At 30.2% G+C, this 72089-nt stretch overlaps 5 protein-coding genes across 5 annotated transcripts; 4 read left to right on the top strand and 1 right to left on the bottom strand.

Annotated features, from left to right (window-relative positions):
* Positions 1 to 11789: 11789 nt before the first annotated feature.
* Positions 11790 to 14051, bottom strand: LOC132936818 (uncharacterized). The gene is made up of 7 exons (XM_061003597.1): positions 13928 to 14051; positions 13717 to 13860; positions 13569 to 13655; positions 13433 to 13470; positions 13094 to 13234; positions 12711 to 12978; positions 11790 to 12406 (listed from the first exon to the last, which is right to left on the bottom strand). The coding sequence occupies exons 1-7, from the start codon at positions 14049 to 14051 to the stop codon at positions 11790 to 11792; spliced, it is 1419 nt and encodes a 472-aa protein (XP_060859580.1).
* Positions 14052 to 44615: 30564 nt separating this feature from the next.
* Positions 44616 to 45458, top strand: LOC132936826 (PR domain zinc finger protein 5-like). Its single transcript, XM_061003608.1, has one exon. It carries the CDS (start codon positions 44616 to 44618, stop codon positions 45456 to 45458), a length of 843 nt encoding a protein of 280 aa, XP_060859591.1.
* Positions 45459 to 51728: 6270 nt separating this feature from the next.
* On the top strand, positions 51729 to 52571 carry LOC132936835 (PR domain zinc finger protein 5-like). The gene has a single exon (XM_061003619.1). It carries the CDS (start codon positions 51729 to 51731, stop codon positions 52569 to 52571), a length of 843 nt encoding a protein of 280 aa, XP_060859602.1.
* Positions 52572 to 58843: 6272 nt separating this feature from the next.
* Positions 58844 to 59686, top strand: LOC132936841 (PR domain zinc finger protein 5-like). The gene has a single exon (XM_061003631.1). It carries the CDS (start codon positions 58844 to 58846, stop codon positions 59684 to 59686), a length of 843 nt encoding a protein of 280 aa, XP_060859614.1.
* A 6271-nt stretch (positions 59687 to 65957) lies between these two features.
* On the top strand, positions 65958 to 66800 carry LOC132936850 (PR domain zinc finger protein 5-like). Its single transcript, XM_061003640.1, has one exon. The coding sequence runs from the start codon at positions 65958 to 65960 to the stop codon at positions 66798 to 66800; it is 843 nt and encodes a 280-aa protein (XP_060859623.1).
* Positions 66801 to 72089: the final 5289 nt, after the last annotated feature.

Genomic DNA, 72089 nt, shown 5'->3' on the forward strand with positions numbered 1-72089 from the left:
ACGACTAAAAATCGTTAAAACATATATTTTCAACAAAAGTCTCATTGATCTAAACTATAGAGTATAATGAATATTGACTATTATAGACATGCAATATAAACTTTTTACGAATATTATAGGTATATTTTTATAATATGTTCCAATAAATATTTAAACCACATACTATATTATAAAATCATATTTATTCATTATTTTCATATTGTCTGTGTTTAAACCTTCAAACACTAAACGCGACGGAAACTTTTGCATTATTAATACATCATAAAATAACTCATAACACCAGCAGATATGGCAATTATAGGTATAATATTATAAGCTGTACATTTGTGGAAGGATGGTAAATAATAATATGTATCGTGTAGAACGTGTGAACGTCAATATAATTGAATTATTAAATACAGTGGCGGTGAACTAATTTTTTTTTATTGTGGGAATGAACAATTTATTACACCCACCTCTTCCATTGGATATTGGATCTTAGAACTAAGTCGTAGGGGGCAACCTCCACCCCACCAATTTTTAATTTAAAAAATATTTTATCCCTGCGGTAAATCCTATACTTAACTGCCGCACGGCCGTTATTTGGACTTATTGTTTTCAAAAACATTACAGGACGATAGTAGAGGTACTCTGGAATGCACTCATATCACTTTCGATTAATACGACGGCCTAAGTTGCCGCGGGTTGATTAATAATAAAAAAAAAAATAATTAGTCTGCCGAGTAATTAAACTTGCAAAATAACGGTTGCTATGGTGGCCAAAAGTTTTGTTTTCATAATATTTTATTAGAAAATATATTTTCAAAAATCGATCTAGATCATAAGATTTCATAAGATTTCACCTTTTAAAAATGCATTTTAAACTACTAGTTTCTAACATAGTTCGTCAATACATTGTACATCGCAGAAACTTTGAATAAATGCGTCGGACATGTATTGCACGCCGATTTCTGTTGGTATGCAACATATCTCCACTCACATCGCGGAGGATTCACCAATACCGTGCGAGAAATTTTCGACGTATTATTTCAAAAACCACCGAAATCAGTAGAAGTGCAGGATTTTGTGAGCAATTGGATATGAAAAACAGATCCTCTTGTTAACATAAGCCACATAACCAATTTTAACATATTTATATATATAATTTTTTCCTATAGGTGATTGGCACTAATGATCGGCACTCGAAATTATTAACTTTAAAGTTCAGTCGTAACGATTTTGACAACGTGAAACGAAATAATTGGTATCTAAAGTTTTATATAAAGTTTTTATATAATTCTTAATATGAATCTGGGATAGTCAAGTCAATTTGTAGGGCTATTTTATGTAAATATTTTAAAAGTTAAATCATTAATTTACATTAAGTAGGTACCTAAAATGTACATGAATAATTTTGTTGTTATGACGTAAGTCTTAAAGTTTAGTTTGGAAATAGGCTGGTGTGTGTATTAAGGACAAACCCAGCGTTACCCACTGCATAAACGCGTTAAATTATATTTTAACGATTATAAGTTTTATAGGTAAACCAGAAAATGCCTTTGCATTATGCACACTAATATCGTTAGTTCTAGTGAATAATAATTAGCAATTGAATAAATGTCTTTGGTTCGTATAATAACAAAATAAACTGCATCATAAATATAAAATAATAAAATATAATAATAATCATTCCATCACTTATAAAAAAACATATTTTTATTAATTCATAAAATATTTGATAAACTAACGAAAAAATTACAACGGAACTCAAATCATTTAACGGTAATAAGATATAACTTTAAAAATTGAAAAGCATACTATTAATATATTTTAGTACAAAGCGTACAAAACATATTATGGTTATTTTACTAATATATTATGTACAATAATATATATACAGAAGCTGACGATACACAGAGTTCCATTACAATTAATATAAGAGAAATTGGAACAACGCATAAATAATTTTGAGAGTACGTAATCTATACTATATTATAAGGACTGAGGATCAAAATACAAACAAAATACATTCAATTACTCAATTTGAAAATGTCAGTAGGTACCTTTATATTAATAATTTATTTCATCTACGAATCAATGATAATTAGTTCCCAGAAATAAAATACATAAATTATAATTATGATTATATATTATAATTTCATCACACTGTTTCTAAAATATGTATTTAATTTAATTTTCCTATTATTTATACACTTATTATAAACTTAATTCATTTTATTCTCCTTCGATAGCTCTCAATTATACAGATACAACAAAATGTGAAGTGTAAGTGTAGTTGTCTTTACGTATTTGTATATTATATTAAGAGAATATCAGCACAATATTTGTTTTCTTTCAGACCAACGAGCAACATAGATAAAATGCTTTTACCTAAAATCGTTTTTTATGTTTTTGAGTAATCTTTGAGTAAAATTACCTGTACAAAAATTATAGAGAATAATATTTTTGAAGATATGACATAATATCAGTTTAATATTTTATTATTATTTGACTATTCAACTATCAAATAAAAATAAAAATTTGTAATTTATTTTTACGTAAATTTAAATATTTTGGAGCAGAAAATTTAAAAACTGTTTCTTTATTGCTTTTGTAGTCCGAATTACAATTAACAATGCAGCACTTTCCCATTGTAGTTAATATTATCTTAATATATTATAAAACAAAGTCCATTTTTCTCTCTGTATGCTTAGATCTTTAAAACTACGCAAATTTACCCAAATTTACGCAAACTACGAAATTTTTGTTTATTAATGGTTGTATGGACATAGACAAAAAGAAAATATCCAAATTAAAAAAAAATAATAATAAATCTTAATCAAAGTTGGGCATGCTCTAGACAAAATGTGTACATAGGCAAAATCAAAATTTGCCGCCCTTTCGTTTTGATCTCTCTATTTACCCTTTGTCCCCTAACCATATCCTCAAACATAATATATTCACGTCTACTTCGAGTTCAAGGTACAGTATACCTTATACGTTATAGTTATAATTTATAATTCACAATTTATATTATAATGGATACTGTCTGTATAATAGTAATAGAATTGACATCGCACATCACGAGAACACTGCAGAGTGTGATGTCAACCAACAACCACCAACAACCCACCACCGATTTAAATCATCTTACAAATTACAAAAAATACATTTCATCACGATTTAAACTAGACGATTATTTTTTTAATAATTTAAAAATGTGTTCATTGCTATTGTCAATATTTAGATTTAATTTGAGAAAACATCAATTAATCTCAAATTACTATAGGTACTATTATACATTTTAATACATTTATAACGAATACTATTGATTTAAAGATACATAATATTGTGTTTTATTTTTTTTTTTTTTGACATTGCTGACTAGCAGATAAATAGGTGCAAACACTATTTTCGTCGCAGCTAATTGAAGTCCTTGGGTAAATAACTAGAAGATTATAGAAGCATTTTTTTTAAGACTTCAAACTGTATGGTTATTATAGCTGGTTTTTACTTTGGACAATATTCCACACCATTATTTTTAACTTGAAATTTACTATGTCATGTGAGAGGTTCAAAAATAAAACATAAAATGAACTTCGTTTTTTTGACACTCATCGGCAACCCCATTCGGTTTGTGTGTGGGCCACGGTTGGTACGCGTTTTTTTATGTGAGGCAGATAGATCGTTGCAAAGAACCCTGGTGGTCACCCACCTGAGAAGCCTGCTCGACCGCTGCACACATTACTATTATAGTTATATAGTTATATAATATAAGTGACTGCGTAATCACCGCGCTTCACCAGGTCACCATAAAATGAACCAAACTAATACCAACAACGTTAAATTGTATATTATATGTTTATATAATTATCAATTTAAATTCTTGCCAAATTTATTTTAATATGTAACATTTGACACATCAACTAATTGTATACGATATTACAATCCTTAATATAGCAATAGTACTGAGTAGAAAATATATAATGGTACATATAGAATATAGATTAGTGTAAATTGAATCATTTGTTGGTCGTTGCCACATCGATAACCTGTTATTGTAACCTGATCGTCACATTTAAAAAGTGATTTTGAAAGGATTTAATATAGATACCTACTTGTATAATTTAGAAAATGAAGGTTTCAGAAAAATAGTAAAAATATATTGAACTAGGTACGTTAAGTTATTTGGTATTAGCAAGACTTAAACAGTTAACCTAACTATTAATTAATCATAGAAATAATAAACTAGGTATATAGGATCATAGTCAAATGCAATTTTAATGTTTAGAAAACCATGTAAACATTCAAATTAACAATTATGTATATTCTTATAACGTATCTACTATACAGAGTGTGACAGTATATATGAAAGAAAAAAAGCGGGTAAGTGTATGTCGTTCTGCTGTATAGTAGGTTACAAGTGGGAAAATGTATAACGGATTGTATTTAACTTGAATTCAATGATGTAATATCATTGTATAAGAAAAACGATTCTGAGCGCCGAGCGGAAACGGTTTATCAGTCTGGATTTTTAAATTTATATTATTTATTATAGCATTTAAGTAGAATTAATATTATATTGTTAAATTTTTATGGCTAAGAACTAAAAGTTTGAAACAAGGTTGAAATATATATAAATATAAGTTATACCTATTTAACTATTGCAAATAATAGGTAAAAACTTGGCAACAAAAAACAGCGGTTTTGAATTATTTTTTATTTTTATGTTTTTATTGTAATTAAAAAATAATTAGGCAACCCTAAAATCTTAATCAAATACTTAAAGTACCTACATTTTTATAGACCTGATATTATAATGTCTAAAGTATTTGACATTTTTTAGAGTCTGCATAGATAATATATAATTACCTTACTTCAAATACCTATTTATAAGTAATATTAACGCAGGTAAAACAGAAACTAACTACAACTATAACATTAGCATAACTACGACCTGCAGCCACATCTTAATTGATTGATGAAATATCACTTCACGCGTAAAACTTAGCGCGCTAAGTATTGTGTTGGACTGTTGACAGCTATTTCAAGTCGAGAAAAAATAATTAAATAAATTAAAATAATAATTACTTTACTTTAAACACTATATGAATTCCAAACTTAAAAAAAATTAAAGGATTTATTGGATACAATTATTAAAACCATTCACTGTCGAAATATTACAATATAAATAAACTAATTCTATTCGATTAAACATTTACACATAGTGAATAATAACAATCGTTGTCAATAATAACAATATACTATTCACCAGCTTCCTATTATAATAATTATAATATTTGTAGCCAGCAGCATTGGTGTTAATATATTACACATACTAATATGTTTATTTTTTATATACTAGCCAACACAGTAAAATATCAATTTTATGTACGACATAGAGTTTATGCGTTATAATAATATATTAATAATCTATACTACTATATCAGTGTTTCCCAACCTTTTTACCACCACGGACCACTTCAACAATATGTAAAACTGTGACTAAGGATTTTAAATTTTTTTCATCTGCCTTTGAAACAATAACCTAGGAGCCTTCTATTAAATTTTCAAGCTTTTTTACTCAACAGATAAAATTTTATTGATATTTATAGAAAAAAAAAACTAAAAAAATTGAAAACTGACAATGTCCGTAAACAGCTCAAAAACAGTCAAAATATTTTCAAAATTGTATGGTCTATAGAAAATGCTAATATAAATATTCAGTCAAAATTTCATGTCCCGGCGGTCATTTGTTTTAGAGTTACACCAATAACCAAAATCGATTTTTTCGAAAATTTGGCGTAAAAATTCCCGTTTTTCCTTAATTTTTCTTTTGTTTTTCACGTCGCTTTTGACCCCCCAAAGTACCAACTAGATTCACTTTCCTATCAGAAAAGTTACTGTTGAAGAAAATCCAAGCATTTTTACTGTCCTAAAAGGTGATGACACAAAAATTAAAAAATTAAAAAAATTAAAAAATTAAATTATACCTTAATCAAAAAAAAAAATGTCTACAAGAAACTTAAATTAAATTTTTATGAGTGTCTGAAATTTATATTTTTACAACATTTGATATTCACTCGATTTCTCATGACGTAAGAATTTTCTTATTTTATTGTAATTAAAAAACAAATGACTGTAGATACTTGAAAATTTCATTAGCATTTTTTATTAGCATTTTCTACACACCATAACATTTTGAAAATATTTTGACTCTTTTTGAGCTGTTTACGGACATTGTCGGTTATTAATTTTTTTAGTTTTTTTCCTATAAATATCAATAAAATTTTATTTGTTGGGTAAAAAAGCGTGAAAATTTAATATAAGGCTCCTGATACATTGTTCTAATAGCAGTTGAAAAATATTGAAAATACTTTTTTGTAAGCATTTAAAGTTCAAATGTTGACAACATTTATCAAATTTATAATTTATTAATTATTTTGTAGTTAAAAATTTATAAAATGTTTAACTTTTATGGTTAAGGGTTGAAAATTTAAAACAAGGCTCCACGTAAATAGGTTATATATAAATTACTTTATTCACAATAATATCATCAAATATACTTGGTAATATCATAGGCTGACTGGCCGTTTTCGCTCAGAATCGTTTTTCTTATACAATGATATTATATCATTGAATTCAAATTTAACACCATCCATAACAGTGACCCACCTGTAACCTACTGTATAGCAGAGCGACATCCACTTATCCACCTTTTTTTTTTAGCTCATTAATAAAAATACACAAAATTTTTATTTTAATTATTTTACTTTAAATTTTATTACTATACTATTATTATTATTTATTATTACTATTACTAAACTATAACTATACTAAATAATTTACTTAGTGCGATTTTTGTGACTGCATTTTTTTGACCAGTTTTTCGTCATGATAATAGTATAATTTATTACTTTGATACCTACACACTTATAAAAGTGGAAAATACTAATTGGTCGTCATGATCTAATGTTACTAACCGGCAGTAACAACGATAAGATAAACGTATATTACGGTAAAACGGTATAACTGTATACGGCGTATAATATTATACGGTTCCTCAATAAGTCGTGATGTTTTTCGCTATTTAAAAAAAAAAATAATTTGTAATAGAAATCGAACAAAAAATCTATGGTACCACGGACCACCTATGAATGCCCCACGGACCACTGGTGAATCTATATCTATATCTATCTATATTATTATGTAAAGAGGAGTTGTTAGTTACCGTTGTTGAGGGTAATCTCTGGAACTACTGAACCGATTTCGAAAATTCTTTCACCAATAGAAAGCCACATTCTTTGCGAGTACGTTCATCGTTCCGAGCGAGTTTATTTTTCTAAATTAAGATGAAAAATTCAATTAACTTAAGTAAACAAGTTATTTTTTTTTCATTCTACAATATTTTTACGTCACAGTACCCTAGTAATATGTTTTCCCCAGTACACAAAATATTACACCAATAACATTTTGAATTCAATAAGTTAGTAAGATAAAAACAATAATAATTAACTAGTTAAGTGAATGTCTACATTTGCTTGTTTAAATTATAATGGATAGTATAGTTTATAATGCCAAGGTATACGATAGCGTCTATACCATGATAATACCTAAATAAAAATAATATATAAAGTAATAATAGTTAATAATTATATTGACTGCCAGTATAAGACAAAGTTAGTGCTTGTTTCTGGGAGTTGTTGTAAAAATAATAAATGATTTTAATAAAAATAAAAATAAGCAAATAACTTTAGATTAATTTTATTGACAAACATAATATCTTAGTCAGTGATCAGTCAGTCAGCTATAAAAAAGTTACCCAGTAGCTACTAGCCAATGTAATTATAATTAGTATTTGGTTGTACGATGAATATAAATTTCTAAATGTACCTATTTATTTTTATTATTATTACATTGTTTTTATTTTATCCACTAACGAACTGAGTACCTAACTATTGAATTATAATTTACAACTGACTTTTTTAGGTAGATTATAATATAGGTACAAGATATGTAACAAATGTTTACAGTTGTTCTGTCTTATAATTCCAAAAACAAATATTAAGTAGAGGTACTTATTATTTATATTTTATTACCAATTTACTCAAAGACCAATGTTATATTATTTTACTATTGTTAATTATATTCATAAATATAATAGATTATAAATGTATATGTTTGATCTACTGAACTATTTAAAACAATAACAATTTAAAAAAAATAAGTATAAATAAAATATAATAATTAATAATTAATAAAAATGGCTAAAAATTCCGACATAAAAATGATACATTTTGAAAAAAACATTTGATTACTGATTATTTTGTTATTTATAAATACATATTTTTTAGGCTTTGTTCATATTTATTTATTTTTTGTTAAAACTGTACCATTTTGGATATTTAACAGTTAATAATTGCTTTTGAATTTGATACAAGTAGTTCAGTTGATCAAAAATATACATCTATAATTTATTATATTTATGAAAATAATTGAAAATATTAGATACCTTTAATAAGTAAAAAAATAATTTCATATTTAATAGTAAACTTTAAAAAAAAATTGGGGGAGGGGGGGAATGTCCGCATCAAAAATATATCGGTGGAAAATGTCCACGATTCAGATAATGATAGGTATAAGTAGAGGTCTGATTGTCCGAATGAAACGTTTCGAGAAACTAAAAATATTGAGTCCCTACCTAATAGTAACATAGTACCTACTGCGGCAATGCTATTTTAAAACGTAAGGAATCGTATACAAATGACAAACAAAATATAAGCTATTTACCAATTACGATTTACATTTTGAAAGATTTTAAGAAATGATTTCAAAGATTGTTGAATTCATGAAATTACCTTCGTGTAGGTACATTTACAAATTACAATATCATATTACGAAGAGTTGATTGATTCGTCATAATCATAAACTGTACTATACCTACAAGTATAGACGTCTAATAATTTGTAACGTCGCAGAATTTTAGGCATCATTATTATTAAGATACGCACCGCGAGCATACCCGTCTGCAGTTATTATCAGAGATTCTAGCTGTCAGCACACCATATTATTATAAATAAGTTATTACGCGTATACAAATGAAACCACAACAGAATTATGTCCCCCGACCACCCCCCCCCCCCCCCCACAACAACACTCAGTGTCCGTCGATGACGAGTCGCGGTTGTCCGCCACCCGCCTGCCATCGGCGCTTTTGTCACGTCCGCCGCAGGGCAAGCTGTACTACGCCAAAACTATTGTAATAAAATGTTAAAACGACAACACTGTCACACTGACCTGCCCCACTTCGAGAGACAACGAAAAGCTCCGTCGAGACCAACGGCCGGACTCCATCGCCGCCGTCTATTCAATTTCTTTTTTCAACGGCCTACCGACCAGACACCGCTACTCCACACTTTCTACCGACGCTGTCGACTGTCCTCCGAAGGAACCTCGTGATCCGGCACAACATACCATACCACGCTGAGTTGATGTTCCGTTTGTCCACACGGCCCGCACCAACAAAATGATGGGCTAAGGACAACCACTACGGGCCCAAGGCGGGCGAAGCCAATGCAGCAGTCAACGTTAATAGCCAACCACATCGCAGTCGTTCACTCGTTCGTCGTAATATTATGTTCATTTTTTCTTCCCTGTCTCCCACTGAACAAGCACGAATATTGTTGAGGCGTCGCAAAACGCAGGTCCCTATATTTTGTTTATTCCCCTCCAGATGTGATCCCGGCTGTCGCAAGCCCGCTCACACATGATTTATCCCGGTAACCCTATGAGGGCACATCATGAACAATATGGTGCGCCACCTCCCGTGGGCCGGGAAAAAATGGGCACAATTCCATTTTAAAAACAGACCACGTGGGTGTGCGTCACTATCCTTTAAAAAAGATAAAAAAAAAACATTAAGGTAATGTTTATCTGTATGTCACTGAACTCCTTCTAAACCACTGGACATTTTTTGTTTGTTTTTGAGTGAGTCCCCGAATGGTTTAGATTCACAATTATACCAAGTTGGTTCATCCTGGAGAAAATATGTTTAAGATATATTTTTCAAAATATTTTGACTTGTTTTGAGCTGTTTACGGATATACTCAGTTTCCAACTTTTTTAGGTTTTTTTTCTATGAATGTCAATAAAACTTTGAATGTTGGGTGAAAAAGCTTGAAAATTTAATACAAAGCTCCTACTATATTGTTACAATGACGTTTGAAATATATTAATAATCCTTAGTCACAGTTTTTTTTTATAAGCATTTAAAGTTCAAATATTGACAAAATACGGAAAAAAACACGAAAATTAGGAAATTATTTTAAGTTAGAAATTCATAAATATTTTCTTTTTAAATCTAAGATTTGAAAATATAATACACAATTCTTTATGAGTATGTCTATCTTTGTCAAAAAAAAAAAATGTCTACAAGAAATTCAAATTAAGTTTTTATGAGTGTTTGAAGTTCATATTTTTACGACATTGGATATTTACCCGATATCTCATGTAGCGATTTTCTTATTTTTTGTTATAAATCAAAAACGAACCACCGTAGATGCATGAAAATTTGACTGAATGTTTATATTTTCATTTTCTATGTACAATAAAATGTTGACTCTTTTTGAATTACTGTTTACGGGCATTATCAGTTTTCAATTTTTTAGCTTTTTTTTCTATAAATATCAACAAAATTTTATTTGTTGGGTAAAAAAGTGTGAAAATGTAATGCAAGACTCCTGATATATTGTTATAATAGCAGTTAATAAATATTAAAAGTACATAGGCACAGTTTTTTAATATGCATTTATAGTTTGAATTTTGACAACATTTATTAAATTTAAAACTTAAAAAAGCGGGTAAGTAGATGTCACTTTGCTGTACAGTAGGTTACAAGTGAGTCAATGTACCTATAATGTATAATGGTATAATGGATTGTATTAAAATTGAATTCAATGATATAATATTATTGTACAAGATAAACGATTCTAAGCGAAGATGGTTTATCAGTCTGGATTTTTTAAATTTTTATTATTTATTATAGCCTTTAAGTTGAATTAATATTATAATATTATAATTTTTTATTTGTTGCTACGGTGATAAATAAAGCGTTGGAAATTAAAATTCCATTTTTAGCAGTTTTTTGTAATTTGTCGGTGGTTTTTCCCGTGGCATTAACCCTTTTACTGCTGAAGGCTAAAATTGAATGTAACTGTCCTGTGCTGACCAAATTTGATAAATTAATTTAATTATTTTATCACCTGATATTGATAGATCCATACACTCTTAAGTTAAAAAAATTAGAAAAAAAATTTTTTGATCAAAACTTACCAAGTTATAGCAAGTTTTATTATTCATTACCGGTGGTTCTCAAAATGTGCAAGAGCTATGCGATGATACGGTGATTGAGTAATATTATGTATAAATAAACAAAATTCGATAAAATTTAATGATTGAAAAAACTACAATAACAAAAACAAATTTATTTTTAACTTTAAAACATAACTTTTATTAAACAAATACTTTTTTTTTTGTTTTGACATGTGTGACTGATATATTATTAGGTATATATTAAAAAGTTTGTTGTGTGTGATATATTTTGAAACATGGTACAACACATAAACCTACATTGCATTCATTGCATTGATATAATGTATCTGTTCTTTTTTTCCCCTCAGTCTTATAGCTGCAAACAAAGCATTTTCTCCTTTGTTTTTTACTTGATGTTTGTGGTATTAAATCTGGAAATTGTCTTTCACTTAAACGGCTGTCTGTACTAATTATTTTTTTACCTTTACTTGGAGTTGTTTTCACACTGGATTTGTATTTTTGTAATATTTCATTAACCATAGCTGAAAGTCAGCTAATGAAATATGCTTACCTGTAACTGTTTTATAGGCTGAATATGAATTTAGCATACTCATATCAATAATATGAAAAAATAGTTTTTTGTACCATTTCAATGTACGCCTAACACATTCGGTAGAACTTAATAACATATCTGTCTTGTCTATTGCACCCATATTTTTGTTGTAACGAACTACACATTGTGGCTTAAGATATTTTTTTCCTGTTTTCCTATCTATCTTTTTTGTGTCTACCATTTCATTTGTATTCATAGATGTTAACATGTATACGTCACGACGGTCCTTCCAATGAATCGCTAAAAGTTTGTCAGTGCACCGAGCTTCTTGTTCACCTAATTTTAGTTTTCCTTCAATAGTTGGCATCAGTTTTCGATTTTTTCTAACAGTACCACATGTGTTTGTTTTTCTTTTATGTAAATACATAGATAATTGTGGTGAGGTATAAAAATTATCTGTGAATAATGAATAACCTTTGTTTAAATATGACTTCATTAGATCTTTTACTATAACACCAGATTTACCAAGTATGTCTACTAATGGATCTTTGTATTGAGTAGCTCCTGTATACACAAAAAAGTTCAGAATAAAATCAGTCTCACAGTCACATATTATATAAAGCTTGATACCAAATCTATGTCTTTTACTTTTGATATATTGTTTAAATGACGCCCTTTCCACAAAAGTAAGCACTCATCAATGGCCAGATTTGAAAAAGGAATCATAGCATCTTTGAAATTCTTTCTTACTTCAGTCAAAACCATTTTAATTTTGTAGAGCCTATATCTCCTTTGATTTGTTGACTATTGTCACAGAAGTGAATACAACGCAAGAGAAGTAAATATCAGTCTCTACTCATACATTTACCAAAAATATCCTGACGTAATAATTCATTAGTTGACCAATATTCATGCATTTCTAACTTTTTGTTCCTAGTCATTAAAATAGTTACTCCTAAAAATATGTATAATTCTTCCATACTTGTATCTTTCCAATAAACCATTCTTGAATGTTCTGAAATAATCGGTTGCTCTTGAGCGTACCTGTTAGTCTCAAAAACAATTTTTCCAATCAAATCATTTGTAATAAATGCTTCAAAATAATCTATAACAGGTGAGGCTTCATTTAAATCAAACTCTGAAAAAAAAACACATATTTAATTCATTTTTGGATATATAGAAAATAACAAACAGTAACATAGGTACATTGATTGAGTTAAATTTATGAATTTTTGGTTGAAACTTATTTACATTTTTTTTCCATTTTAATGTCTTGATTGCTTTAGGAACTTTAGATGATCTTGAGGGTCTATGGATGTTAGATGAAAATGCATCTGAAGATACTCTTGACTGTAGTGTAATACTTGAAGAAGGAGACTGAAAAGACTCATTCTATGAAAATAAAAAATATTTTTAATAAAATTAGAATTAGCTAATTGTGTTCATTTCAGAGCCTATTTTTTGTCATATACATTTATATATATTACTCTTTTTAGTACAGCACACAAAACTATGTGGAACTAGCCTTCACTAACTACACATCTTGTCACACTTTACTCACTAATAACATTAAAAAATTTTATAAAATACTTCATTTCTTATATTAAGAATGTGATTAGACAAATTGTCTAATGTTGTATTACAATATAATGAATTTTGTATTGTAAACAAAAATATTTCTTGGTAACTTAGTACTTAGTATGCATAAAATAAAATATACACTTACAATAGTCTTGGAAATCAGTTTCAACATTTTCCAGAGCTTCATCAATATCAACATCTTTGAATAAATATTGGTCATTATGTAATAGACCTAAATAAATAATAAATTACGCAAAATTCTTTAATTTACTTGTAATGAAATCAAAACTTACCAGAGGCTTGTAAATCGTGTTGGCTTATCTCAGTAGGTGTGTTATATTGCACTTGATTAGAATTATATACACCATTAGCATTTGACTGTGAATTTGTATTAGAATTTATCAAAATAAAACTATTATCAACTGGTCTCGATTGATCTAATCAATTTAAAAAATATTATATATTATTTTATTATAAGACAACTAACACATTAAATACACTTACAAAAACTAGGATCAGAATCATCATTAGCTAGATCAAAATCGTATAATTCATCTTCAGATTCAGAATTAGCAAAGTATTCATCTAGTTCTCGTGCTATTTCTTCATTCGATAGCTTTTTGGACATTGCGGTAATTTGAATTTGTGAAATAAATCACAATAAAAATTAAGCAAAGCACAAAATATACGTATTCCAACGCAATAATTGAATAATGTATGTCAATACAATTTATAAATGATAACGAAAAATATTGAAAACCGTATAAAATTAAATAGGTTTATGTACATAAACATAACATAAGTGATAAATTATAATATGTTCTATTTTGGTATAATTTTATCTGTTATAATATTATAATATTTTTCGTTTCATGGGTAACACGAAAAAAGGTATAAAAGAAATAGGTAAATGAAACACTATATTATGTTGTTATTCTGTGTGGCTATTGGCTAGAACTATTGGTAAAACAGCTACAGGTATAGTCATAGACAATTTTGAGAACCCCTTGGAATGCTATAAATTATTTTATTTAATAACTCCTTGGATATTGTTGATAATTCAATTCTAAAAACGGTTATAAACTGCTCGCAGACCGCATATAAGAATGGACTATTTATTGTTATTTATTTATAACCCACCAATTTTAAAATTGTACAGGACGCACATATGCGTCTGTAGCACAGCAGAGGTGTTTTCGTTGGACGCATATATGCTGTAGAAAATCGAAAAATTACCTTTTTGAAAAACTATCTTGATCCAATTTGCTAAAAGGTAAAGTACTATATTATGTTAAAATTGAAGCACTCCTTCTGGTAGAAATTTTGTATACAAGATATAAAAAAAAAAAAATAATAATAATAATAAACACCATTGTAAAGCCACTAGCTTCCTCGCTCCGCTCAGAATCTAAAATTATTTTGTAGTTAACAATTTGTTAAATGATCAACTTTTATAGCTAAAGATTGAAAATTTAAAACGAGGTTCCATGAAAATACGTTATATGCCTATAAATTACTTTATTCACAATAATATCAACAAATATACTTAGTAATAGGCTGACTGACCGTTTTCCCTCAGAATCGTTTTTCTTATACAATAATGATATTATATCATTGAATTAAAATTTAACACCATTCATTACAGTGGCCCACTAGTAACCTATTGTACATCAGAGCAACACCCATTTGCCCACTTTTTTAATACTTATAACCGTTTAGATTATAGCCGAGAATTACACATGGAATAATGTATTCCGAATTTTAGGTATGTACAGCGGATATGTTGTATATAAAACTTAGTATAGTAAGTACTATATCAAATTTCATATAATACTTTTCTGCATGTTCTATTCTATCATAAAAATAATATCATAGATTTTAGGAAGATATCAAAGTTATTATAGTCTTATGTTCAAAATGAATTCTACCAAAAATAATTAGAGTACTACAACCAATGATATATAAAACGTTAATCATATTCTATTATATCATAAAAAATAATATCATACATTTTAGCAAGTTATTTAAGTTATTATAGTCTTATGTTCAAAAATATGTAGCAAAAATTAAGATATAATTGTAAAATCGACCTTTTTCTCATGTTCAAAATGATTTTACTATAAAATATAATTTAAGTACTTAAACAAATTACACTTAAAACTGTTCAGCATATTTCTTTCTATCATAAAAAAATAATATCATAGATCTTAGGAAGTTAATAAAGTTTTTATAGTCTTATATTCAAAAATATGTTGTGAAAATCACGATATAATCGTAAAATGTACTGTTTTCTAATGTTTAAAATGATATTCTAATATATCAATAATAATATAATATACATTATAATATTAATAAACGGTAAGATGAATTTCGAATATGAATATACTTGGGTGTGGCACATCAAACGCAATTAAATTATTTTTATAAATAAATTAACATTGCTTTAAACTTATATCATACAAATTCATTACAAATTGACATTACGTAATAATAATCAATATATAGTGACCTAGATTCACATGAGTATTACGCAATAATAATTTCATCTCGATAATCGTCCAATTACAAACAATTTTTATTTATGTAGGTAGATACCCTATGTATATTTTATATTCTTCATTTCTTCAGTTTAAAAGGATAAACAATTATTAAATTAAATTGTTTTTTTATACTATGTTGAATTTTAAGTACCTATTGGCTATTATATGCATTACTTAAAAGTTATAAGTAGATCACTTATGTTGATGCTTATCTGCTTTTTAAAAATATATTTGATAAGATATTTTCACTAAGAAATACTGTTGAAATAAAATCAGTGGACATAGTATAATAATTAGTAATTACATTATTATATTTCACGTATGTGCTTTGTTAAGTCTAAATCTTGCACCCGAAAAAGAACTAGGTATGGACTGAAAAATAATTTTTGTTACATTTATATTAATATTATCTTAACAATATTATAATATCAACATCTGTTAGCTGACGCTGTGTATATGCAATTTCGCTACACCGACATGTGGGTGGGATCTCTGTTATGTATCTGTGCTAGTCGGTAAACGAATTTAGTATACGAATGTATTTTAGTTATGAGTTTATGACAACAGTAACGTGCCAACTACTTGTAGATGTCACTCCATAGTAAACGGGTGTAGGTATAAACCATTTAACTATAGATAATAATGAAGAAACATGTAGGTAATAATAAAGAATACAATCGACGTAGATAATAAATATATATAAATACCTATTATAAACCTATACCTATATACCTATATATCTATCTATACGAATTACAAAAGAAGTTAGTTAACGTGTTATACCGTTATAAAGTTATATATATATATTTAAATTAAAAAACTTCAGACATAAAAAAAACAATACAGTTTGCTATTTTATTAGTTACCTAACATTAATGTTAGACGGGAAAAATATGAAATTGAGGTATAATTATCTATTATAGAGGTATAACTACAAAACGAAACAAAACAATTTAATCATGCTAATGTTGTTTTGACTATATGACTTTTGATTAAAACTTAGTTAGACGTTAATCGTATAAAAACATTAGATCGAGGAACTCTTCTTCTGAGTTCACAAAGTCTAATACCTATCTTTAGAACGCTGATATAGTAGCATATAATAATATGTAGATGATAATAATATGAATCACTAAATAGACTTCTATATTAAAGTTAAATAGATAGATTTAGCTAGTATACTTGTATTGAATATTTTTAGTAAATTAGTATTTATAAAGTATTTTATTTATTTTTTATTTAGTATTATACCTAAGTACAGCATAATTAGGGAACCAAATTAAAGAACCAAACTCAAGCTACGATCTAATAACAAGAGATCAATTTTACCGATTGTAAAGTATTATTATTTTTAAACTCTTTTTAACTAATATTAAAAACTCCAAAATCTTGAAAGAATTACTTACTGATAAATTATTATGCCGAGAAATAGATTATAGATTATCCTAAACAATAATTATGACATTGACTCTATAATATTTAAATTGGATTTTCCTATTCTGTATAGATACTCTGTAATTTATATAGCTAAAGAAAATTGGTTTTCTGTGTCATATATATATATATATATATATATATATATATATATATATAATATAATAATAATTTGAATAGGTAATTCAATATTTAAACTTTGATGTTCCATAGACATTAAGCCTTTGTGTACATTTGTATATTAGAATAGTATGTCTATATAATTGTAGTATTGATTTAATTTAAAAAATACCTTAGTAATATTAAATAGAAATAATTTTTGAAATATTTTAAGTTATACGAATCAGGAATATAAAAAAAATATATGTAACTCTGTTTTTTCAGTAGACTAATAGGACGATTGATTTTCACTATAAAGGAACTTTTATTAGTATACATAATACATACTATTGGTAACAATTAGCAATACATACCTATAAAGGAAAATCGATATTTTAATAAATTATTAGTTACTTTAACTTTATAAAATACTAGCTGATCCTGTGCACTTCGTTGTCCGTTAAATGTACCAACTCTATATGACTCAAACTTTGTTCAATTCGTTATTTAATATTCGGTGTACGGTGTTCAAAATTGATCTTAACTTTTCTGTTGCCTGGAATAAAAATTCTGATTCGTAGCAGTATATTATCAGGTAGGCAATCTACCTGCGGTAGATCGCGGACCCAGTGCGGTTTGTACGTAAGTGTATGATTTAACTCTAAAGTATCAAAGTTATACCAAGTTTATTTTGATATAATACGGCGGATTAATGTAATCAATTAATACATAGTCCTAACCTAACCTAAACGTACTAAATTACGACGAATAAAAACAAAATGTAACTCTTTTTAAATTAGCCTATCTTCTTCACAGAGATCTGCACACAAACGTATATATTTTAATATAGGCTATAGCTGATCCTGCACACTTTGTGGCCCGTAAAAAATTACAACTCTTAAACAAATTGTGATTGTTCAACTCCTTTTTGGTGTAACTCACTGCAGTAAGTGCAACTCAGCCACCCTGGTAGGCAATGTGTGAAAATTCGATTTGATGCATGCTTGTACCTGATCTGCCTGATTAACCAATAGCAACCAATAATAAATAAATACTATTTATATTAATTATTTCTCCTATAACCAATAGTAATCATTTATAAACAAATATTTCCATCATAAATCTCAAAATCCCTGTTTGAGCACTTCTATTAATTGAATGTAGCGTGATGTTATATAGCCTATGACTTTTCTCAATGAATGGACTATCCAACATAAAAATAATTTTTCAATTCGAACCAGTATAGCCCCTTACAGCCCCTTTAAGCCCATTTCTGCCCCTTACAGCCCTTTTTTAGTAATGAAAAGTAGCCTATGTTTTTTCTCAGTGTCTAAACTATCTATGTACCAAATTTCATTTAAATCGCTTCTGTAGTCTGCGATCTACCGTAGGTAATATATTTCTGCGAATCAGAATTTTTATTCCAGGCAACAGAAAACTTAAGATAAACACCATACACCATACACTGGTCACTGGATATTAAATAACGAATTGAACAAAGTTTGAGTCATATATTGGTACATTTAACAGGCAACGAAGTACCAGCGGGATCAGCTAGTTTTATATAATGTTTTTTGTAAAGCTGTACAATCCTTGAACCTCATAAAGTTAACAGCACAACTACGACAGGAAATACATTCAACAAACTTATTGGACATTGTTGGACTTTAGTTTTGCCGTTAGAGCTTTACGTTAGCAAAATTTCACCAAGATAAAAAATGTTCATCTTGATTTGTTGGACACTGTTAGACCACTCTTAAAATTAGTTGGACATTATTTGGACAAGTACATATCTAACTTGCCCTTTATTCTACAATTAGTTTTTTTATTCTATTCATGTTTTTATATTTTTTAAAACTATTCAAAATATAATTTTTTATTCAATGTAGAAATATATTATGTAACTTGGCCTTTTTTATACAACTAATATTTTATTGTATTTATATAATTTAAGACTATTCAAAATATAATTTTAATTCAAATTAGACTTTTTTATTCAATGTAGAATTTATTATTGTATTTAACTTGGCCTTTTTTATACTTTATACTTTTTTTAACTGTGGCGATTACGACGCGTATCACCACTTACGCTAGCGCATCCGTTTTTGTATCATCTTTAGTCGCGAACGACACGCCTCCACAACTTTGTCTCCCGCCTCGCGCACCGACGTTTTCGCCGTTACGGGCTCGAAGCCGCTCTCGCTCGCCTGTCACGCCACTACTTTTTACGCTCTCGACTCGGCTCTCCTATCCCGACGATTCGACGTAATGCGCGCGCTAAGTCCGTCTCTCCGACCTATAATATTGTTTATTGTTTTATTTTTGTGAAAATAAATAAATTAGTTACCTACACACCGTGCATCTTGTCTTGTTTTGTTTCCTACAAAAAACCTTCTGTAACGAGTTAAGGTAGTGTTCCACCGGTGCCCCGTACCACGTTACGGCCACGACGCAGCCGCACCGGGTAACACCACACAACTATCATTTTATTCTACATACTTGGATTTTTTTTATGTAATCAAAATTTATACCAAAAGATGCGTCAACATTTGCGAATATTTGCGAGTTCTTTTTCAAAATTTGCGAGTTGACCCTTTACCCACAAATCCTAATATTTGACTGTGAAGTTGGCCCACCCATGTTGTCCTGTAATTTCGAAATTTATATCAAACGATAGCGTGTTATTTGCTAGAATTTGCGAGTACACTTTCAGATTTTACGAGTAAGCGGTTTGCGAAATATTGATGGGTTGTCCAACTTCACGTAGCCCACACATGTCGCTAAAAAATTTCGAAATTTTCACCAAAAGATGCGTCGACTTTTGCGAGAATTTGCGAGATCACTTTCAAAATTTGCGAGTTGACACTTTACCCACAAATCCAAATTTTCGACCGTGAAGTTGGCCCACCCATGTAGTCCTATAACTTCGAAATTTATATCAAACGATAGCGTGTTACTTGCGAGAATTTGCGAGTCACCCTTTTTATCACCAAATTCATATTTTCCACATTTCTTTATAAGAATTGAAATTTGGTATTTACTACTAGGGATTTTGCGGGTATTATAAGTTATATTAAAAAATAAAATCGTTGTTACACTTGATGTTTTTCACTAGTACAATATTATACCCTGTTTGAAAAAAAAGTTGCAATAAACATTGCACACGTCACGAGAACAAAAAAATAGGGGTTGTGTTGTAGTATTTTATTTAGTATATTTTACTGGATTCATTCTAATATGTAGTAAAATGTCAAAATAGTAATTTTATTTACAAAAAGAGAACCGAAATAAAACAGAAGTTGTTAAAATACTTCATTAGTAATTGGGTTCGAAATAAATTTGATGGTATTTATATTGTATAGTATTTTGAAAACATAAACGAATATTCCACGACTTTCACATTTTACGCCCTTTTAAATAACAACTGTATACCTACCTAATTATTATATGCCTATGTATTACACATATTTTATTTCCTACATTATTAATTATTTTATCATTAGAGGTACCTACTATTCCCGAAAAAGTTCACTTTTAAAAACAAATCAACTACTTAATATGTATTTTTAATATTTATTCATTTATTGTGTTTAGAATATGTTGCAACTGTTGAGAAACCACATGAACCCTGTGTTAAATTTGAATTATTTTTACTCATAAACACAAATTTTATCATATGTAAATAAAAATAATAAAAAAATTGTCAATTTGATAATTTATATTAGATTCTAATCTAATAGGTACCATCAGGTATTTTGCGGGTATTATAAGTTATAATACAAAAATAAAATCGTTGTTACACTTGATGTTTTTTGCTAGTACTATATTAAAATGTCGACGGTCGAAACATCGACAAGTACGAAATGTCGACGGATCAATATATCGACAAGTATAAGATGTCGACAGGTCAATATATCGACAGGCTAACGTCGACAAATAAAAAAAATATTTTAGGATATAAAAATAAAATGTATGACAATAATATGTCAATATGTCGATAAATCAAATTAAATAATTAAGTAATTAAATAAATAAAATAAAATTATAATGTCATATTATAAGCAATCCCTCTTAAAAACTCCATAACTGGAACGTTTCCCTGATTTTGAATTACGTTTTGGATTCTGTCCTCTCGTTGTTCATTTTTCTTTTTTGAATGTGGGCGAGGTACTCCACGAAGTATTGACTCAATAATTATTTCTGTATTCTTTTGTTCTTTTTGTAATTCTTTTATTAAGTGGTATACTCCTACGTGTGATTCACCAACAAGACACTCCCAACGTCGATGCCAGGTTTCAATATTATTTTGCGTTCTTGGAATATTCTGATTAAAAACAGACCACAATTCTGGTGAAAATAACGGTAATCCTCGAATAATGTTGCCATTCCGTAGTGTTTTTCGAACTCGACCGAGAACATAGTTATCCTCAAACCACATTAAAGATGTTCCGTGCCAGATTCCATTTCTAGTTGTTCTTTAATTTCAGCAAATGCTGATGGAATTTCTTCTGGTGGTAAAAAATCAAGAGCAAGCAAATGACGGACTAGCAAACTAAATTCTTCATCTTCACCATACTTAATAGAAAGACCAACGGACTGAACTTTTCGCCACATACTTTATCCCAAATGAAAGAGACATAATCGACTTTGACTAGTTGTGAACTCTTGTTTAACTGCACAAATAGCTGCTTGTTCAAAATCAGTTAAAATATATTCAGGCTGTAAAACTATATTATTTTCTGATGCATAGTCTTGTAAATCTTGAAACATACGAATATAACATTGTTTAGACTTACTACTCAAAAGAGCAAAAACCAGAGGTAATATTAACGATAATTTCTTCGATAATTTCTACTTGTCGATATATTGACCTGTCGACATTTTGTACTTGTCAATATAATGATCCGTTGACATTTTGTACTTGTCGATGTTTCGACCGTCGACATTTAAACTTGTCGATTTACTGACTGTCGATGTTTCATACCAGACCCGTGTTGCACATATCACGAGAACAAAGAAATAATTAAGGGGTGCGTTGATGAATTGGAGCAAAAATTCAAACTGTTGTCTTTAACGTCCAGTGTGTGAAACTAGGTAACTATTGTGAACAAGTAATTAACTATGGATTTTTATTCATAAAGAGTATTCTTATTTATTATAACTAAATTCACTAACACTACCTACGAACAACTATAATATTATTTTGTCATACCAGTTCAATACACATAAATAACTTCTAAAATAATATTATTATTACTATATTAATTAGTATTCTATATATAGTTTTGGACGTACTGATTATATCGTTGAAAAATGGATGAAAAAAGTGAAAAAAGATAAGGTACTAGCATTTTTTTTTTTCATAGCTTATATTATGTTATATTAATAAACTATTTTTTTTTTACAGGAATACAATGACCAGTATTTTTTAAAGCTTTTTCTCCACAATCGTTCTACAGTTTATATCCACTGGTAATATTCAATTTTCAATCTAACATACAAAAACATATTTTAATATTTCCAGGAAAATCTGACTTCAATTTCGCCCTTGTCTCTACCGACACAAGAGAGCTATCTCGAAAACAACCAGGGAAACAAACAGGTTAGGAAAATGATGGACCATTTGGGTCACAATATAATTAATTTTCTATACTATTATTGTTTTTTGTCTAAAATAAAAACGAGCGTGAAATTTAAAAACAAGTTTTTTTATTTATTAATAACTAGCAGCCAAAACCCAGCCCCACCACGTTGTTTTTATTTATAACCATACCCCCTCGATTATAAATATACTCAATTTTATTTTGTTCAATTATACCCCCATCACAATCGCTATAGTTCAGGTCGATGAGATATTGTTCTTATGTGCCATTTCATATGTTAAAAAAAAAATATCTCAAACATATAAATAAACACACTAAATATACAAATTAATAAAATATTAATTATAACAGTATATGCTCAAGATATAATAACATATATTCAAATTATCAAATAAAATAAATTAATAACGGAGGTGTTCTGTGAGTAAAAAAAAAATGTTTATTCCTTTTCATAAATAGATAAATGAAAATAGTTAAATTTTTAAACCCAAAATTACAAAATTATTTATTTATTCATTTGAAGAAAATTGAAATACCGATTTTTACGATTTCGCACAACATGGCTGTTCGTTGTCATCAATCTCGTAATTTTTCCTTTTATTTGTATTATTTTTATTAATAATTTCTTGAGATAATAACCATTTTTCAAACCTATGTAGGTAAGCAACATAGTTTAAATCAATTTTGAATAATATAGTGAACTGTATGTGATTACAGATGTAGGCAATAACCCAATATATTTATTATTCGAATATTCATTTATTTTTCCTCTTTCTATTTTAACAATACTTCCACTTTCTCCCACAAAATTCCCAGCTTCTTCGTTCCATACTGTCAAGATTATCTGTGAAATAATTTGGTTATCATTATTTTCTTTTCATTTAATAACGATACATCTATAATATTCCAGTTATTAATACTGTTTCTTTTAAGGAGTCAGCGAATAGTATATCTCTTTAAGTAAAGTTTTTAGTTACTTTGTGAAAATAAAGGAATTACTTAATTTACTTCAATGACTTACTATCTGTAAATATAATAATATAAAATAATTATAAATAATATAAAATATTATTCGATTTGGTTTATTATTTTTATATAATTCTTATTATTGTTCCAATTTCTATATTGTTTATATTTTTTATTGTGGGACCCCTCTACTCCGCTCCTACACATAGTTAGAATATACGAATATCTAATGTACTAGGACACTAGGATACTAACACATAGATGGTTGGGATGATGTCAGCGTAGTGCACAAAACCCTGGGAGACCAACATTATAATTGTTAGCAACAGATTCTTGGCACTGTGACAACACGGCCGTTATTATATGCACTTATTATAACGGAACCCCGCATCGACCAAAGGCACATCTGCTACCCTGAGTTATAGGTCAGTGTTCGCACTACGAAATAGTCAACCATCTAATTATGGAAGGCCCCACGGACTGCGAGAACCACCGACGCAGTCCGCCAGGAATCTAGTAAAGGGGGGGGGGGGATAGGACTATATATGATCCCTGGGAGCGGTCCATTATTCAGACGTGATCTTGCCACCGTACGTACGCACTCCTGTACCTCTTCGCGCTTCTGGTAAATCACCAGTTTCTCTTTTGGACTTAATTTATTTTCATTAACGATATATTTTGGACTTAGAGAATATTCGAGCAATCGCTTATTTTCTAAGACACCAGTGATTGTCGTTAATTCAAATAGAGCTAATCAGTATAACTTATTTGTCTTTTACAATTTTTAAATAAACATTTGCATTGAACTACAATTTGTTGATCATTTTACGCTCCTACCACCAACCTATCCTGTCCCCTTCTCCTGTAAGACGGGTGCACGCAACAATTAATTTCGTTAAAATAAAAAAAGACGCGCGTTTCTTTATTTTTAACAGGTTATTTTTTTATAACATTTTCTAAATTTTGAAACACAGTTGTACCAATAATAAAATTAACTTTATTTTTTCAAATGGTAACCACTATATTTTTTGATGCATTCCAGTAAAGCTTTTTTTCTGAACATTTTTACAGTCTAATAATTTTGGTTCACTAGGTTATTAACTATGGTCCTCTAAAGTTTAGTATAGTAATATGCGTTAATACTTTTAACTGAAATACCTAATTTATAAGAGCTAAATAATTTTTTTTTTGAAAACTATTGGACGCGTTAAAAAAATATATTTCGGAGATAAAGATGGGCCCCGGGACTGTGCCCCTCTTGCCCCCCTTCTTAATCCGGGCTTGCTTAATTTATATTCGTATTTTGTTTTTAATGTTTGCCGATTTTTTTTTTCGTGTTATCGATCCATTTCGTCTTTTTGCACATTGTTTGTGTCCGAATCACATAGACTCTGCCCTCTTAAGCCAAAAGGCAGTAATTAAAAATGTAGTAGTTTTGAGAAAAATAACTTTTTCTGAATCATCTGGTTATTTTTATCATATTATCAAAATAAAATGATAAATAATTGATTCTTAAATAACTTTTCCTGTAGAATCCAATAACGCTGATGAATAAACTAACTCTACAATACCTCTTAACACCTCAAAACGCATATACGTACTTTTAGCTTAGTGCTTTCAGACATTAATATCATTGTTTACATAGGGAAAATGCAGTATGAGCACATTTATTAATAGCATAACCATGATAATAATATAATATAATCATGGTCGATGGGCCAAACCACAATCACAGAATCAATATAACAACCAGAATGTTAACAGCACGGTCTTCTAAGATCGTAGTTAACAGTATAATATGTTTAGGTATAAATTATTATAATCTATGATGATATGAAATTGTGTGATACGACTAGAAAATTATCATCAATACTTAACGAAAATACCGTATTTGAGCCATTAGAGAGTTTTTGCACAACGCCGGTAGAACACTTCAGTAAATATAACGTTCGGTTAAATTATACGGTAATATATTAACGTTATAGTTGCAACTTAAGTTTTTGTATTACCGGATATATAATATTCAGTTAAAATATTTTATCACATTGTAAATTGTAACCAAAACTTATGACTTAACCTTTTTGATATCAACATTTTAGATTCGTAAAAAGCGGGATACCAAAAACCGATGACTGATAAAGAAAACAGCTGTCATCATCAGCGTAAACTTTGACCAAAATCACAGACTAGATATAACCGATTGATGAGATTTCACCGATCATAACCAGCAAGACGGTGCCCGTTTAAATAATTAAAACAACCGATTAGGATAATCAAATAACCGTACCGATATTTGGTGCGCATGCGCGAAGGCTTGTTTTGGTAAATAACGTTAACGGGTTCATACGTTATTTTTAACCGGCGTTGTGCAAAAACTCTCTACTATTAAGCAAAATTACCGTATACTGTGGTCAGTTACTGCCTTTTTGCTTAGCATGTGTTTGATACTGCTTTTTTCTTGGTATCGTTCATATAATACCTGTAAATACGTATATTTTTAACCACGTATATTATGAAATCTATTTCATTTACGGTATTTTTGATAAGGAATCAAACAATTCGCCTTACAATAACGAATACTTTGATATAATAAATTTATTTTTCAAACTGTGTCGCTTACTGCCTTTTGGCTTAGGAGGACAGTTATTGTACACGTCGTTTAAAATGCGGTATATGCGGTTTGTAGGCGAAATCGGCTCATACTCTTCAATATCGCGTTTATGACGCCGATGACCCACCGTATTTTTTATACAGGCTGATTCATTAAGCGTAAAACACTCATTATCTCAAAAAGTATTAATGTTTTTGAAAATATTTTTTTATACAGTTTCAAGTTGTTAAAAAAATCATATTTTTACATATTTGTTTAAGTTTTTACTTTTATGAATGACAACATAGAGTTTTAATTTCATTTTCCAAAGCAGAATATTTTTCTAAGTATTTTGATTCATAAAAATCGAATTTAGGATGAGTAGTTTATGAGTTATAAGTATTTAAATTTTAGACAAGCAGAGTAGTGGACAAAGATTTTTCAGGGTAACCCCATACCACTCCCATCCGCCAATATAAACTTTAAATACTTATAACTCATCCTACTCGTCATAACTACTCGTCCGAAATTCGATTTTTATGTATTAAAATACTGAGAAAAATATTCTGCTAATATACGCACGTAACAGGCACCAGATCCACACGGCAGGTCCGATTGAGCACAGCTTACTTTTTTCATGACTTGATTGAGCACAGATGTAATCCAACAACAGGACTTCAAAAAATATCAAAATACGGTACGAATATACGATTTAATATAAGATCCAAAATATCGTAATTTTCACGACATTATTTTAACTTACGATTTATGAATATTTTCCCACAGTAAAATATGTCTTGGAAAACCATTTTAAATAAGTAAAACAATTATATTTATACATATCTTATTATTTTTTAAATGACAAAATGAATAGTTATTTTTTTATTAAATATAGAAGTATTATTATAAGTTTGGTTGCTTTTCAAATCTCTTCCGAACTAACAATGAGTGATACTGTTTGGATTAAGTCAGGTTGCTGTTTTTCCAAAAATATCTGACTTCTATTTTTTTAATATGCATGCTATGTTTATCATTTGCTGCTCTTCAGGATACTTTTCACCTTATGTAGGTACATCGAAATTCAGTATATAATGGCATTACTGCTATAGCAGTAATATTATTTTTACTGTTATTGCAGTAATGAAAAAGTGACATTTTAACATTTTGAAATTATATCCGTAGAATAAAATGGTATTTCCGACTGTCTGTAAACGTGTTAAATAATAAAAAAAATTACCTTGATATTCGCTTTTGCTAAAGACTCTATTACCACGTTAAATAATTTTATGGATAATATTTTGCTGAATATGTCTTACCATATACGTCCCTTACCAATTGGAGGATATTTATTTAAGGCAATTTAAACAAATGTATTACGAAATAATTAACGAAAAATATAAACTATATACAATATTATACAAACAAACAAATATAATATGTATTTATTGTGTGATATAATATAACAATGAACATTTTGAGAAATGTGCAATTATAATTCCTAAAAAAAACAACAACATATAGATGCATAATATTATATTAACCAATAAAATACATATAACATGTACCTGTAGTGTATATATAAAAAAAAAATGCAAAACCTGCATGTTGAAATGTCTAGCAAGTCAGTCATTTCAAGTCAAAATCTATTAACTTTCAAGTTAGCCGCTTAGGTAGGCTATCCGACTTCGTCAGAAGCGGACAATATACTGCAGCAAATCAGGTAGGCAATCTACCTGCGGTGGATTGCAGACCCGACGTCTAGCGGCTTTAAGTGAATAGAAAAAATAGTATTTCCCAAAAACCCAATCCACAACATTCGAAATAATTTACGAAAAATAAAACAAATATAATATGTATTTATTTTATGGTATAATATAATAATAATATGTGTTAAATTCCTAATAATTTAAATAACATATATGTATATAATATATAATATACAGCCATATAATGTAATATTAACCAATAAATATTAACATGTATATTATAATATTATGTACATGAAAAAAACGTGAAAATAAAATCGAAAAGAAAATGCAAAAAAGTCGAATGCGGGCGGCCGTGTTATACCATAGGGCACAGTCAGTCGCCGTCCGAAGAGCGCTCTACTGACGGAATCGAACTCGGTCGTAAAAGAATTCTTGTATAGGCCTATGATTCGATATACATCGATGTAATCGTTTATAATTCGATGTATCTACACACTGATTAAACTTTAATTGTAGTTTATTCAATAATCTGACCGTTATTATTATTATTACATTATTAAAATGTATGTTTGAATAATACATTTATTTAAATCAAACCACAAAATTGTGTTTACGTTAAGCAATATACCTACGTTATTAAGGACCAAACAATTTGTCTACAATAATATAATGCAATATTTATTGAATCAAAAACAAAACAACAACATTGTGCACTTGCGAGTTGGAACGAAGACCGACTGACATTTCATGAACGCGAATTTTAAAGTGTACAATCCGAATTTGCGTACAAACCGCATATCCACGGGTTTCAAAAGAAATTAACTTAACAAATAGAGCACAAACGGCTATTAAAAAGACGAAACGAATCGAGAAAAACAAAAAAAGCAATAATAACGACCGACGCTGGCGTCGATTGCGATGGCTATGGCCCGACACATCGGTGGCTTTTAAAACAATAACGAAGTATGCAAAAATGTCGAAAATGCGAAAAATAGCGAAAAATAGCAAAAAAAGCGTAACATTTTTTGAAAAAGGTTTTATTTTTGAAACATTTGAGAACTAACCGATCACCGCCTCGGCGAAGGTACGCGATTGGACGCGCTAAGGAATCAACGGGATAGGTCGCGGGTGGACTGTAGAAACGGAGCGGTGTTTAATTTTTTACGCCACGGTTCCACTATAGACAGCTGTTCTCGAAGTCAGCTGTTCTTCATTTTATAGTATAGAATAGTTAATAAAAATTAAATGGTTTAATTCATATAGATAGTAAGTTAAATTATACTTCTTAGCAACTTTTTCAGTCTCCAATCTCCCCACTTCTTTTCAGTGTTGTAAAATTCAATTGTTGGGGTCGGAATTGGACGAAGTACAACAAATTTATTTCTTAAATAACCAACTTTCATCACTTCACAAAAGCTGTTAATTTTATTGGTATATTTCCTTTGAAACATATCTATATATATAAAAAGACTTGTCCTGGGTGATTCATCATCGCCTAGCCGGAACTGCTGAAGCTATGGATATGAAATTTTCAGTAAATGTATTTATTACTATGTATAAGCGCACTAAGAAAGGATTTTTCGAAATTCGCATTTTAAATAGCTGCTCAAACAGGGACATTGAGGTTCAAGATGGAAATTGGAAATTGGAAATTGTATTTTTATTTATTAATAGTTGCCATTAGTTACACTCTACAGTAGAAATTAGTAATTATTTATTATTGGTTGCCATTGGTTATTCGGGCGGATCAGGTACAATAGCTGGCATCAATTCGAATTATATTATAATATCAAAATTAACTTGGTATAACTTCGATAATTTAGAGTTAAATCCTACACTTACGTACAAATAGCACTGGGTCCGCGACCTACCACGGATAAATTGCCTACCTGATATTGCCTACCCTATTGCCTATACTGCTGCGAATCAGAATTTTTATTCCAGGAAACAGAAAAGTTAAGATACATTTCGAACACCATACACCGAATATTAAATAACGAATTGAACAAAGTTTGGGTCATATAGAGTTGGTACATTTAACGGGCAACGAAGTGCACGGAATCAGCTAGTATTAAATAATTTCCAAAAATAAACGTACATATTAAATGTACATTGTATAAATTGTATATTGAAAATTATCTTTAATAATTCACCAATCGTTTTGTTCTCTTGGGTAACTGACCAACGGCCCTTGGTCTATAGAGTGTTCAAATACTCATAAGACCAACGACGCCAAAAGGCCTGAAAAAGCTGATGGAGGAGCTTCCAACGATTCTTCAGACATAATAGACTTACAGGGACCTTTAGTTCGGGTACTGCACACAGTGGCCGACCAACTAAAAAATGACCCGTAGTAAGACAATCAAGATCATTAGGGTCATTCAAAGATGGTATAAGTAGCCTAGAGTTTAGAGCTGACTCTATTCTACACAACTTACCATGATAGCACCTGGTTCCCGACTACACAAACTAACAAGAGCTTTGTAAAACCAAAATGAGGCACGCTGGAGGGGATTGAAATGCCAAAAACGAATTAAAGTAGAACTGGGGCGTTCGCGGTTGGCTGGTTCATTAACTAGATTAAACAATTTTTTTGAGGCACCTACAAAATTAGTGCCACAGTCCGAATACACTACAGATGGCATTCCTTGTCGAGCAACAAAACGGTTGAAAGCCATGAGAAAGGCATCCGTAGACAAGTTCGAAACAAGTTCAAGGTGGACCGTCTTGACACTCATGTATACAAATATGGCAATATAGACTTTATATTGCCGAGCCTTTCGCAAACTTGTTTCTTTCATGACTACTGAACCAGCGTAATCGATGCCTACAAATTCAAAGGGATGACTTTGCTGGACTCTAGGTTAGGTTAAACTCTGGCAAATCAGACATAATTGGCTGTGGGTTACGAGCTGCAAACGTAACACAAACTACGCAATCACTCATGGCACGACGAATAACGTGTCGGTCACCAATGATCCAAAATTGCCTGCATATCAGAGCTGATATGAGGCATGGACCTGCGTGACATGCATATAGATACCAATGACGAGCGACGAGTCTAGATAAATGAGATAATTTAGACAATAATATCGGGTGTTTGCGTCGATCTGACAGCAAAGAGTGGTGAAGTCAACCTCCCACTTGAAGCACCCCGTGTTCATCAATGAAAGGTGACAGACGCGCTAATGTACGATAGGACACCTTTTTATTGCTGGATAGCTCCTTGTATAAGGACTTCAGGAAGGAGGCTTGTGAACACCTGATCACAGCAAACAGTGCTTCATTGTACTCCCGAAGTGAAAAACTTGTCTTGTCCACCGGTTCCTTTCGGCATATCTTGATGTAACGTTGGAGACGTATGATGACTCTCAACATGCGATTGAAGGACGAGAATCGACTGAACCATTCAGCTTGCTCTCCCATCGATTCTACGACACATGAGGCAAAACTGGTGACCTCAGTCAACTGGTCTGAAGGAATCAGAGGAACTTCTGACGATCAGGCTTCACCAACCTGATGAAGAAAGGAAGGCCCCTCCATTAGAGATGATGCTGAGCTAAGCTAGCTCACACGGCCGTAAACCTCTGGACACACCATCAGCCAGGTTCATGTTGGTACTGACATAAAACCAATGACATGACGGCAGTAATTTCAAAATCTGATTGATTCGGTTCAAAACAAATACTTTATATGACACGTGTGGTGTGTTCAACCAGGACAACACCACCGATGAATCTGACCAAGCATACACACTTTGGATTTTCACTTGAAATAACAATGTGGACAGGATACGGATAAGCCAACGGGCTAACAACCTAGCTGCACATAGCTCTAAACGTGGGATTGTCATTGTTTTTGGTCGGTGATGCTAACTTGGTTTTACTGTCTAGTAACGATACCCACACATAACCTAGACTGTCAGTCACGCGTAAATCAGCCAAAGTAGCATAGCCTTGGATAGACGTCCGCAAACCCAAATAATTCATACAGACTTCCCTCCGATAAATTGACGAGTCTTGGCACCTGAGTTAATGACAAGTGATGTAATTCATTGACAAAAGACAACCAAATCCTTTCGAAATCTGTAGACAGTCGCTCATCCCACGAGACACCGGCTTGCCAGACACGCTGTAACTGGTGCTTCGCATAAAAAAAACAGAAGACAGAAATCCAATGGGGTCAAAAATGCGAGCAATCACTGACAACATACTACGTTTAGAAGAGACAAACTTTAACGAGCTGACATTGTAGTTAAAGGTATTTTCATTCGAATTCCACTTTATATCCAGAACTTTGACTTGAAGTGCCTTGTCGTCATCAAACTGAAGAGAGCCAACTGCTCGGTTTTCAATGGATATATTTTCCAATAGTTGAGTTGAATTACTGGATCATTTCTTCCGAAGGAAGGCCAAGGATAGAAATGAAGTTATATTGGAGTGATCGAGCATTTTCAATAGAATCTGCTCTGGTACAAATGTCATTCATATAAGTTTGGGACAGGAGAGCCGCCTGTACCAATGGATATTGGTGACCGTGAACAACGGAAATTTCTCTTAAAACTCTCAGTGCCAAATACGGAGCTGACCCCACCCCATAAGTGACTATCTTTAATTCATATTCCTGCAGTTTATCCTGAGGAGAAGCTCTCTACAAGATATTCTGGTAGCGCCGATATTTTGGAGTTGCCAAAATTTGTCTGTACATCTCACAAATGTCAGTAGTAAAGGCAACACGATGAAGGCGGAAACGAAGTAGTATATCAATTATATCCTGTTTAAGCTTTGGGCCGATAATTCAGCTTCGTTGAGGGACGTGTTTGATGAAGGACGAACTGACGCGTCAAACACTACCCGGAGTTTGATGTTTTCATTTGAACAGCATGGTGTGTTATGAAATAAGTGACTGGTGATTTTGCCAAAGACATATGACCTAATGACTATATATTATTATAAATACTATATTCGTGCATGAATAGCTTATAAGCTGTGTACAATCGTTCATCTTGAACCAATTTGCGTTCCAATCGTTCAAATCGAGAAAGAGTCATCTGACGGGAACCTTGGAACCTTGGAACATTGACGATGTAGGTGGAGTTCGAAAGGGAAGTGGTACTACGAATTGACCAGAACTGCCATGGTAAGTATCTGAAACAAAGATCTTTTCACACGTTCATTCTTTAGTGAGCGTTGGTGGAGTTTCGTCAGGTTCTTCAATTTCCCAGAATCTCTGTATCAATGACTCAATGGACATAGGAGGCAAAGACACGGTCAATGAGTGTAGTGGTGATGGAGGCAAACTTTGATGATCAATAGGACCCAAGAGAATACAACCGAAGATGGTTTCAAAGGCAGTTGGCAATCCGTGTCCTAAATCTTGACGATTACTACGGAGAACTTGCGGAAAGATATCTGCACCCAATAATAACTCAACTGGATCTGGTGAGTCAAATTTAGGATCGGATAAGACCAAGTGAAACTGAAGCAGGCAATTGAGCTGCCGACATTGGTCGAGATGTAGGCCTAACCACTTGACACATGCCGAAATCATAATGCTAATTTGTGACGCAGGGTCTATTAATGCCCGAACTGGTTGTTAACACCCAGCTATATCTCGAACGTTGACGGATGCGGTACCCAGCAAAACCGACCTATAACCTTGAGTACTAACTCTTTGAGGGGCGAAAATTTCCTTTGGAAAAAAAACCCATTTGGGCAATATGTGTCAAAATTAATTTTTTTAATTTTTTTTTTTTTTAAATGCTTTTATTCTGGTATTTAACTAAAATATTGTTGATTACATTTTTTTTGAGTTAGCAGTTTTTCCAGAAAAACTTGGGAAAAGGTGGTCTTTATAGTGACCACCACCAAAATAAAAGGCTTTTTTGAATAAAATGTTATCAAATCCAAACTTATACTTTTTAACTTCAATAAAACATTATATAAGTACCATAAGAAGGATATAAGAAAATATTTGAATCCTCCAACTAACAAAGAACTAGAATATTGTATACCATTTAATAATAGATATATTTATTATATATATTATTAATAATAAAAGAACAAAATAATATGGTTGGTCCTGAAGCTTTACTTTAGCACGGGAATTGTCGTGGTGTAGCAATTGACGATGTCGTCCATTACAGATGGAACAAGAAGATTTAAACTGGTTTGCCCAGTGATTGTTGCTAAAACAAATCATGCAAAGTCGATGCTTGCTAACTAGCAAATAGCGGTCATCGATGGAGAAACCTTTGAAACTAGGGCAACATGACAGGGAATGGGCCTTGTCGCATTGCAAACACTGCTGGGACCCATCCGATGGTTTATTCGCACTAAGGAAACAGGAGTCCTATTATTATTAAAATGCTTCGAGCTTGAAGACTTTGATTTATGATGATTACTCCTTGAATCATTTGAACTTGACTTGGTACGAGGTTTAGCTGGTGGATACACCATAGATGAGCTAGAGTTCTCCAACACCTCAATTCAATATTAAGGTCTAATGCAATTTTCTCAGCATTACTGGCCTCACTGGCTGCTACACTAGTGCCTGAATTCAAATTGAATTGCTTAGCTAAGGCTTTGGCGTTAAGCAGAGTATTGCGAAATTCTAACTCTACATTATTAGAAAAGTTATCCTCATCTAACTCTATACTAGTTTCTAACATGGCATCATTCTCCAATGTGAACTTAGCCCAGCAATCATTTAGATCCTCAAGGGCTATAAGGAATTTTGGAACCTGAGCAGTATCTTTAGATGCAGTCATACCTAAATTATATATTGCCTCAATCTGGTTAGCTGCAGCGTCGCGTTTAAGAGCAGTACGCTGCTTTTTACTGTCCAGACGTTTGTTATCACCCATGGTAAAAAACGAATAGAAAAACAAAATAGCTACAAGACAAACAACACTGCCAGACAGCTATCGATATAGTAATAATAAAATATTGTCAAATGACAGATCTACTCAATAATAAAAAAAAAAAAAAATAAAACAATTGTCCAATAACAATAACAAAACCAAGGGCGGATAGGCTTAACTTAGCGGATATAGAATGTTAATAATATTAGATCACTGCTGAGGTTGTCTTAATAGGATGACAAAACAATATATAATAAAACTAATGGTTGACTTAAACACAACCAAAATAAGTATACAATTAAGTTAATATAATAATTAAGGGTTAGTTAAAATATAAAAAGTTTGTAATCAACCTTAATATTTCAATAAAATATGATTTAATTAATCTAATTAATCACGGTATACACATAGTCAACTATTCACCATAAATGCACAAACGGTACGAGCAAAACAGCACGGCGACAAGCGGTAGATGTAGTGACGCGACGGGGCGCGAACAATACGACAGTAAACAATATAATCTATTTTGTCATGATAAATAACAAAGGATTCGAGTTTTTGATATAGATTAGAACTGTCGTTATTATACAATTGTTATCATAAATATAAACTGACAAAGATATAGAAAATAAACAAGATTAATATATTAGTATATTAATAGTATTAATAGTAGTATATATTATTAGTAGTTTATAGATTATGTCTATGATTAAAATCGTTTGAAAATAAATAATCTTAGTGCTATAACAAATTTAATGTTGAATTTTTGTCTATATCGATATAAAACAATGTTTTTATATAACTTTACATAATTAAAAAATAATAATATTTTTATAGAGCAGGACAAGATACAAATCCATAAATTGTATTTATTTATTTAATAACTGTTCAACACGGGTTTGAAAATTATCTAAAGCCTGTATAAATTTAATTATTTTTTCAATTTCTTGTTATAAATCCTCGATCCATCATTTAAAACAAATTAAAGTATTACGTTTGATCAACATTAATTGGCCTAAAGAAAATCTAATTGTTATACATAAAAAAACAAATAGTTTATAAGTTTCAGGAAATTTAAGTATTCTTAATTTACTATAACAAATCTTATATAAAATTATCCTGTGTGTGTGTTGTGATCTATCTTAAAATTATAATTCATAGTTGTAAAGAAATCATATTTTATAAGTTTACAATCAATAAAAATATCTAATATACAATATATTTACGTCACTATCTTTAAGTTAATTAGCAGCCGTTGATGGACCTTCAGGATTCTCAGGAGTTCCCTTCAAAATATAATATAAATAAAATTTAAAAAAAAATAGTAAAATATCTTTTATTGTTACTACACAATAATGACAATAAAAATAATAATCATAATTAATAATAAATAGGTATTGTTTATTTTGGTTAATATAAAAAAAATAATGGTTTAATTTTGGTTTTTTCATCTGGTTAACATAATTACATTTTTGCCATGTAGAAGCCTAGGTTTTTTTTCATACGTTCTAATATTTTTTTTTGAGTCCTTGAAAGAGTTTTGTTTGTAAATTTAAAAGGTCTAATTTTGGGATTTGAATAGTTTTTGGTCCTTAAAAATGTATTTGTATGGGTCACATCGTAAGAATAAAGAAACTTGACCTATATAAATTCACTTTCTAAACTTGTACTTTCTAACCACCCCCCCCTCCCCTAATACTGCCTGATCCCACGCACTTCATTGTCCGTAAAAAATTACATAATATCTTTAGACAATTGTGATTGTTCAACTCTTTTTAGGTGTAACTGGTTGCAGTAAGTTAAACTCATACACCCTGGTAAGCCATCCAATTATGTCACATTATATACTTTATTTATAAATTTATGCCTATGACACTCACGAAGAATGAGGCTTTCTATTGGTGAAATATTTTTTTGAAATCAGTTTAGCAGTTCTAGAGAATACCCTCGATAACGTCAACTAACAACTCCTCTATATCTAATAAAGTATAGATACAATATACTTACATTTACACTTCGGTATTGTTGTATAGAATCATTGCATACAATTGTTCGGTGTTCGTTGGTATGTATCATACATTTTAATTTTCCGTCCTTATAAGTACATGTAGAATGTGGATAAACATTTTTTAATTTTTTTTAGATAATCAAGTTATGTACAAGTATTTACCTTAATTGGAACCCCTTTATAGTTGACCGGTAACTATGACCACTGGATAGCGGACATGTTGAGCGAATCTCTATATTTGCCTTATATCGTTCTAATATTATTTAATGTATAATCTGACGGGTATGCTCCAGTATTTTCCAATCTTTTATTTTGATTTTATAGTTGGGATAAGCCTGGGTGGTTTCAAATGGTCTTTCTCTAATTTTGTTTGAGTCTTCAAATAGGGTCTGAAAAATTAATTAGTGTTATTCATAAAAGGGTACCTACTATTTTATATTAATGTTATTATTATTAAACTACTTAGGTACCGAAGTTAACGTTAATTTTCGTTATAAGCACATTGGTAACACATTTTCTACAACTAAAGAAGTAAAGACACATCGCATGATCCACATATTATCATCAATAAGTCTCTTGTTAATTTTGCGATGGTTCGACGTGGATTTCGTATTGAGGTCAAGAAATTATTATTATTATTATTTATTATTATTATTAAAGGTATAAAGGTATAAAGGTTTAGGTATACCGTGGTCGTCCACGGTTTTAACCATGTTTGGTCCAACAAACAGTTGAAAATAACGTAATTTAACATACAGATTTAAGTTTACAAAATCTATAAAAAACCTAATCCCTAAATTTAATAGCTTATCAATCTGATTTTTTTTTAAACTTATTATTATAATTAATACTATAGATTCTGAGAAAGCTAGTGGTTTTACAATAGTGCTTTTTTTTTTTTTTATATCCCGTATACAAAATTTCTATCAGAAGGAGTGCTTCGATTTCAACATATAGTACCTTATCTTTTAGGAAATTGGATCAAGATGGTACTTCAAAGAGCTCTTTCGATTATATCGAATATTTATTTAACGCCACAGAAAAAACCACCAAAAAATTACAAAAACCGCTAAAAATGGGATTTTAATTTCTAACGCTTTGTTTATCACCATAGAAACGAATAAAAAATAATAATATTATAATATTAATTCAACTTACATGATATAATAAATAATAACAGTATAAAATATCTTTACTAACAAACCGTCTCCGCTCAGAATCGTTTTTCTTATACAATGATATTATAATATCATTCAATTCAAATTTAACACCATCCATTACAGTGACCAACTTGTAACCTACTGTACAGCATAGCAACATCCACTTACCCGCTTTTTTATTAGATTTTTTTTTAAATTTAAAAAAATATATATTATTTTAAACAAATTTTAAAAAAGTTATACTATAATACAATGAGTAGATACAATAATTTCTCTTCGTAAATGTACGGGGTTCGTCATCAAGGAAATGTTTGCCCACCACAAAAATATGCCATTTTTTTTACTATACTAAAATGAGTACAATAATTTCTTTTCGTAAATTTACAGGGTTTATCATCAAGGAAATGGCTGCCACCACAAAAATATTCGCCATTTTCTGAAGTTAATTCTGAAGATTTTGTCAAACATATGCATTTTTCTCATCGGAAAACATTATAGAAAAATGTATGCAGAATCTTATTTTAACTGGAACAAATTAATGATAGCCATATGAACTTGTTCAACACATGGTTAATACAAAAACCACCGAAGTTATTGGTATCGCAATAGCGTTTGTCTAAGCTAAAAAATCTCTGGGTTATCTACTAATTGAAATAAACGTATAAATTATAATATATGTCCGTCCGTACTACTACGTGCGATTATTTATTCCTCGACGTAAACAATTATATTATTATTATTTAAATGTTTTTTATTTTAAAATAAAATATGTAACTACGAATGCATGAAAGGTCATATTGACCTCAACAACAATATAGTCAACATGTTAGCAAATGATTGTTTTCGCAATTTTGCAATATTCCTTTCTAGTTTTTGCAATATTCATCAATTTTTTTGCGCTATTTCATTAGGTCATCACTATTGACTTGAATAAAATGCCCAAAAGAAAACCCAGATCGGCCACTCTACGTGAGGAGCAAAGAGATTTCTAAAATATAAATTAAATTATAAACAATTTAATTTATTGTTGCAGATTAAAATAATAATACCTAGTGTATTATAATATATTGGTTGCTATTGGTTGATCGGGCATGTTTGTTGATTTGTATTATTATTATTTTTCTACGACCACGGTAACCAAGAAAGCTACAGAACAAATTTGGCTGAAATTTTAACTGTTATACATGACAGTCTGCTGAAGGTTATAGTACCACTTTTGTTAATAAAAATAATTATAAAGTTCTTGAAAAATTAAAAAAACAAAGCTAATCCTTATATATATAAAAGAACAGTCCTTTTTATGTTTCAATTTTGTGACGACACTATTTAATATTTTTCCAATTTATTTTCACAGAGATGTTCCAAATACTTTCTTAAGTGTCACCGGATTTTTCATTTTTTTTTTTGTCGGCTGGGAGGGAGAGGGGAATTGTATTTTTACAATGTATAAACAATGTATTTATTATTTAAAATCCAAATACCACTAACTCACTGATTTGGAATAGTGGTTCCTCTAATACTTTCACCGTGCAATAAGAAAGGATTAGTCGCATTTTAAAGAAGTGCTCAAACAGGAACATTAAGGTTCACGATGGAAATTGGCAATTTTATTTTTATTTATTAATAGTTTCCATTGGTTACAGTCTACAGTAGAAATTAGTATTAATTTATTATTGGTTATTCGGACAGATCAGGTACAAGCTTGCATCAAATCAAATTACTGAACATTTTCTACCAAGGTGAAATAGTTGCCCTTTGTCCGCGATCCGGCGTAGTTGTGTAACTGGGCCTAGAGAATCACCGTGTTTGGACTAAAAGCATTGTGACATCAATATTTACGCGGAAGGACCTAGGCAATCCGAAAGCTGTGCAGCTGGACCTAGAGAATCACCGTGTTTGGACAATGCTTTTAATCATGGTTTCAAGCCTTACCAACACACAAGTTTACCAAGAAAATCAGTGTTTTCACGGCAATCCTATACAGGCTGATGAAGCTGAACTATTTCACGTCGGAGAAGTTGTAAATGCAATGGCAAGAGGATATCCGTATTATGCGAGTGTTATTTATATAATGTCTGGTGACCTGTGTTTGTGTCATTCCCAGAACAATCATGTCCAGGACCATATTTATATGACCGAAAAAATTTACAACAATTTCGTACTCAATTCCCCGACGAAAAATCCAGCGCTATAAAACCATTAAAGTTACAAGGAAAGGCCTTTCAGAGAATAAAAATCAGTCAATATGAGAAAAACGTTTATAAATTCCTATAAAATTACTTAACAATAAATTTTAATTGTTTAGTCGTGTATTTTAAATTTTGTATGTAATTGTAAAAAGCCAATCTAAAAATACAACACCTGATCACTGATGTGACATAAATGGAAATGCATTTCGACTTAGAAAATAAACAAAAATATTTGAAAGCTGACGACCGTCGTCACTGACTATAGCTTTTACGTGGGGCCCTAGATCTATTGTAAGCTACCCCCCCCTCCAATCAAGTGTTGTGATGGCCGACAACTTTTCGTATCCACCTCCTCCTCCACTTAAGCCTTAATTTTTAGCTTACCTTTAACTTTTTAAATCGTTGGCTAGATTAAATACCATATATATATATATAGACATAAAGCCTTGCCCCTAAACTACATAGCCCCTGGGACACCCTAAATACGCCACTGGAACGATGGGTGTGGAACGATTTATCAATATATTATTACACAATAAATCTATTTCTTTTAAAAATCAAAAACTGTGGTCTGTGGTATATATTTTACTTGAATCATTATAATTTTTTAATGCTTTTACTCAAATTCAATAAATATATTTAGCTATGTACTTAGATTATACTTCTTTTAGTAAAATAAAACACATTAATAAATAAAACCTAATGATTTTTAAACAAAAAAATGTATAAAAAGTTTAGTATTAATATGTATTAACACATCAAGAACACTATTTTAAGTAGATAAGTTCAAATTTTTAAAAATGAATATCTTAAAATATTATCCAATAATTAAAATATATTATAATTACATTATTGATTAGGTTACAAGAACACATTAAACACATTAAAAATATACCCAATGATATTGTCAATTTAGATTTCATTTGGATAAGACTGCAATTAATCTCAAATTATTAAACTATTATACATTTTACTACATTTATAACGAACACTATTAATTTAAAGAAACATATAGTGTCTTTTTTTTGACATTACCGACTTGCAGATAAAAAGGTGCTAACACTACTTTTATCGCAGTCAATTGAAGTCCTCGGGTAAATACCTAACTACGAGGCTATAGTATACTTTTTTTTAAGACTTCAACAGCATGGTTCTTAACCGGTTTTTACTGTGGAAAATATTCCACACCATTATTTTTAACTTGCAGTTCACTATGTCATGCGAGACGTTCAAAAACAAATCATAAAATAAACTTCGTTTTTTTTTAACATTCGGCCACATATTGGCAGTTTGGTTTGTGTGAGGGCTACGGTTCGTATGCGTTTTTTTTATGTGACGCAGGGATCGTCACAAAGAACCCAGTTGATCACCCATCTGGGAGCTTGCGACGCCGGTCGATGCTCGACCGCTGCACACATTACTATATTAGTGACTCCGTCCAATCACCACGCTTCACCAAGTCACCATAAAATTAACTCTAATACCAACCACATTAAATTGTATATATGTTATGTTAATATATTTACCAGTTTAAACTCTTGCCAAATTTATTATCATTTGTAACATTTGACGTATAACAAATTGTATACAATATAACAATCCTCAATATAGTAAGAGTACTAAAACTAGAGTACCTACTACTATTTGTAGTAGTAAAATATATAATAGTATAAACAGATTAGTGTAAATTAAAATTGAATCATGTGTTGGTTGTTAACACATCAATCAAATTAAATATTTAAGTAACGAGAATGTTATATTTAAAAGGTGATTTTGAAATGATTTAATATAGATAAATGTCAATTTTAGGAAATCAAGGTTTTAGCAATATAGTAAAAATATATCAGAATACGTTGTGCTATTTGGTATTAGCAAGACTTAAACAGTTAAACCATTTATTAATCATAGATATAAACTAGATAGGATCATAGTTGAATACAATTTTAATGTTTAGAAAACCATATAACCTATCTGGTATATAAAGATACAAATTATGTATATTCGTAAAACTTATCTACTATTCAGAGTGTGACGGTAATGTATGTATATGAAAAAAAAAGGAAATTAAATTTGTCCATATATTCAATTATTACCTAATAATCGATACGGCTCAAATGTGTACCAGTTGGGTATTTTTCAGTACCCAACATTTTTAAAAACCCAAAATATATAGATCTATTAAAAATTTGAAATATACAAATAGTATGTATTATAATCATTAAAAAATATCAAATGTATCAAAAAAGGATAGGTAATGAAAAAGTTCAACAAAACGAAGTATACTGCCGGCACTGATGCCATTATTAAATAAGAAAAATAAATCAATAAAGGTACGCTGAAATTGTAACTTTTCTTTTTATAATAATATATGCATTTTTTGAACTTATAGTACCTAGAAATCATAAAAATGGCAATCGGACAGGAAGTTTTAAATTTCAAGTAGGTGTACATAATATAATATTATAAATAGGGGTCACCACTGTCTAACCAATTAAAATTTCTGAAAGCCCACATGAGGAATCTGGAAATTTTTGGCGGCCCCTCAAAATTGCAGACGTCGGTAAAACAAAAATGATAAACTACAATACTCAAACCTCCTTTTCGATTTTTTTTTCTTAATTATAGTCGTTCAATAATTTTATTTGCTGAATCAAAAAACTTGAAAATTTAATACCTATAAGTCATTTTATATTAGAAGTTCAAAAGTAATGTACATATAAAGATTAAAGGTACAATTTTTTTTATAAGCATTTAAAATTTAAATTTAAACAAAATCCATCATAATCGCGAACGTTATTAAACTATATTGTATTTAAAAATGTATATAATGTTCAATTTTTATATAAACCGACAGTTAAATAATTTAAACATTCCCGCCAAAGGTGCCAAATATATAGGTCCCAATCACTAATCATTATCACAAATCCTTATATCAACCGCCCATAAAACGACAAAGTCGGATTGCCTACTTACGTTACGTGGCTAACTTGAAAGTTAATCAACTTTGACTTGAAATTACTGACTTGGTAGACACTCCAGTACGGTTTTCGACTTAACACTTTTTACATAAGAAAAAGCACCGGACAAGCGACGGAGCATAGCCTCTATCTGCCACAGGTGCATTGCTCATTTTGGTCGTTTCGTCTTAGATAGGTGATGACTGACTTGCTAGAAACTCTAACATGGTTTTCGATTTTAAATTTTTTTACACATACAAAAAAGCACCGGACATACGCTAGGGGGATCATATCATTCAATTGCCGATTTTCATGGGCATCAAGATTTCTAGACACTGAAACTCGACTTTTAAACGTTCCCGCCATCGAAACCAGACCACTAAAGAGCCAAGCCTTAACACCAAACCACCTCCGACCGCTAAAATCATCTACATTATAAGTGCGATTAAAATCCAACTATAGAGGTCGTAAATTTTCGATTAGTGAATATTAATCTAATACTTAATAATGTAGATAGGCTCAACCATAGATTATTCACCAAAAGTTTTTAGTAGTTTTAAATAAGATCTCTTAGATATGTTACAAAAGACCTAGATTACGAGAAGCCATGCCATGCCTATTGACTGACATTTATTAAATTATGCATCTACTTCTAATGTTATAGTATGCATTATTTTGTTTTACTTTAAAAATAAAATAAAAAACGTGTCTTGTTACATTAAATAAACAGCTCGATGGTATAGACTATAGGTTTTTTAATAATTTACAATATAGTATATTTTCATTTTATTAAAATGACACTAGTTAATCAAAAAGCCAAAATTCTATGCACTGTAGATGACATTTGCGTACGAGAAAATTTGGATCCAATTCTCGGCTTTGCTACACATAAATCAGGCGTAATGCCAGTATGCATTTCCTCCAGGACGGACAAGAATCTATTACAATTCCAAAGACAGAAATAGGTATATAGAATCTCTTGGATCTCTTTCGCCGTTTGAATATCAGAAATCTTATAGATACCCAAGAGACGAAGATTTCGGCGTCAAAGTAGTAAGCTAAGAAAACCATTTACATGAACAACCTTATAACAGAATTATACGGTTCAATGGCACCTGTTACTGATGATTTTTTTTCTGATGGAATAAGAGATTATTCAGTCGTGAAATCCTTACAAACAGGCGAAACAAAACTGTGGCTCGGCCCTGCCGCATTCTTAAATCACGACTGCGAAGCAAATACAGATATTTTTTCATTAGGAAGTACCAGTGCAATAGTAAAAGCCAATAAAAAAATCAAACGCGGAGAAGAAATAACAGTATCTTACGGCCCACATTATTTCGGAGAAGATAACAAAGACTGTATGTGTCATTCATGTGAATATAAAGGTATTGGACATTTTCAAGTGAATGAACAAGGTGCCGGTTGCCTAATGACAAATTCAAACTCCAGTGAAGAACACTGCCCCGAAGATGAGACGCCCAGAGACGATGTTTTTACTTGCAATATGTGCGGAAAAATGTTTTTATTCAAATGTTGGTTATCGAGACACATTGCTTCCCATATGATACCCATTTACACATGTGAAAAATGCGACAAGGTATTCAACAGGCGAGATATCCTTAAGAGACACATACGAACTGTTCATGATAAAGTGAAGCATGTCTGTGATATATGTGGTTCTAAATTTAGCACTATTCATGCCAAAACCAGACACATCAATACAAATCATAGCGTAGAAGATAACACTGTACATTGTACAAAATGTAATTCGACGTTTACTAGCAAACAATATCTGAAATACCACGATAACTTAGTGCACACTCACACAAAACCGTATACGTGTAAATTATGCAATCAAGGATTTTCAACACCTTATTTACTACACATTCATAAAAAATCACATGAAAAAAGATGATATGACAAAATAACGATGGATCAGTAAGAAATTATTTGTTTCGAGTGTTGTTTTATTTAAAATTGTAAGTATTTTTTTTTTTTTTATAAATAATATTATAATATACGTAAATTATTTTCATGTTATAGATAAGAAAATGAAAAAAAAAAAATTCAAAAAGTGAAAAGAGCGTTACGACGATAATATTTTACAAATGCAGTGTAAATTGTTTCAGTTTATGGATTGGAAAATTCTAAAAAAAAAGTAGTATATTTTATGTAAAACCTAGCAGTAAATCTCAAGTGATCTGTGGTGTTAAAATTATATATTAAGCTCCTTACAGTATTAAGCTCCTTACAGTATAAGATCCCAAATCTTTAACAACATGGATCATTTGACCACCCTTACGTAATTAGATAGGATGGCTGGGGTAAGGGTGGCAGCATCGAACGAAGGTACACCGTGAAGATGGTGATGCTGCTTAAGCAAAAGGGTAAGGATCAGTGGCGTTGCTACTGATTCAATCCACTTGCGACCAAGATACCTTCTATATTATAACAAAAATCATAGGTCCACAGTGGAGGGATTAGGAGGGGGATTTTCAGAGTTAATCAAAAAATAATGGACTAAAACAATCGGGATCTCCTTTACAATATTAACAACTATATTTTCTATGAGTTGTATAAATAACAGCTAATGTTTATAGAAATTATAGCAATAATATAGTATTGTATAGTTTATATAGATTTCATTAACTAATAAATTATAATGAAAATAATAAGAAATTATAAACGGTCGAATCGATCTTAAAGTGTCACAAAATACTGCTAAATCTTAAACAAAATAGTCTAGTCAAAACAATGTGTTTAATTTCTGTACTTATAAACTACTAGGAATTTAAATTTAAATTTAATAGTTTATATTCTAGGTATGTAACTATTTATTATTACATATACAGGTATACACATTTTCTGTTTATTGATTTATTATAATAATTAGGCTCGTTAATACAATCTCTGGGTGGGTTTGGAGGTGATCTGGATAATATTATGTTCATTCATAGTTCAACTGTGAACACGAACACAAAAATGAACAATTCTAATATAGACGTTTTAAAAATGCTATCTAATATGCCCCTCATAGATGAAGGAATAAAAGCAGATATATGTATGGATAAAATACTGGAAGTGGGCAAAACAATAGCTCCAAAATAATGTTACATCTACCAAAAAACATCGATAAAAATGAGGTTTTGTACATTGTTCAGATTAAATATTAACTGTTATTATTTATGTGGATCAACAATTTATATTTTAAATGTCTATAGTGTTTGAAAACGTACAACGGAGTTACGGGTTAGGGAAAATTGAAAATGTGTTTATAGACAGGTATCTCAACTCGACATTGCTATGTCCAATCCAATAATGTAAGTTATAAGTTATTGTGTATTGAATATGAAAGCACAGTAAAAAAATAATTTATAGACTATATTATTATATTAATATAGTATCTACTTAATTAATTTAATATTGAACAAGAACTAACCGTACCTACATAGCAATATTATAATAATTTATTATGCAAGTTTGAATTCATTAGAACAATTCCGTAACTGATGTTGTTCCTAAACCTATCGACATCCATCTGCATAACTGTAAGTTGAAAACGTGAATATTATTTAAAACTTGTTATAGTATAATATTTATCTATAAATTAATTTTCTTTAGCATTCCGCAAGAAAGAACGTTGCCGTATACCAGTGGCGTGGCGAACTTCATTAACTTATGAGGCACAATAATTTATATTAGTAATTATAAATACTTATATATAAATAATTACTTATTTACATAAATGGTATCTGAGAATGATTGGCTCTCAGTCTTACTGTCTTAGTATGTACTTAATAAATTATTTAGTATTTACTATATTTTAAATGCTCCTAGTCTCCAGGATACCCACCACCCTTAAAAGCTGAGGCACGTGCCTCAAATAAAATCCTTCGTCACGCCACTGCCTACTAACATTCTAGCTGACACGGCAATGATTTGCTATCGCCATATATTTGAAACAATTATACAATTTTACCAACAAATTTCTTATTTTATTTCTTATTTATATATTAATATTTACAACATTAAATTTCACCACTGTGTAGATTTAAATATGTGTAGATATAGAATATGTGTAAATTCAACATCAATTTCACAAATTATAAATTTTAATACATACACAATTACAGAAATATAAGCCCTTTTTTTACGTCGGTTTACTAATTAATAAGAGAACATTATAAAGAAAGTTTGGATATTATTATTTTAATGAGTTTTTTAGGATCATAACTACAAAACAAAAGCTATTAAATTTATTGAGCCAGAGATTCCCTCTAAACGATATTTGATGTTGTTTTATTTTGTGGCAGCAAAATAAATTGATTTTCAGGAGCTCCGACCCGCGATAGGCAAACATATATATAGTTAACCGTGAGTTAAACATTCTTTTCGTATTTCGATCCCTACTAATTCAAATTTGTTTATAGTTAACGCGAAAGATGTTGTTACCGGAAATTGAAGTCGTTGAAATTGGATTGGCAGATCAGTTGGGATTATCGGTATCCTTAGTATATGAGCTAGTAGATAACTAAAATATTATGTAGATAAACATAATGGATAAAAATGCCTAAAGTATATAGATAAAGATAATAGGTAAATGTTTTATGTGGTTTTAGGATTTTGATTTTGAAAGGAATTTAGTCTTGTATACATAATATATAATGTATACATTACATAATATAACGAGCCCATGGCCCATGGGGCTTTCCACTGGTAAATTATTTAACTAAAAGCTGTTTTTGAATAAATCGGGCTTATCGAATTTATCCTAAGTGCACCTATAATAATTGTATAACTAATTTTCATTAGGTTAAGTAATATTATCGCGAGTAAAACAGAATCTGACTAAAACTATAACTTTTGCATAACTACGACCTGCAGCCACATCTTAATTGGTTGACAGAATATCACTTCAAGCGTGAAACTTAGCGCACTAAGTACTGTGTTGGCAGCTATTTTAAGTCGAGAAAAAATAATGAAATTAATAGTTAAAAACATTACTTTACTTTACTTTAAACACCATATAAATTCCAAACTTAAAAAAAAATTAAAGACTTATTGGATACAATTATTAAAACAATTCACTGTCGAAATATTACAATATAAATAAACTAATTATATTCGATTAAACATTTACACAGTGTATAGGCACAATCGTCGTCAACGATAGACCAGCTTCTTGTTATAATAATAATAATAATATTTGTAGCCAGCAGCATTGGTGGTATTAATAATATATTACACATAATATTTTGTTTATTTTTTATGTACTAGCCGCAACACAGTAGGTATAATGTCAATTTTATGTACGACATACAGTGTCGTAGATAGAATTAGATGGGCTCCGGTGCAAATTTAATCTGTGGACCCATTATTTTTGAATCTGAACATTTTCTAAATAAACAATGGATAACTGGTACACATCAGACATCGGTATTAACCTAGATATTTTTTTATTGTATAGAATAGAATTTATATAATATAGCATATAAATGTAAAATCATAAATATTTATAGTAAAATTGATTGTCTTTAATAATAATATACAGACATAATTATTTTAATAAAAAAAATGTTTTTCCTGGATATAGCATTTGCAAAATAGTTAGTTATTTCTTCTAAATCTAGTTATTCAGTTCAGTTTTTTTTCCATACTATTGATAACAACAACGTCTGTTTTGAGAAGTGGAATTTCCTAAATAATTATTATTGAGTCAGTTTTGAAAATGACCTCTCTGCTGAGGTCACAGTTACTGGAATTTTGGAAGAAATTTTAAACATCACTCATCAGTAAATTTACAAGCCACTGCACGTACCGATCATTTTGAATTATGCCATGTGTTTACATTTATATTAAATTATGCCATTCTCTCGTATCCGATTTACCAAGGCCAACTAATGGTTTAATTGATAAAACTTGACTCGTCAGAATTTATATCCGATTTCTATTTTAATAGGTACAAAGTCATATGAGGACTTGGTTATGTTTGATTTTTTAGACATTTTTAATTTTACAGTTTATGAAATTCAAACGTATTCACCATTTCATTAAATCCAGTAAATCTATAGTGTAATTGTACCAAGTATTGAAATTTAGCAAGTTGTCTCACATAGTCTATAAAATGTTAACCGGGTTATAGACCCGTCATATAACAACAAACAGCATTATCATTATTTTACTAATATAATATTCGACATTTTGACATTTCATTATTTCAAACGAGTGTGCCTTAAATATATAGTAATGTTCCACCGTATAAACAACATAATATAGATACATAAAACAACTACGTCAAGTTGATACTAGATAATATAGCAGCTATATCGTGTGAAGTACTCACCATATTATGATATTTTTAAAATATATTATTATAGGTACTATAATTTATTAATATTATTTTAAGTATTGGCCCCGTTGAGGCGTGGGGCACTGGGGCAATGAACCGTGGTTTCTATGACACTGACGACATAGAGTCTATGCGTCAAAATAATATATAACGTAATTGAAGTAGGTTTATACAATACTAAAATATTCTGTAACAAGGCCGGGATTTGAACTATTTCAGTCGCGGGCGACGTGTGTGCCCGAGCCGCAGATAAGGGCCGCATTTCACCCAAGACTGAAATTGCCTTCCCGCACGAGCCATACATACTATTTCTTGTCACGTCTCTGCGTTCATCGATCATGGCAAAGGTAATGCACTATGCACTATACACAATGCTGGGATTTATGCAACAACAAGACTATTCTACAAAAACAATTTCATGAAAGAAAATTGTAAAATTTGTGGTATAGATTTCAGTGTTGCCCCAACAACTTATTCGAAAGGAGGTAACAAATATATACATTTTTCCTGGATTTCTGATTATGAAGGTTTATGCTTGCGCTACATTCTAGAACATTTTGAATAAATTGGTTACACTCGGGTACTCATTCCACATCGTCATACTATAAATACTACTATACTATACTAATACATCGTCGCCAAAATCTATTATATTCAAATACCAACACAAACTAATTCAACAATAGGATCAATTGTCAACACACCAATTTTAACGCCAAAAATTCGATCACTGTTAGATAGTACACTCAATATGCCAGAATCTTCATCTACGTTTGAATATAATTTAGTTTAGTGTTAGTGGGCATTAACAGTATTTTGTGACACTTTGAGAACGATTCGACCGTTTAATATGCGTGTAACACCAAAAAACTAATTCTTGCCACCGCATTTAAAAATATAAATATGTTGTCAAATTCGTAGAAATTTTTGTTAATGCCCACTAACACTGGTTAAGGTAATAACAATTGTGAATTTAAATATTTTAAGTACGTATTAGGAAATAAAAAATTTCTACGAATTTTTTCAAAGGGGGGAGTATTGGCTACATATTTATATTTTTAAATGCGGTGGCAAGAATTAGTTTTTTGGTGTTACACGCCTATTAAACGGTCGAATCGTTCGAGGGATAAAATATATAGTGGGATGTAATATGTAGTGGTTTTATACTTACTGTGGTATTATATCCCACTACATATTGTATCCCACAATATATTTTATACCACCGTACATATAATTCCACAGTAAGTATAATACCATCACATATCATATCCCACTATATACTTTATCCCTCTTCTAATTAAATACCACCGTAAGTATAATACCATCATAGTTTTTATCCCTCTGTAAATATAATACCACAGAAAGTATAAAACCACTATATTTATATTTTTAAATTTGGTTTTAGTAACCATTAATTTTGAACCATAGTAACAAGTCACTGTCGACAAAAATACTTTATCATTATTATAATTCCTAACACAGGATTTTTTTTAAATAATTAATTAATTTTATTTTTTTAATAATTTACAATATAGTATATTTTCATTTTATTAAAATGACACTAGTTAATCAAAAAGCCAAAATTCTATGCACTGTAGATGACATTTGCGTACGAGAAAATTTGGATCCAATTCTCGGCTTTGCTACACATAAATCAGGCGTAATGCCAGTATGCATTTCCTCCAGGACGGACAAGAATCTATTACAATTCCAAAGACAGAAATAGGTATATAGAATCTCTTGGATCTCTTTCGCCGTTTGAATATCAGAAATCTTATAGATACCCAAGAGACGAAGATTTCGGCGTCAAAGTAGTAAGCTAAGAAAACCATTTACATGAACAACCTTATAACAGAATTATACGGTTCAATGGCACCTGTTACTGATGATTTTTTTTCTGATGGAATAAGAGATTATTCAGTCGTGAAATCCTTACAAACAGGCGAAACAAAACTGTGGCTCGGCCCTGCCGCATTCTTAAATCACGACTGCGAAGCAAATACAGATATTTTTTCATTAGGAAGTACCAGTGCAATAGTAAAAGCCAATAAAAAAATCAAACGCGGAGAAGAAATAACAGTATCTTACGGCCCACATTATTTCGGAGAAGATAACAAAGACTGTATGTGTCATTCATGTGAATATAAAGGTATTGGACATTTTCAAGTGAATGAACAAGGTGCCGGTTGCCTAATGACAAATTCAAACTCCAGTGAAGAACACTGCCCCGAAGATGAGACGCCCAGAGACGATGTTTTTACTTGCAATATGTGCGGAAAAATGTTTTTATTCAAATGTTGGTTATCGAGACACATTGCTTCCCATATGATACCCATTTACACATGTGAAAAATGCGACAAGGTATTCAACAGGCGAGATATCCTTAAGAGACACATACGAACTGTTCATGATAAAGTGAAGCATGTCTGTGATATATGTGGTTCTAAATTTAGCACTATTCATGCCAAAACCAGACACATCAATACAAATCATAGCGTAGAAGATAACACTGTACATTGTACAAAATGTAATTCGACGTTTACTAGCAAACAATATCTGAAATACCACGATAACTTAGTGCACACTCACACAAAACCGTATACGTGTAAATTATGCAATCAAGGATTTTCAACACCTTATTTACTACACATTCATAAAAAATCACATGAAAAAAGATGATATGACAAAATAACGATGGATCAGTAAGAAATTATTTGTTTCGAGTGTTGTTTTATTTAAAATTGTAAGTATTTTTTTTTTTTTTATAAATAATATTATAATATACGTAAATTATTTTCATGTTATAGATAAGAAAATGAAAAAAAAAAAATTCAAAAAGTGAAAAGAGCGTTACGACGATAATATTTTACAAATGCAGTGTAAATTGTTTCAGTTTATGGATTGGAAAATTCTAAAAAAAAAGTAGTATATTTTATGTAAAACCTAGCAGTAAATCTCAAGTGATCTGTGGTGTTAAAATTATATATTAAGCTCCTTACAGTATTAAGCTCCTTACAGTATAAGATCCCAAATCTTTAACAACATGGATCATTTGACCACCCTTACGTAATTAGATAGGATGGCTGGGGTAAGGGTGGCAGCATCGAACGAAGGTACACCGTGAAGATGGTGATGCTGCTTAAGCAAAAGGGTAAGGATCAGTGGCGTTGCTACTGATTCAATCCACTTGCGACCAAGATACCTTCTATATTATAACAAAAATCATAGGTCCACAGTGGAGGGATTAGGAGGGGGATTTTCAGAGTTAATCAAAAAATAATGGACTAAAACAATCGGGATCTCCTTTACAATATTAACAACTATATTTTCTATGAGTTGTATAAATAACAGCTAATGTTTATAGAAATTATAGCAATAATATAGTATTGTATAGTTTATATAGATTTCATTAACTAATAAATTATAATGAAAATAATAAGAAATTATAAACGGTCGAATCGATCTTAAAGTGTCACAAAATACTGCTAAATCTTAAACAAAATAGTCTAGTCAAAACAATGTGTTTAATTTCTGTACTTATAAACTACTAGGAATTTAAATTTAAATTTAATAGTTTATATTCTAGGTATGTAACTATTTATTATTACATATACAGGTATACACATTTTCTGTTTATTGATTTATTATAATAATTAGGCTCGTTAATACAATCTCTGGGTGGGTTTGGAGGTGATCTGGATAATATTATGTTCATTCATAGTTCAACTGTGAACACGAACACAAAAATGAACAATTCTAATATAGACGTTTTAAAAATGCTATCTAATATGCCCCTCATAGATGAAGGAATAAAAGCAGATATATGTATGGATAAAATACTGGAAGTGGGCAAAACAATAGCTCCAAAATAATGTTACATCTACCAAAAAACATCGATAAAAATGAGGTTTTGTACATTGTTCAGATTAAATATTAACTGTTATTATTTATGTGGATCAACAATTTATATTTTAAATGTCTATAGTGTTTGAAAACGTACAACGGAGTTACGGGTTAGGGAAAATTGAAAATGTGTTTATAGACAGGTATCTCAACTCGACATTGCTATGTCCAATCCAATAATGTAAGTTATAAGTTATTGTGTATTGAATATGAAAGCACAGTAAAAAAATAATTTATAGACTATATTATTATATTAATATAGTATCTACTTAATTAATTTAATATTGAACAAGAACTAACCGTACCTACATAGCAATATTATAATAATTTATTATGCAAGTTTGAATTCATTAGAACAATTCCGTAACTGATGTTGTTCCTAAACCTATCGACATCCATCTGCATAACTGTAAGTTGAAAACGTGAATATTATTTAAAACTTGTTATAGTATAATATTTATCTATAAATTAATTTTCTTTAGCATTCCGCAAGAAAGAACGTTGCCGTATACCAGTGGCGTGGCGAACTTCATTAACTTATGAGGCACAATAATTTATATTAGTAATTATAAATACTTATATATAAATAATTACTTATTTACATAAATGGTATCTGAGAATGATTGGCTCTCAGTCTTACTGTCTTAGTATGTACTTAATAAATTATTTAGTATTTACTATATTTTAAATGCTCCTAGTCTCCAGGATACCCACCACCCTTAAAAGCTGAGGCACGTGCCTCAAATAAAATCCTTCGTCACGCCACTGCCTACTAACATTCTAGCTGACACGGCAATGATTTGCTATCGCCATATATTTGAAACAATTATACAATTTTACCAACAAATTTCTTATTTTATTTCTTATTTATATATTAATATTTACAACATTAAATTTCACCACTGTGTAGATTTAAATATGTGTAGATATAGAATATGTGTAAATTCAACATCAATTTCACAAATTATAAATTTTAATACATACACAATTACAGAAATATAAACCCTTTTTTTACGTCGGTTTACTAATTAATAAGAGAACATTATAAAGAAAGTTTGGATATTATTATTTTAATGAGTTTTTTAGGATCATAACTACAAAACAAAAGCTATTAAATTTATTGAGCCAGAGATTCTCTCTAAACGATATTTGATGTTGTTTTATTTTGTGGCAGCAAAATAAATTGATTTTCAGGAGCTCCGACCCGCGATAGGCAAACATATATATAGTTAACCGTGAGTTAAACATTCTTTTCGTATTTCGATCCCTACTAATTCAAATTTGTTTATAGTTAACGCGAAAGATGTTGTTACCGGAAATTGAAGTCGTTGAAATTGGATTGGCAGATCAGTTGGGATTATCGGTATCCTTAGTATATGAGCTAGTAGATAACTAAAATATTATGTAGATAAACATAATGGATAAAAATGCCTAAAGTATATAGATAAAGATAATAGGTAAATGTTTTATGTGGTTTTAGGATTTTGATTTTGAAAGGAATTTAGTCTTGTATACATAATATATAATGTATACATTACATAATATAACGAGCCCATGGCCCATGGGGCTTTCCACTGGTAAATTATTTAACTAAAAGCTGTTTTTGAATAAATCGGGCTTTTATCGAATTTATCCTAAGTGCACCTATAATAATTGTATAACTAATTTTCATTAGGTTAAGTAATATTATCGCGAGTAAAACAGAATCTGACTAAAACTATAACTTTTGCATAACTACGACCTGCAGCCACATCTTAATTGGTTGACAGAATATCACTTCAAGCGTGAAACTTAGCGCACTAAGTACTGTGTTGGCAGCTATTTTAAGTCGAGAAAAAATAATGAAATTAATAGTTAAAAACATTACTTTACTTTACTTTAAACACCATATAAATTCCAAACTTAAAAAAAAATTAAAGACTTATTGGATACAATTATTAAAACAATTCACTGTCGAAATATTACAATATAAATAAACTAATTATATTCGATTAAACATTTACACAGTGTATAGGCACAATCGTCGTCAACGATAGACCAGCTTCTTGTTATAATAATAATAATAATATTAGTAGCCAGCAGCATTGGTGGTATTAATAATATATTACACATAATATTTTGTTTATTTTTTATGTACTAGCCGCAACACAGTAGGTATAATGTCAATTTTATGTACGACATACAGTGCCGTAGATAGAATTAGATGGGCTCCGGTGCAAATTTAATCTGTGGACCCATTATTTTTGAATCTGAACATTTTCTAAATAAACAATGGATAACTGGTACACATCAGACATCGGTATTAACCTAGATATTTTTTTATTGTATAGAATAGAATTTATATAATATAGCATATAAATGTAAAATCATAAATATTTATAGTAAAATTGATTGTCTTTAATAATAATATACAGACATAATTATTTTAATAAAAAAAATGTTTTTCCTGGATATAGCATTTGCAAAATAGTTAGTTATTTCTTCTAAATCTAGTTATTCAGTTCAGTTTTTTTTCCATACTATTGATAACAACAACGTCTGTTTTGAGAAGTGGAATTTCCTAAATAATTATTATTGAGTCAGTTTTGAAAATGACCTCTCTGCTGAGGTCACAGTTACTGGAATTTTGGAAGAAATTTTAAACATCACTCATCAGTAAATTTACAAGCCACTGCACGTACCGATCATTTTGAATTATGCCATGTGTTTACATTTATATTAAATTATGCCATTCTCTCGTATCCGATTTACCAAGGCCAACTAATGGTTTAATTGATAAAACTTGGCTCGTCAGAATTTATATCCGATTTCTATTTTAATAGGTACAAAGTCATATGAGGACTTGGTTATGTTTGATTTTTTAGACATTTTTAATTTTACAGTTTATGAAATTCAAACGTATTCACCATTTCATTAAATCCAGTAAATCTATAGTGTAATTGTACCAAGTATTGAAATTTAGCAAGTTGTCTCACATAGTCTATAAAATGTTAACCGGGTTATAGACCCGTCATATAACAACAAACAGCATTATCATTATTTTACTAATATAATATTCGACATTTTGACATTTCATTATTTCAAACGAGTGTGCCTTAAATATATAGTAATGTTCCACCGTATAAACAACATAATATAGATACATAAAACAACTACGTCAAGTTGATACTAGATAATATAGCAGCTATATCGTGTGAAGTACTCACCATATTATGATATTTTTAAAATATATTATTATAGGTACTATAATTTATTAATATTATTTTAAGTATTGGCCCCGTTGAGGCGTGGGGCACTGGGGCAATGAACCGTGGTTTCTATGACACTGACGACATAGAGTCTATGCGTCAAAATAATATATAACGTAATTGAAGTAGGTTTATACAATACTAAAATATTCTGTAACAAGGCCGGGATTTGAACTATTTCAGTCGCGGGCGACGTGTGTGCCCGAGCCGCAGATAAGGGCCGCATTTCACCCAAGACTGAAATTGCCTTCCCGCACGAGCCATACATACTATTTCTTGTCACGTCTCTGCGTTCATCGATCATGGCAAAGGTAATGCACTATGCACTATACACAATGCTGGGATTTATGCAACAACAAGACTATTCTACAAAAACAATTTCATGAAAGAAAATTGTAAAATTTGTGGTATAGATTTCAGTGTTGCCCCAACAACTTATTCGAAAGGAGGTAACAAATATATACATTTTTCCTGGATTTCTGATTATGAAGGTTTATGCTTGCGCTACATTCTAGAACATTTTGAATAAATTGGTTACACTCGGGTACTCATTCCACATCGTCATACTATAAATACTACTATACTATACTAATACATCGTCGCCAAAATCTATTATATTCAAATACCAACACAAACTAATTCAACAATAGGATCAATTGTCAACACACCAATTTTAACGCCAAAAATTCGATCACTGTTAGATAGTACACTCAATATGCCAGAATCTTCATCTACGTTTGAATATAATTTAGTTTAGTGTTAGTGGGCATTAACAGTATTTTGTGACACTTTGAGAACGATTCGACCGTTTAATATGCGTGTAACACCAAAAAACTAATTCTTGCCACCGCATTTAAAAATATAAATATGTTGTCAAATTCGTAGAAATTTTTGTTAATGCCCACTAACACTGGTTAAGGTAATAACAATTGTGAATTTAAATATTTTAAGTACGTATTAGGAAATAAAAAATTTCTACGAATTTTTTCAAAGGGGGGAGTATTGGCTACATATTTATATTTTTAAATGCGGTGGCAAGAATTAGTTTTTTGGTGTTACACGCCTATTAAACGGTCGAATCGTTCGAGGGATAAAATATATAGTGGGATGTAATATGTAGTGGTTTTATACTTACTGTGGTATTATATCCCACTACATATTGTATCCCACAATATATTTTATACCACCGTACATATAATTCCACAGTAAGTATAATACCATCACATATCATATCCCACTATATACTTTATCCCTCTTCTAATTAAATACCACCGTAAGTATAATACCATCATAGTTTTTATCCCTCTGTAAATATAATACCACAGAAAGTATAAAACCACTATATTTATATTTTTAAATTTGGTTTTAGTAACCATTAATTTTGAACCATAGTAACAAGTCACTGTCGACAAAAATACTTTATCATTATTATAATTCCTAACACAGGATTTTTTTTAAATAATTAATTAATTTTATTTTTTTAATAATTTACAATATAGTATATTTTCATTTTATTAAAATGACACTAGTTAATCAAAAAGCCAAAATTCTATGCACTGTAGATGACATTTGCGTACGAGAAAATTTGGATCCAATTCTCGGCTTTGCTACACATAAATCAGGCGTAATGCCAGTATGCATTTCCTCCAGGACGGACAAGAATCTATTACAATTCCAAAGACAGAAATAGGTATATAGAATCTCTTGGATCTCTTTCGCCGTTTGAATATCAGAAATCTTATAGATACCCAAGAGACGAAGATTTCGGCGTCAAAGTAGTAAGCTAAGAAAACCATTTACATGAACAACCTTATAACAGAATTATACGGTTCAATGGCACCTGTTACTGATGATTTTTTTTCTGATGGAATAAGAGATTATTCAGTCGTGAAATCCTTACAAACAGGCGAAACAAAACTGTGGCTCGGCCCTGCCGCATTCTTAAATCACGACTGCGAAGCAAATACAGATATTTTTTCATTAGGAAGTACCAGTGCAATAGTAAAAGCCAATAAAAAAATCAAACGCGGAGAAGAAATAACAGTATCTTACGGCCCACATTATTTCGGAGAAGATAACAAAGACTGTATGTGTCATTCATGTGAATATAAAGGTATTGGACATTTTCAAGTGAATGAACAAGGTGCCGGTTGCCTAATGACAAATTCAAACTCCAGTGAAGAACACTGCCCCGAAGATGAGACGCCCAGAGACGATGTTTTTACTTGCAATATGTGCGGAAAAATGTTTTTATTCAAATGTTGGTTATCGAGACACATTGCTTCCCATATGATACCCATTTACACATGTGAAAAATGCGACAAGGTATTCAACAGGCGAGATATCCTTAAGAGACACATACGAACTGTTCATGATAAAGTGAAGCATGTCTGTGATATATGTGGTTCTAAATTTAGCACTATTCATGCCAAAACCAGACACATCAATACAAATCATAGCGTAGAAGATAACACTGTACATTGTACAAAATGTAATTCGACGTTTACTAGCAAACAATATCTGAAATACCACGATAACTTAGTGCACACTCACACAAAACCGTATACGTGTAAATTATGCAATCAAGGATTTTCAACACCTTATTTACTACACATTCATAAAAAATCACATGAAAAAAGATGATATGACAAAATAACGATGGATCAGTAAGAAATTATTTGTTTCGAGTGTTGTTTTATTTAAAATTGTAAGTATTTTTTTTTTTTTTTATAAATAATATTATAATATACGTAAATTATTTTCATGTTATAGATAAGAAAATGAAAAAAAAAAAATTCAAAAAGTGAAAAGAGCGTTACGACGATAATATTTTACAAATGCAGTGTAAATTGTTTCAGTTTATGGATTGGAAAATTCTAAAAAAAAAGTAGTATATTTTATGTAAAACCTAGCAGTAAATCTCAAGTGATCTGTGGTGTTAAAATTATATATTAAGCTCCTTACAGTATTAAGCTCCTTACAGTATAAGATCCCAAATCTTTAACAACATGGATCATTTGACCACCCTTACGTAATTAGATAGGATGGCTGGGGTAAGGGTGGCAGCATCGAACGAAGGTACACCGTGAAGATGGTGATGCTGCTTAAGCAAAAGGGTAAGGATCAGTGGCGTTGCTACTGATTCAATCCACTTGCGACCAAGATACCTTCTATATTATAACAAAAATCATAGGTCCACAGTGGAGGGATTAGGAGGGGGATTTTCAGAGTTAATCAAAAAATAATGGACTAAAACAATCGGGATCTCCTTTACAATATTAACAACTATATTTTCTATGAGTTGTATAAATAACAGCTAATGTTTATAGAAATTATAGCAATAATATAGTATTGTATAGTTTATATAGATTTCATTAACTAATAAATTATAATGAAAATAATAAGAAATTATAAACGGTCGAATCGATCTTAAAGTGTCACAAAATACTGCTAAATCTTAAACAAAATAGTCTAGTCAAAACAATGTGTTTAATTTCTGTACTTATAAACTACTAGGAATTTAAATTTAAATTTAATAGTTTATATTCTAGGTATGTAACTATTTATTATTACATATACAGGTATACACATTTTCTGTTTATTGATTTATTATAATAATTAGGCTCGTTAATACAATCTCTGGGTGGGTTTGGAGGTGATCTGGATAATATTATGTTCATTCATAGTTCAACTGTGAACACGAACACAAAAATGAACAATTCTAATATAGACGTTTTAAAAATGCTATCTAATATGCCCCTCATAGATGAAGGAATAAAAGCAGATATATGTATGGATAAAATACTGGAAGTGGGCAAAACAATAGCTCCAAAATAATGTTACATCTACCAAAAAACATCGATAAAAATGAGGTTTTGTACATTGTTCAGATTAAATATTAACTGTTATTATTTATGTGGATCAACAATTTATATTTTAAATGTATATAGTGTTTGAAAACGTACAATGGAGTTACGGGTTAGGGAAAATTGAAAATGTGTTTATAGACAGGTATCTCAACTCGACATTGCTATGTCCAATCCAATAATGTAAGTTATAAGTTATTGTGTATTGAATATGAAAGCACAGTAAAAAAAGAATTTATAGACTATATTATCATATTAATATAGTATCTACTTAATTAATTTAATATTGAACAAGAACTAACCGTACCTACATAGCAATATTATAATAATTTATTATGCAAGTTTGAATTCATTAGAACAATTCCGTAACTGATGTTGTTCCTAAACCTATCGACATCCATCTGCATAACTGTAAGTTGAAAACGTGAATATTATTTAAAACTTGTTATAGTATAATATTTATCTATAAATTAATTTTCTTTAGCATTCCGCAAGAAAGAACGTTGCCGTATACCAGTGGCGTGGCGAACTTCATTAACTTATGAGGCACAATAATTTATATTAGTAATTATAAATACTTATATATAAATAATTACTTATTTACATAAATGGTATCTGAGAATGATTGGCTCTCAGTCTTACTGTCTTAGTATGTACTTAATAAATTATTTAGTATTTACTATATTTTAAATGCTCCTAGTCTCCAGGATACCCACCACCCTTAAAAGCTGAGGCACGTGCCTCAAATAAAATCCTTCGTCACGCCACTGCCTACTAACATTCTAGCTGACACGGCAATGATTTGCTATCGCCATATATTTGAAACAATTATACAATTTTACCAACAAATTTCTTATTTTATTTCTTATTTATATATTAATATTTACAACATTAAATTTCACCACTGTGTAGATTTAAATATGTGTAGATATAGAATATGTGTAAATTCAACATCAATTTCACAAATTATAAATTTTAATACATACACAATTACAGAAATATAAGCCCTTTTTTTACGTCGGTTTACTAATTAATAAGAGAACATTATAAAGAAAGTTTGGATATTATTATTTTAATGAGTTTTTTAGGATCATAACTACAAAACAAAAGCTATTAAATTTATTGAGCCAGAGATTCCCTCTAAACGATATTTGATGTTGTTTTATTTTGTGGCAGCAAAATAAATTGATTTTCAGGAGCTCCGACCCGCGATAGGCAAACATATATATAGTTAACCGTGAGTTAAACATTCTTTTCGTATTTCGATCCCTACTAATTCAAATTTGTTTATAGTTAACGCGAAAGATGTTGTTACCGGAAATTGAAGTCGTTGAAATTGGATTGGCAGATCAGTTGGGATTATCGGTATCCTTAGTATATGAGCTAGTAGATAACTAAAATATTATGTAGATAAACATAATGGATAAAAATGCCTAAAGTATATAGATAAAGATAATAGGTAAATGTTTTATGTGGTTTTAGGATTTTGATTTTGAAAGGAATTTAGTCTTGTATACATAATATATAATGTATACATTACATAATATAACGAGCCCATGGCCCATGGGGCTTTCCACTGGTAAATTATTTAACTAAAAGCTGTTTTTGAATAAATCGGGCTTATCGAATTTATCCTAAGTGCACCTATAATAATTGTATAACTAATTTTCATTAAGTTAAGTAATATTATCGCGAGTAAAACAGAATCTGACTAAAACTATAGCTTTTGCATAACTACGACCTGCAGCCACATCTTAATTGGTTGACAGAATATCACTTCAAGCGTGAAACTTAGCGCACTAAGTACTGTGTTGGCAGCTATTTTAAGTCGAGAAAAAATAATGAAATTAATAGTTAAAAACATTACTTTACTTTACTTTAAACACCATATAAATTCCAAACTTAAAAAAAAATTAAAGACTTATTGGATACAATTATTAAAACAATTCACTGTCGAAATATTACAATATAAATAAACTAATTATATTCGATTAAACATTTACACAGTGTATAGGCACAATCGTCGTCAACGATAGACCAGCTTCTTGTTATAATAATAATAATAATATTAGTAGCCAGCAGCATTGGTGGTATTAATAATATATTACACATAATATTTTGTTTATTTTTTATGTACTAGCCGCAACACAGTAGGTATAATGTCAATTTTATGTACGACATACAGTGCCGTAGATAGAATTAGATGGGCTCCGGTGCAAATTTAATCTGTGGACCCATTATTTTTGAATCTGAACATTTTCTAAATAAACAATGGATAACTGGTACACATCAGACATCGGTATTAACCTAGATATTTTTTTATTGTATAGAATAGAATTTATATAATATAGCATATAAATGTAAAATCATAAATATTTATAGTAAAATTGATTGTCTTTAATAATAATATACAGACATAATTATTTTAATAAAAAAAATGTTTTTCCTGGATATAGCATTTGCAAAATAGTTAGTTATTTCTTCTAAATCTAGTTATTCAGTTCAGTTTTTTTTCCATACTATTGATAACAACAACGTCTGTTTTGAGAAGTGGAATTTCCTAAATAATTATTATTGAGTCAGTTTTGAAAATGACCTCTCTGCTGAGGTCACAGTTACTGGAATTTTGGAAGAAATTTTAAACATCACTCATCAGTAAATTTACAAGCCACTGCACGTACCGATCATTTTGAATTATGCCATGTGTTTACATTTATATTAAATTATGCCATTCTCTCGTATCCGATTTACCAAGGCCAACTAATGGTTTAATTGATAAAACTTGGCTCGTCAGAATTTATATCCGATTTCTATTTTAATAGGTACAAAGTCATATGAGGACTTGGTTATGTTTGATTTTTTAGACATTTTTAATTTTACAGTTTATGAAATTCAAACGTATTCACCATTTCATTAAATCCAGTAAATCTATAGTGTAATTGTACCAAGTATTGAAATTTAGCAAGTTGTCTCACATAGTCTATAAAATGTTAACCGGGTTATAGACCCGTCATATAACAACAAACAGCATTATCATTATTTTACTAATATAATATTCGACATTTTGACATTTCATTATTTCAAACGAGTGTGCCTTAAATATATAGTAATGTTCCACCGTATAAACAACATAATATAGATACATAAAACAACTACGTCAAGTTGATACTAGATAATATAGCAGCTATATCGTGTGAAGTACTCACCATATTATGATATTTTTAAAATATATTATTATAGGTACTATAATTTATTAATATTATTTTAAGTATTGGCCCCGTTGAGGCGTGGGGCACTGGGGCAATGAACCGTGGTTTCTATGACACTGACGACATAGAGTCTATGCGTCAAAATAATATATAACGTAATTGAAGTAGGTTTATACAATACTAAAATATTCTGTAACAAGGCCGGGATTTGAACTATTTCAGTCGCGGGCGACGTGTGTGCCCGAGCCGCAGATAAGGGCCGCATTTCACCCAAGACTGAAATTGCCTTCCCGCACGAGCCATACATACTATTTCTTGTCACGTCTCTGCGTTCATCGATCATGGCAAAGGTAATGCACTATGCACTATACACAATGCTGGGATTTATGCAACAACAAGACTATTCTACAAAAACAATTTCATGAAAGAAAATTGTAAAATTTGTGGTATAGATTTCAGTGTTGCCCCAACAACTTATTCGAAAGGAGGTAACAAATATATACATTTTTCCTGGATTTCTGATTATGAAGGTTTATGCTTGCGCTACATTCTAGAACATTTTGAATAAATTGGTTACACTCGGGTACTCATTCCACATCGTCATACTATAAATACTACTATACTATACTAATACATCGTCGCCAAAATCTATTATATTCAAATACCAACACAAACTAATTCAACAATAGGATCAATTGTCAACACACCAATTTTAACGCCAAAAATTCGATCACTGTTAGATAGTACACTCAATATGCCAGAATCTTCATCTACGTTTGAATATAATTTAGTTTAGTGTTAGTGGGCATTAACAGTATTTTGTGACACTTTGAGAACGATTCGACCGTTTAATATGCGTGTAACACCAAAAAACTAATTCTTGCCACCGCATTTAAAAATATAAATATGTTGTCAAATTCGTAGAAATTTTTGTTAATGCCCACTAACACTGGTTAAGGTAATAACAATTGTGAATTTAAATATTTTAAGTACGTATTAGGAAATAAAAAATTTCTACGAATTTTTTCAAAGGGGGGAGTATTGGCTACATATTTATATTTTTAAATGCGGTGGCAAGAATTAGTTTTTTGGTGTTACACGCCTATTAAACGGTCGAATCGTTCGAGGGATAAAATATATAGTGGGATGTAATATGTAGTGGTTTTATACTTACTGTGGTATTATATCCCACTACATATTGTATCCCACAATATATTTTATACCACCGTACATATAATTCCACAGTAAGTATAATACCATCACATATCATATCCCACTATATACTTTATCCCTCTTCTAATTAAATACCACCGTAAGTATAATACCATCATAGTTTTTATCCCTCTGTAAATATAATACCACAGAAAGTATAAAACCACTATATTTATATTTTTAAATTTGGTTTTAGTAACCATTAATTTTGAACCATAGTAACAAGTCACTGTCGACAAAAATACTTTATCATTATTATAATTCCTAACACAGGATTTTTTTTAAATAATTAATTAATTTTATTTTTTTAATAATTTACAATATAGTATATTTTCATTTTATTAAAATGACACTAGTTAATCAAAAAGCCAAAATTCTATGCACTGTAGATGACATTTGCGTACGAGAAAATTTGGATCCAATTCTCGGCTTTGCTACACATAAATCAGGCGTAATGCCAGTATGCATTTCCTCCAGGACGGACAAGAATCTATTACAATTCCAAAGACAGAAATAGGTATATAGAATCTCTTGGATCTCTTTCGCCGTTTGAATATCAGAAATCTTATAGATACCCAAGAGACGAAGATTTCGGCGTCAAAGTAGTAAGCTAAGAAAACCATTTACATGAACAACCTTATAACAGAATTATACGGTTCAATGGCACCTGTTACTGATGATTTTTTTTCTGATGGAATAAGAGATTATTCAGTCGTGAAATCCTTACAAACAGGCGAAACAAAACTGTGGCTCGGCCCTGCCGCATTCTTAAATCACGACTGCGAAGCAAATACAGATATTTTTTCATTAGGAAGTACCAGTGCAATAGTAAAAGCCAATAAAAAAATCAAACGCGGAGAAGAAATAACAGTATCTTACGGCCCACATTATTTCGGAGAAGATAACAAAGACTGTATGTGTCATTCATGTGAATATAAAGGTATTGGACATTTTCAAGTGAATGAACAAGGTGCCGGTTGCCTAATGACAAATTCAAACTCCAGTGAAGAACACTGCCCCGAAGATGAGACGCCCAGAGACGATGTTTTTACTTGCAATATGTGCGGAAAAATGTTTTTATTCAAATGTTGGTTATCGAGACACATTGCTTCCCATATGATACCCATTTACACATGTGAAAAATGCGACAAGGTATTCAACAGGCGAGATATCCTTAAGAGACACATACGAACTGTTCATGATAAAGTGAAGCATGTCTGTGATATATGTGGTTCTAAATTTAGCACTATTCATGCCAAAACCAGACACATCAATACAAATCATAGCGTAGAAGATAACACTGTACATTGTACAAAATGTAATTCGACGTTTACTAGCAAACAATATCTGAAATACCACGATAACTTAGTGCACACTCACACAAAACCGTATACGTGTAAATTATGCAATCAAGGATTTTCAACACCTTATTTACTACACATTCATAAAAAATCACATGAAAAAAGATGATATGACAAAATAACGATGGATCAGTAAGAAATTATTTGTTTCGAGTGTTGTTTTATTTAAAATTGTAAGTATTTTTTTTTTTTTTTATAAATAATATTATAATATACGTAAATTATTTTCATGTTATAGATAAGAAAATGAAAAAAAAAAAATTCAAAAAGTGAAAAGAGCGTTACGACGATAATATTTTACAAATGCAGTGTAAATTGTTTCAGTTTATGGATTGGAAAATTCTAAAAAAAAAGTAGTATATTTTATGTAAAACCTAGCAGTAAATCTCAAGTGATCTGTGGTGTTAAAATTATATATTAAGCTCCTTACAGTATTAAGCTCCTTACAGTATAAGATCCCAAATCTTTAACAACATGGATCATTTGACCACCCTTACGTAATTAGATAGGATGGCTGGGGTAAGGGTGGCAGCATCGAACGAAGGTACACCGTGAAGATGGTGATGCTGCTTAAGCAAAAGGGTAAGGATCAGTGGCGTTGCTACTGATTCAATCCACTTGCGACCAAGATACCTTCTATATTATAACAAAAATCATAGGTCCACAGTGGAGGGATTAGGAGGGGGATTTTCAGAGTTAATCAAAAAATAATGGACTAAAACAATCGGGATCTCCTTTACAATATTAACAACTATATTTTCTATGAGTTGTATAAATAACAGCTAATGTTTATAGAAATTATAGCAATAATATAGTATTGTATAGTTTATATAGATTTCATTAACTAATAAATTATAATGAAAATAATAAGAAATTATAAACGGTCGAATCGATCTTAAAGTGTCACAAAATACTGCTAAATCTTAAACAAAATAGTCTAGTCAAAACAATGTGTTTAATTTCTGTACTTATAAACTACTAGGAATTTAAATTTAAATTTAATAGTTTATATTCTAGGTATGTAACTATTTATTATTACATATACAGGTATACACATTTTCTGTTTATTGATTTATTATAATAATTAGGCTCGTTAATACAATCTCTGGGTGGGTTTGGAGGTGATCTGGATAATATTATGTTCATTCATAGTTCAACTGTGAACACGAACACAAAAATGAACAATTCTAATATAGACGTTTTAAAAATGCTATCTAATATGCCCCTCATAGATGAAGGAATAAAAGCAGATATATGTATGGATAAAATACTGGAAGTGGGCAAAACAATAGCTCCAAAATAATGTTACATCTACCAAAAAACATCGATAAAAATGAGGTTTTGTACATTGTTCAGATTAAATATTAACTGTTATTATTTATGTGGATCAACAATTTATATTTTAAATGTATATAGTGTTTGAAAACGTACAATGGAGTTACGGGTTAGGGAAAATTGAAAATGTGTTTATAGACAGGTATCTCAACTCGACATTGCTATGTCCAATCCAATAATGTAAGTTATAAGTTATTGTGTATTGAATATGAAAGCACAGTAAAAAAAGAATTTATAGACTATATTATCATATTAATATAGTATCTACTTAATTAATTTAATATTGAACAAGAACTAACCGTACCTACATAGCAATATTATAATAATTTATTATGCAAGTTTGAATTCATTAGAACAATTCCGTAACTGATGTTGTTCCTAAACCTATCGACATCCATCTGCATAACTGTAAGTTGAAAACGTGAATATTATTTAAAACTTGTTATAGTATAATATTTATCTATAAATTAATTTTCTTTAGCATTCCGCAAGAAAGAACGTTGCCGTATACCAGTGGCGTGGCGAACTTCATTAACTTATGAGGCACAATAATTTATATTAGTAATTATAAATACTTATATATAAATAATTACTTATTTACATAAATGGTATCTGAGAATGATTGGCTCTCAGTCTTACTGTCTTAGTATGTACTTAATAAATTATTTAGTATTTACTATATTTTAAATGCTCCTAGTCTCCAGGATACCCACCACCCTTAAAAGCTGAGGCACGTGCCTCAAATAAAATCCTTCGTCACGCCACTGCCTACTAACATTCTAGCTGACACGGCAATGATTTGCTATCGCCATATATTTGAAACAATTATACAATTTTACCAACAAATTTCTTATTTTATTTCTTATTTATATATTAATATTTACAACATTAAATTTCACCACTGTGTAGATTTAAATATGTGTAGATATAGAATATGTGTAAATTCAACATCAATTTCACAAATTATAAATTTTAATACATACACAATTACAGAAATATAAGCCCTTTTTTTACGTCGGTTTACTAATTAATAAGAGAACATTATAAAGAAAGTTTGGATATTATTATTTTAATGAGTTTTTTAGGATCATAACTACAAAACAAAAGCTATTAAATTTATTGAGCCAGAGATTCCCTCTAAACGATATTTGATGTTGTTTTATTTTGTGGCAGCAAAATAAATTGATTTTCAGGAGCTCCGACCCGCGATAGGCAAACATATATATAGTTAACCGTGAGTTAAACATTCTTTTCGTATTTCGATCCCTACTAATTCAAATTTGTTTATAGTTAACGCGAAAGATGTTGTTACCGGAAATTGAAGTCGTTGAAATTGGATTGGCAGATCAGTTGGGATTATCGGTATCCTTAGTATATGAGCTAGTAGATAACTAAAATATTATGTAGATAAACATAATGGATAAAAATGCCTAAAGTATATAGATAAAGATAATAGGTAAATGTTTTATGTGGTTTTAGGATTTTGATTTTGAAAGGAATTTAGTCTTGTATACATAATATATAATGTATACATTACATAATATAACGAGCCCATGGCCCATGGGGCTTTCCACTGGTAAATTATTTAACTAAAAGCTTGATTTATTATAATAATTAGGCTCGTTAATACAATCTCTGGGTGGGTTTGGAGGTGATCTGGATAATATTATGTTCATTCATAGTTCAACTGTGAACACGAACACAAAAATGAACAATTCTAATATAGACGTTTTAAAAATGCTATCTAATATGCCCCTCATAGATGAAGGAATAAAAGCAGATATATGTATGGATAAAATACTGGAAGTGGGCAAAACAATAGCTCCAAAATAATGTTACATCTACCAAAAAACATCGATAAAAATGAGGTTTTGTACATTGTTCAGATTAAATATTAACTGTTATTATTTATGTGGATCAACAATTTATATTTTAAATGTATATAGTGTTTGAAAACGTACAATGGAGTTACGGGTTAGGGAAAATTGAAAATGTGTTTATAGACAGGTATCTCAACTCGACATTGCTATGTCCAATCCAATAATGTAAGTTATAAGTTATTGTGTATTGAATATGAAAGCACAGTAAAAAAAGAATTTATAGACTATATTATCATATTAATATAGTATCTACTTAATTAATTTAATATTGAACAAGAACTAACCGTACCTACATAGCAATATTATAATAATTTATTATGCAAGTTTGAATTCATTAGAACAATTCCGTAACTGATGTTGTTCCTAAACCTATCGACATCCATCTGCATAACTGTAAGTTGAAAACGTGAATATTATTTAAAACTTGTTATAGTATAATATTTATCTATAAATTAATTTTCTTTAGCATTCCGCAAGAAAGAACGTTGCCGTATACCAGTGGCGTGGCGAACTTCATTAACTTATGAGGCACAATAATTTATATTAGTAATTATAAATACTTATATATAAATAATTACTTATTTACATAAATGGTATCTGAGAATGATTGGCTCTCAGTCTTACTGTCTTAGTATGTACTTAATAAATTATTTAGTATTTACTATATTTTAAATGCTCCTAGTCTCCAGGATACCCACCACCCTTAAAAGCTGAGGCACGTGCCTCAAATAAAATCCTTCGTCACGCCACTGCCTACTAACATTCTAGCTGACACGGCAATGATTTGCTATCGCCATATATTTGAAACAATTATACAATTTTACCAACAAATTTCTTATTTTATTTCTTATTTATATATTAATATTTACAACATTAAATTTCACCACTGTGTAGATTTAAATATGTGTAGATATAGAATATGTGTAAATTCAACATCAATTTCACAAATTATAAATTTTAATACATACACAATTACAGAAATATAAGCCCTTTTTTTACGTCGGTTTACTAATTAATAAGAGAACATTATAAAGAAAGTTTGGATATTATTATTTTAATGAGTTTTTTAGGATCATAACTACAAAACAAAAGCTATTAAATTTATTGAGCCAGAGATTCCCTCTAAACGATATTTGATGTTGTTTTATTTTGTGGCAGCAAAATAAATTGATTTTCAGGAGCTCCGACCCGCGATAGGCAAACATATATATAGTTAACCGTGAGTTAAACATTCTTTTCGTATTTCGATCCCTACTAATTCAAATTTGTTTATAGTTAACGCGAAAGATGTTGTTACCGGAAATTGAAGTCGTTGAAATTGGATTGGCAGATCAGTTGGGATTATCGGTATCCTTAGTATATGAGCTAGTAGATAACTAAAATATTATGTAGATAAACATAATGGATAAAAATGCCTAAAGTATATAGATAAAGATAATAGGTAAATGTTTTATGTGGTTTTAGGATTTTGATTTTGAAAGGAATTTAGTCTTGTATACATAATATATAATGTATACATTACATAATATAACGAGCCCATGGCCCATGGGGCTTTCCACTGGTAAATTATTTAACTAAAAGCTGTTTTTGAATAAATCGGGCTTATCGAATTTATCCTAAGTGCACCTATAATAATTGTATAACTAATTTTCATTAAGTTAAGTAATATTATCGCGAGTAAAACAGAATCTGACTAAAACTATAACTTTTGCATAACTACGACCTGCAGCCACATCTTAATTGGTTGACAGAATATCACTTCAAGCGTGAAACTTAGCGCACTAAGTACTGTGTTGGCAGCTATTTTAAGTCGAGAAAAAATAATGAAATTAATAGTTAAAAACATTACTTTACTTTACTTTAAACACCATATAAATTCCAAACTTAAAAAAAAATTAAAGACTTATTGGATACAATTATTAAAACAATTCACTGTCGAAATATTACAATATAAATAAACTAATTATATTCGATTAAACATTTACACAGTGTATAGGCACAATCGTCGTCAACGATAGACCAGCTTCTTGTTATAATAATAATAATAATATTAGTAGCCAGCAGCATTGGTGGTATTAATAATATATTACACATAATATTTTGTTTATTTTTTATGTACTAGCCGCAACACAGTAGGTATAATGTCAATTTTATGTACGACATACAGTGCCGTAGATAGAATT

This window comes from Metopolophium dirhodum, chromosome 1, assembly GCF_019925205.1.
Source record: "Metopolophium dirhodum isolate CAU chromosome 1, ASM1992520v1, whole genome shotgun sequence".
Classification (NCBI taxonomy): domain Eukaryota; kingdom Metazoa; phylum Arthropoda; class Insecta; order Hemiptera; family Aphididae; genus Metopolophium; species Metopolophium dirhodum.

What these genes read in the sequence shown, in the direction of transcription:
- LOC132936818 (XM_061003597.1), bottom strand. Translation starts at nt 14,051, where the DNA reads ATGTCCAAAAAGCTATCGAATGAAGAAATAGCACGAGAACTAGATGAA. An exon ending in ACACGATTTACAAGCCTCTG is followed by an intron (nt 13,656 to 13,716) that starts GTAAGTTTTGAT and finishes TTATTTATTTAG; the next exon opens with GTCTATTACATAATGACCAA. An exon ending in TTCTTAATATAAGAAATGAA is followed by an intron (nt 13,235 to 13,432) that starts GTATTTTATAAA and finishes TTATTTTCATAG; the next exon opens with AATGAGTCTTTTCAGTCTCC.
- LOC132936826 (XM_061003608.1), top strand. Translation starts at nt 44,616, where the DNA reads ATGAACAACCTTATAACAGAATTATACGGTTCAATGGCACCTGTTACT.
- LOC132936835 (XM_061003619.1), top strand. Translation starts at nt 51,729, where the DNA reads ATGAACAACCTTATAACAGAATTATACGGTTCAATGGCACCTGTTACT.
- LOC132936841 (XM_061003631.1), top strand. Translation starts at nt 58,844, where the DNA reads ATGAACAACCTTATAACAGAATTATACGGTTCAATGGCACCTGTTACT.
- LOC132936850 (XM_061003640.1), top strand. Translation starts at nt 65,958, where the DNA reads ATGAACAACCTTATAACAGAATTATACGGTTCAATGGCACCTGTTACT.